The sequence below is a fragment of the Lacerta agilis genome, chromosome 6 (genome assembly GCF_009819535.1).
Source record: "Lacerta agilis isolate rLacAgi1 chromosome 6, rLacAgi1.pri, whole genome shotgun sequence".
NCBI lineage: Eukaryota > Metazoa > Chordata > Lepidosauria > Squamata > Lacertidae > Lacerta > Lacerta agilis.
In genome coordinates, this window is record NC_046317.1 from 60289590 (window position 1) to 60361678 (window position 72089).

Here is a 72089-nt window from a genome sequence, read left to right on the forward strand (position 1 = left end):
AAGTCCTTTTTTGTTGCCTTTGCCACCCAACCCTAACTTCCTGGAAGCAGCTTTCATGAAGAAAAGAGAGAGAGCGCGCTATGATTTTTAATTGTTCGTTAGGGAAAATAAAATTGGGAAATAGGTTGGCTCTTCCCAAAGTCTAATCCTGCCACATATGCCCTGCTCTCGGAGCCAAATCTTGGAGAAGAATGGCCCAAGTAAATAGCAAAACTGCTTACTTTCACTTCAACATCTCTCCTCCAAATCACTGTGGCTGGGATGCACTGGGAAAATAAATCTGAGTAAAATTTAGACCTGTCAATTCTCCACCTCCTCCCCTCTTGAGCATTTTCCTAGTCAGCTTGGTTTTGTTTTTCAGGAAAGGGAAAGGAAGTCGTGCTTTTAATTTTCTGGAAAAAAATGAGGCAACAGAGCATTGTCAACAGCGCATTCTGACTTGGGAATATGAGAGTCTGCCTGGAATCATCCTAGTTCACCTCTGTTGGGGTACAGGCATAGCTGTTGCATTCCCCTACTTGACATACAGATCAGGATTACTATTTCCATAACAAAGATGACACAACAGTGTGATGTAGTACAAGGTTTTGGTCACAGGGTGGAGGTACACATTCACAGAAATGGTTCTCAACTCAAAATCTTTACAAGATCTGCAGGCTGTAACTGTCCAAACAAGTGACTAGATTTAGTATCACTGTTAGGTTGGCTTGCACAAATATTACGACTGGCATTTCCTTTTCAGGGAATTAATTATTGTTTAAAAGATTTGGACTGGTAGCAGGGGAGGGGAATCTCAATTAAATCTTGGGAACAGTTTATAATACTGTGCCCTATAATGCACAAATGCTGGGAAAGCACACGTACAAAACAAGGTTTGAAAGCTGGAAATATTTGGGCTTTGCAGGTTATTCTAACAAGTGGTCAAATATATTTTATTGTCTTTTTGGTTGCTAATGTTCTTTTCTGACAATTGTAGTTTGATTTTCAGTATCAGGAAATTGTTAAATCCAGTGCTTTTGGGGGGGGATGCAGGGGGACGCATACCCTTAAACATTTTGTGAATCTTTGTACTTTTGTCAATTTACCATATTTATTTTCCCCGATTTGAACTATAAAATTGTGATTTTCTTAAGTCAGAAGGAGAGTAGCCCTAAACATTTTTAAGGGGAAAAAAGCACTGGTTAAACCGCATCTGGGTTTGTTTTATAAAATTTCAAGGGTGCTTGGAAATTAAAGCAAGTGTTGAACTTTTGATAAATGGATAATCTACTTCACGTGTATTTAAATATTTCTTTAAATGAGATATATTTTTGAATGTATTTATTTTCTGCCGTATTCAAAAGTTTTCTGGCACTTTCCACGTTTCATCCCACTTGAAAACCTCTTAAATAATTACTTGTACTTATTACTGATGTGGCTTAATAAATATGTACTCTACAATAAACCAAAAGATTATTGCAACTAAGGAAGCTTTGAAGGATTACAGCTGTTGGAAGGTTCTACCAGCCAAATTTTGTTTTATTTAACAGGGAAAAAAATATTTCTCAATTCTATTTAAAACAAATAAACATCATCAAGTAGAAAATAATAGGCTAAGGAGCAAGAACCTGTGTACAAAGCACATTGATTGATGATAAAAGTTTGCGCTGCTCTTTCCCTCTCTAACCTCGTCTCTCTTCTAGGAGGAAAGAATAATACATTTATTTATTTTTGATTTTTTTAAAAAATGTATTTTTATTTTAAAAAATTCTTGATTTACAAAAGTATGTGCAATGTCTCTCTCTTGTATTTTTTCCCCTTGTAACATTTTACAAATCAGTTTCATTTGTTGAGACATTAGGAAGAAAAGGGGGAAAGATGGGTGGGGTTGGGGTTGGGTGACAATGTTTCGATTTTACTTAATATATGTAGGGTTTGGTGTCAGTGTTGCTTGTGCAGGTTCTCTGCTGTTCGCTTGTGTTCCTTTGGTGGTGAGAGAGGTTGGGGTTGGCCTAGGGTGTTGTTGTTCATTTGTGGGTGGCTGTGGTGGTCTTTGTTTTCATGTGTGAGTGGGGTGGGTGGGTGTTTTGGATCAGGTTAGCCATATTGATTTGTATGCTGTTGGTGGATTTTTGTCATTGTCTTGTTGGGTTGTGTGTGTGATAAAGATGAGCCATACCAGGATGAAGGTGTCTTCTTCTGTTTGTCCCTGTGTCAGTTTCAGTTTATTGGTTAATTTTTCTAGTAAGGCTGTTTCCCATACTATTTGGTCCATGCTCACTCCTGACAGGTGTCTCCAGTGTCTGGTTATGATGTTTCTGGCTGCTGAAAGTAGGTGGGTTATGAGTTGTTTGTGGTATAAGTGGGCATTATTGTCTTGGACGATGTTTAATAAGGCCAATTCTGGGGTGATTTCTAATACTTGCTTGGTCATTTTACATATTTCTTTTATGGTTGTTGTCCAGAATAGTTGGATTTTGGGGCACTCCCACCACATGTGGAGGTACATTGTTGAGAACACTGCTTAAGATATTGGCTAAGCAGTTATTTCACTGTTTGGCTGTTCTATTACCCCACCCAACTTTTCCCCATTTTCCTCAAATGCATCCTTCTATACACTTTTTCTACACTCCCACCTGCCCACAAACCCTGACCTCTTTAAGCGCCCTACTAACATCACATATGGAATCGATGAACTGTGAATATTCTTTTCTTCCTTAGTATATGGTTAACTATCAACACATGAGCAAATGCAGTTGGCTTCACTAGTTCCCTCTCACACTGACATTGTAAGAAAATTATATTTCATATTAAAAGGCTACATGTTCCTGTACTGTTCTCTTGGCTAAAGATAATATTGGGGATGTAATATTTAAAATTAAACATTGTTAATGCATAACTGCTATTTTAATAAGAAAGAAAGTCAAATATTTAATTTTGATTTCTATGTTTTAATTGGGAATGGAGTCTTGAACAGATGTATAAAAATGGCAAAGGATAAGTAGTAGAGTTCTTAGGGTGGTTCAATGAACTGGGCCACTTTGGGCAACTCTTTATTGCAAACAAGGAGAAGTAGAAAACCAACACAACAGGGAGTAGGAGCTAGCTAGCCTCTTTTTTCTTTCTTTCTTCTTTTTTTTAGTATGCAAGAGCATTCAAAACCGTTCCACCTGCCTGTAAAGCAGGCTTATGAGTTTCTTTTGCTTTGTATACTTGTGGATTTATGGCTTCCATCAAAAATATAAACCACTCTGTGCAGCAAAGATATTGCTTGTTTAAACTCATTATTTGCATTTGGTGTCCTTTCATCCCACCTGTCTTCAAAAGAGCACCTTGCATATGGTTCCCAGATGGCTTCCTATCCAGGCAGACCCTGTAACCTTTACTGCAAAACAACTGCACATGCTTTCTGACAATTATTTAATAATCCTGTTGCTGCCCCATCCCCTCTAGCTGTGCAAGGAAGGAAAATGTAATACCGGTGGTTAGTAGAGTGGCCAAAATGAAAGCCCACCCTCTCTCACACACCTCCTCTCATGTTTCATAGCTTAACTCATGGTAGGCAAACTAAGGCCCAGGGGCTGGATCCGGCCCAATCGCCTTCTAAATCCGGCCTGCGGATGGTACAGGAATCAGCGTGTTTTTACATGAGTAGAATATGTCCTTTTATTTAAAATGCATCTCTGGGTTATTTGTGGGTCTCCCTGGTTTTTTTACATGAGTAGAATGTGTGCTTTTATTTAAAATGCATCTCTGGGTCATTTGTGCAGCATAGGAATTCGTTCATCCCCCCCCCCTCAAAATATAGTCCTGCCCCCCACAAGGTCTGAGGGACTGTGGACTGGCCCCCTGCTGAAAAGGTTTGCTGACCCCTGGCTTAGCTTGTTGTACTCCAAATTAGCCTTCAAAAAAGGAAGAGGAGGAACTTTAATGAGCAGACATTTCATCCAAGGATTGTTCTAATTCATCTTAGTTTCAGCTTTGTACTTTTGGAAGTGTAACTGTCCCATAATTGGACTTTGTGTGATTCATAGTATCACAAAGTACAGTATATTTTTAGGAAGAGCCATAGTTCATTGCTTAAAGAACACTCAAGGTTCAATCCATGACACCTCTAGAGAGGTATCCTGTCTGAAACTCTGGAATACTGCTGCCATTCACTAGATGGACCAATGATCTGACGTGGTATTATTATTATCATATTTATTTATATCCCACGTTTTCTCCAGACTGGGACTCACACAAACTGAAGCAACACAGATAAACTGCAAAAAGCTAAGAACAGATGAAAGATAATCATGAGGAGTGATTTAACTCAGTCAGTTCCTGAAGGCCTGTTCCCACCAAGTGTCCTGGTGATGGTGGTGGGACTGAGAGAAGGGCCCTCCTGAAAAATCTCAGAGCTGGGAGAATATGGTCCCCCAGATATACTGGGCCTAAGCTGTAGAAGGCTTTGTGGATCATAACCAGCACTTTGAAGTGTACTCCGTATAAGGAAGATTCTTTTCACTCACTAACATCCTATAACCTTTTAAATGTGTTTATTGAAGAGGGTAGGGAGGGGGTGAAAGGATTATTGGTTTGGTTTGGCTTGTATCTTGTCTTTATTATGCATTTTATATTTTATCTTGTATTTTTATGCTGCGAACTGCACTGAGATCTGCGGGTGAAGCATGGTATACAATTTTTGTTGTCAACGTCATTGCTGCAGTTATGTACAGCACCATGTTTATAAAGTCTGCATATCTGAACTTCGCTTTTTGAAGTCACGGGCTCTAAAGGAATGTGTGATTTATTCTTGACACATCTTTTATCCAAGAGTAAAAGCTCTTGAGATTGCTTTTAGCTCAGAAACAAAAACACATGTGACCGCTTTGTTTTCCTTCTGTGAAGTAATTAAAGTGGCAGAAATAAAAGATTTGAAAAGTAGCAAATGGTGTTTTGTTCCACAAAGAAAGCTGATAGATCTTACTAGTCTCTTTTTGCATCTGATAGTCATTTCATTGTGAGCTTTTGGAACCCAAACAAAGATCAGGCAGGGGAATTGAACTCTGCTTAGGACACATATTTTGTTCTGCTGTCCTATTAGAAAACTAATACTTGCATACACAGCAGAGGTCATTTCTGCTTTCACTGTTGTTAAGTTTCATTGCTCTTCAGACAGAAAGTTTAATTACTTCTAAACAAAGGGGGGGAGCACACTATCACAACTGGATGCTCATAGTAAATTATGGAACCATTTCCAAATACTGAGAATTTTAATTAAATGTGTGTAAAATATTTCAAAGATTAGACAGGCTGTTTTAAATAATAATAATATGTCGTCCCTTTTTATAAAGCATGGTTCTTCAACCACTATTACATTTAAAACTTGCAGCCCTCCTGTGACATATAATATGCACAGCACTAGTTGAGTAGTATTCGATGGAAAGAAATTAAGAGAAATAGTAACTTAGTTGCTGCTGGCATCCGTCTGTCTCAGGAGACAATGGAAGAGGGCACCTATGGGGGTGAAATCAAATCACAACAACCATAAAACTACATATTTACAACAAATACCAATGCTTTAAACTAATCATCCATCAAAAATAGTACTTTATTCCTGTAGTTCTGATAATGGTAGTGCCCTACAGAATACAAAATCAACTTGCATGCCTTAATGTACCTTAGTTCCAGCCAGGACCGGTGCTAGGGTTTCTGGCGCCCTAGGCAGACCACCTTCTGGCGCCCCCGCCGCCTGCCAAAGCCTGCTTTAGTGGGAGGTGGGGGTGGTGTAGGGGGCAAGCAGCACCTCTCCGCTACAGTGGAGAAGCTGCTGCTAGCCCGTCCCGCCCCCCTGCCCAAGCCTGGCCAGTGCCCCCTCCATTTTGGCACCCTAGGCAATTGCCTAGTTCGCCTTAATGGATGCGCCGGCCCTGGTTCCAGCATTTCTCTTTTCTGGCATTTGACTCATGTGATGAGAAGGGAAAGGAGACTGCTTCTCTTACTGCAGGAATTCTGTGCAAAAATAAAAATAAAAAATTCTACCAGTTGCATATTGCAGGTGGATGTTGTATGTGTTTTTGCAAATCACCCTGGCCACAGTCCCTCATTCAGTACAATCCTATGGATTTTAAAATCAGTTGGGGATCTACTGAATTCAACAGAAATCAGGTGCATAGGATTTTATTTATTTTGTTACCAAAAAAAATCTAGATGGATGTCCATCACAAATAGTTTCCAGCATGTTATGAAACAGTATCATACCACATCAAACAATAATAAAATACAGTTATTAAAACCAATCAGCAATAAAATACCTGGGTACAAAATTGAACTTTTGGCCTTAAAACAGTCACAGCCAGTCTATAAAGACCCAGTAGACATGGGAGTGGAATCATTGCCATCAGCACCACAAGGGAAACAGAATTATAGTCAGTGCACTACAACTGAGAAAGCCCTGTCCCTCATTATCGCATAGTGAGTCATGCTCATTGGCAGGATAGCAAGGATACATGCACACACTTGGCCAACTGGGTGGTGTGGGTCACTTGTTAAGTGAGGAAGTATTGCAACAAATAACTAGGTCCCAAACTGATTTCCAAGTCAGTACCAACATCGTAAATTGGCCCCAGTAGAATTTGTATAGGCAGCCAGTGCAGATCCCACAGAATAGGTGTTGCATTGTTATATGCAGGTGCACCTGTAAATACACTAACAGATGCATTTTCAACCACTGGCAATCTCTTGACCCTCTTGAAGGAAAGCCCAGCATAGAGTGCATTACCGTAGTCTAGATGTGAGCTTCCAAAAACGAGCACCACAGTGAAGGGAATAGCTTTAGTTGGGACAAGATCCGTAGCTGATAATACACACTGCTGGTCACCTGGGTCTCATGTGTCAGCACTGAGCCAGGGATACCCCCACACTACAGACCTGCTCCTTTAGGGAACCTGGGAGTCCATCAAGCACAGGTCACACACCCAGTTCCTGAGCACAATAGAGAAGGCTAGGGATGCATCCTTGCAAGGTGGCCAAAGGTTCATTTCCTTTACTTCAAACATTTTTTTAAGCCTCATGCTCACCCAGAGCATCACAGGGCTCTTTGCAGCCCCACAAGGCTTCCTAAAACCATAGTTTTAATTTAAGTGGCGGATAGCCTTTTAAAACGTTAGAAAAGCCCCATTGTGAGTGAGGGCACAGATTTTTTTTATTTAAAAAAAAAGTTTAAAGAGCCCTCAGCCATCTTGCACATTTCCTAAAGTTGAGCACAACACACACACACACACACACACACACACACACACAGGATCCTGATGTCAGCCTCATTTATACATTTCATGCATCTTTTCTGATGCCCAGACAGGCCATTGGTTCTTTCTAATATGTGCTGACATCAGGGCATGTTGTCCAGAAAGGTGGATAGGTGTTAAACCATGGCTTGTTTTTCATCTCCTGTCACGTGGATCCTGGACCAGAGGAGAGCTGGCTGGGCAATTCCTCCAGATGCTGAGTTACAAAGCAGCTCTTTTGAGTGGCCAAACAATGCTTCTAATGTTTGAGGGATGTTTTCTACAGTTCAGTTCTTCTGCTTAAATAAAATTGGTCTGCATTCATTGGCATTTCCTAGCAGGGTGATATATTAACACTAAAATATTGCTGTGTTAAATTAAATGCAATGCATAGTGCTTTATGATATTTTAAGTGAATTGGTGGTATAGAAATACTTCCATAAACAAACAAACAAATTACTGTTGGCAATTTGGGGGGAGGGATGCATGAGAGAGTGACTTGCAGGTAGTAATGCAGAAGACTCCTCTTGTGCACAGACCTTATTTGGGGGTCTGGGACACCTGCGGATAATGTGACTAATTTCTTATCTGTCCTAGAACAATAGGATTCAGAATGCAGCAGTCTGATTGGTCCGCAGGAGCCACCCAATCCAGCTGCAGGTGGAAGTGAATCTGCAACCCTATTGGCATACAGGAGTATCCCAGAATTAGCCAATCACGTGGGGCCCATTGTGTAAATAGTGTATATAAAGCAAACGTTTTGGGGGAACTGCATTCCTCACTACTATGAGCTGAATAAAGAGCATGAAATTCACACTTGACTCCAGGTATATTTCATTAAACCTTAAATCTTGCCTCAAATTAAATATGTTTGTCAAGGAACAGTACTGATGTGCTCTTTGCTTTGTACCAATCAAAAAAGAACCTCTGCTCCTGGCAGAACACCCTCCAGACAAAAGAGTTTCCTTAAGAACATGAGAAGTCCCTGCTGGATCAGGCCAGTGGCCCATCTAGACCAGCGCCCTCTTCTCATAGTAACCAACCAGGTGCCAATGGGAAGCCTGAAAGCGGGACCTGAATGCAACAGAAACTTCCTCGTCTGTTGTTTCTAGAGACTGGTATTCAGAACTATTGCTGTCTCTATCAGTGGAGTTAGAACATAGTCATCAGGGTTAGTAGCCATGGATGTTCTTCCTCCGCTGTCATTGACCAAGGCAATGTCCCTACCAAAACCAGGCCTGAAAACAGATTAAAATGAGTGCAGGTAATTAGAGGCAGTGCCACTGCCAGGTTATTTTGCACCCTAGGCAAGACTAACTACTGACACACACACACACACACACACACACACGAATGCTAACGTCAATTTAAAAAAAAATGTATTGTAAGGAAAAAATGAAAGGCAAAAAACTTGAAACTGCTAAAAAAAATTGCAAGATTAAGTAATGCAACAATCTTTGATTGTCTTTCTCAAATAAAAAATAAATAAACTGTTTTAGGACACAAATCATTTTGAATTGGGATGTAAAGAGTCTCTTAAAAGTTTCCATTTCAGGCACATCAATTTTGTTACCAATTCCTTTAGGTCAGGTGCTGATGCTTGGACATGTTCAATTATATTTTGCAACATTGTTGAGCTTATGTAAGTTTTTGTAAGTTTGAGCTTTGAGAAATTGCATTCAGCACTTTCCACTGGCACTGAAAGTGTGGGAAGGATAGTTAGAGCAATAGCTATATTAGGGAAATTATCGTTAGGGCAACAGATATATTAGGCAAATTATCCAGGAGTTTTTGTTGTAGTGTGAAAAGAAGTACACTTTGTGGCAACATGGACTTTGGAAGTCTTCAAGCTATAGCTACAAGTTCACAGCACAGATCTTCAGTATCAATATCTTGCTTCCATTGTGCATCAATGATTTTTCCAAATTATTGCTGGCCTTAAGTACATCTTCAGGAAGTTTTTTTTGTTGATACTGTATATATCATACAGGAAGCCAGATAGGGAATTATATTGTTGTAGCTGTTGTAATCTGTCTTCCACAGATATGTATGGCCATATCTAAGACAGCATAGTAGAAACCTGCTTTGAATTTCTTCTTTCGAGTTTGTGGTGCCTCTTCTAAGGCTTCATATTTCAGTTTCTCTCTCCTTTTCTAACTTGTTCTGTCTCAAAATTTGGTACTAGTATTTCTAGCTGCTTTGCAATCTCAGTATCAGAACTTGCTGGAAAAAAATTTCATCACACTTGCAGACCACAAGGTAACTATTGGCCATTTGCAACTGGCTTGTAGTTAACTTAAACCATCTTCCGAATTTTGTAGTAGCTTGCTGTAAAATTGACTTTAAAAAGGATGTCTTGCCATGTAAAAAGGGATACCACAAACTCCAACTCACCAATTGCATCAGCAAGGGCCTTAACTTCAATTTAGGAAGTATTTCCAGATAAGCCTTTTAGGTGTGTGTCATCAAAAAATCTCATCAAAAATATGGGGGGGGGAGGTAAGCCCCACCCTGCATAATCGATCACATGATGCAGCACACACACAACATTTGAATGGCAATGCCCATTAACGGGGGTGGGGCTTGAATATTTTATTCTGGAGGCCAAAGTGACCTTGGCCCCTAGGGCTTGGATCCTATGCTCAGTCCTGCTGCACCCCCCCCCCCTGAATGCCACTGACTCTTTCGCTTGCTGAAGTGCTGAAGTGCTGGGACCAGGTTTGATGAGGCCCTAAGCTACTGAAGATAATGGGGCCCTTTATATGTCCAGCTGTACTTTGTCAACAACAAATTGTCGCTGTTTTTTGTGTTGAATATATGCTATATGGTAATTTATGGACCTAATAGGTATCTAAAGCCATTTGCACATGCAGATTGTAGGAGCAGGCTAGCAGGCGGGCCCCATTACTTACATCATACACAACACAAAACACTGTAGGTTTTATTTTATTTGTTTTCATCTTATATTTTGGAAATGTACATCCAGGATTCCCCCCCCCCTTTATTTTTTATTGGGGGGGGCAAGAGAGTGGGGCCCTAAGCTATAGCTTGTTTATACGTAAATCCGGCACTGGTTGGGACAGAAAAGCCTCCACTCCTACATTTTTCTGCCAAGCAGCCCCGACTGAAGCTTTACCTGGCTGGAAGCATTTTTTAATTTGGCGCCGGAGCGTCCGTCGCTAAGGTGGTTGTTAAGGACGCCCTGGGTTCTCAGAAAGACGTCGCTACTTCCTCCTTCCTGCATTCAGGCCAGGCTGGAAAAGGCACTCCTTGCGAATCGCTCTGGTAAGGGCTGCTTTCTCCGGGTCCTCCCCTCGCTGAGCCTTTTTGCATAAGGGAGCTCCCTGTTTCTCTCTGCGTGTTTCCCACCCTTCTACCCGGGGGGGGGGGAGCTGCTTGTTTCTCTCTGTGTGTTTTTCCCTCCTCCAGCCGGTGAAAAAGGCTGTTTGCTTTGTTTCACTCGGTCTCTGATAAAGTCTTCCACCGGGAGCTTGCCTGCTTCAGCGTTGTCTGCCTTCTGTGAGTTGCCTTGCATGTAAGTTTGGAGCCCGCTGGCTTAGAAAAGCTTCCTTTGCATTTAAGTTTGGAGCAGCAGGTTTGAAATGCTCTCTCTGTTTGTTTGGTTAAGAGTCCACAGGTTATTTTTTTGCTTTTTGAAAAAAGACTACAGCTGCTCATTTTTATTATTTTTTTTAAAAAATGTTCTCTCTGTTTTGTATTTATGTTTGGAGATGCTATTTATTTATTTATGGCTCTGTTTTTCATTCAACTTTAGCTCCCCCTTAACTTTTGGCTTCATCCTCTTGGCCCTCAGAGCGATGGTAATAATCTGGCGCTCTGGCAGAAAAGGGTACCCTGCCCTTGTTTTAGAACATCAGATACTAGGGAGAGGGGGATGCATTGAACAAGTCCCAAAAGGAAAAGCTGGAACTGGGTGTAGGGCCCCCTTCACAGATCAGTCTGCACCTTCAAATGCAACTTATCATCAATAAAAGTTATTGCAAAAAATAACTTGTACATTTGGCAAAAATAAGTGTTTGCTTGCACAGTTGTGGCAGAAACTATCATGGGAAAACACAATTACAACTATATAATGTTGTGAAATGACCCTGCATGTCTGGGACTTGGGAGCTGTGTGTGTGTGATATATATATATATATATATATATATATATATATATATATTAAGGTTTGGTTGTCTTGTAATCCATATTTAATTTCCTAAATGAGAAGTGCTGCTGATCAAGATTTTACTGAGAATCCTCCACAATCTCAGGTGTGTAAGGATGGTTGTGGTAACTTGGTGATACAGCATGAAGCACTTTACACATGCACAAGCTGAGCAAGTATTTAAAAGCATGTTTGGAATGGAAGAAAGTGTATTTGTTCTAAGTAACAAAATGAGTCTTTGGTATGATAACAAGAAAGAGGGGGAAATGAAAATTACTGGTGATTATGGGGTACCGTGACCACAAAGGTATGTTTTGGGCGGGAGCGGGTCAGATAAACCTTGTGGTCACAGACTTCTTTAGAGGATTGCTATATGAAGTGTTTGGTTTTGGATTGTATTAGATCTGCTTGAAAACAATTTGGTAAGTATTAGAAAAGAATTGAGGGTTTTTATTTATTTTCAATGGGTGCCAGTATTGTGTTCAATAGGACTTCTTTCTGGAAACAGATTGAGACTAGGAAAAGCAAATGGTTGAAACAAAATTAGAAAGTATTTCTATTGACTGCTTAAATAAAGGGCTGCTTTGGACTACTGAAACATTTGCAGTGCGTGACAATTTGTTTACTATATGTCAAACTTTATTCATGACTCAGTGAAGGATTCTCAGATAATATTATAGTGATCTTACATGTCACCTGCAGTGGTATGTAGTTTTGTATGACATTAGAGAATATTGCAAAGTATTTCTTCCTAGAACAATTTTTTTATTTATTTAGAAAACTCGAGTAATGAGATAATACTGTCTTATTAGTATTTTCAAAAATGAGTATTAATGTATGATAAGGTTCCTTGAGGTTTGCCATCACTGTAACTTGCTCTAGCCATTACCTCGAATGTCTCTGCTTCTTTTAAAGTTACTGCTTTTGCATGCCATTGCTATACTGAATCTGTGTTTGTTGAAGGTGTGTTTAGTGGCCATAACAGCACTGACAGCATAAGTTAGGAGGAGTTCTAAAAGCAAACAGACTGTTGTATAGGAAATTAGTTGTATGCTCTAGTTTTTTTTTCTAAAAATGTAGATGCTATATTTCTAACGATTACAAGCAGTAAATTAATTTGGATTGGCAGGAAACAAGGATTGAGGTTCTGATTTGAATATCTTGAAGAATATGTTTTCAAAACTTTTAATTCCTATGCTCATGAACAGATTTGTATGTATTGCCTTTTGACTATAATAATACAAATATGTTCCTGCAGATCTCTTTAACTGCCACCACCCAAAACTATTGCTATCATACATTTTGTAAATTTGATACCGTAATTTTGCTATCCTCACCGCTTTGGCTATTGTGCATCTAATATTAAGCAGAAATGTTGCAGCAACTATAGTTTGTTCACATGCAACACTACACACATGCCAGTGACTTCAGCGGAGGAAATGGAGAGAAACCAGATGCCCATATGGCCATTCTAAACGTTTCAGGCAGCAAACAGTGATCTGGATTATACTCAGAATTATAATTCTCAAGATCCCATAATGCAACAGACTATTCCAGGACCCACTGGTGACATAGCTTTAATGGCTTTAATGTTATCTTAGGACACCACTAGATAATCTTGTGTGTTCTTCACTTCCCCATGCCTTTTTCAGCTTTCATTGTTGCTGCTGTCTCCAGCTGGCTTACCTCAGGCAGACTAAAATGGGGATTTCCACACTGAACACTGTCTGCCTCTTTTGGAAACAAGTTGTGTCAGACCGAATTTTTTGTTACAGTCCTTCTGACTGAGAAATCCAAGATGTAAAGTAAGAGTGGAGGGAGGTGTGGAGGAAAGTGAGAATGAACCAATTGTTCATGTGCATGGGAGGTAACTTTGCACAGTTAATCAGAGTATGTATTCCTGCTCGTGAAGTCCAAGTGGTCTGCCCTTGATTCAGTTCTGGGTTTCATGCCCAGGTCCCCCTTTGCATTATTTTATTATAGATATAGAATGGTTGGGGGACACTGAGCAGTCCATTTCCCACTCCAGGTAAAGGCTCTATGTGACTTATTTGCAAAAGCTGCCTTTCACTCATTTGCAACTACAGTACTAAGAGTATGTAAAAGGATGAATTAGGAAAACCATTGAAAGGCTAGCTTGTATCTCAGTTCCTGGATTAGGCAGAATGATATCCAGTTAAAATCACCAGAATATGATACAACATGAACTGGAAAAAAGCTCTTTATTAGGGGGATGATTGTGAGAAATGAATTGAAGCTACTGTCTTCAATTTGGAGAATTGAAGAAGGTAAACCAGCAGTGACTTTGTATGTTACAGTAGGTTTTGTGCAGCTTTCTATAAAAATGGCCATCTAGCTATATGGTTTATGAAATGAGGGTGCTGCCATTTATCTATATTTTACTCAGGGTTTGTGCCTCTGATAATTTCAAGATGGCAAAAAACTTTTAAATCCTTGCTTCTGCCCATCACTTCATACTGGATGAAGGCAAACAAGTTGCAACCTCTTCCAGTAAGACATAAGCTGTGCTCAAACATTTCATCTGGATGGTGCATTGGAGCTCTAGAATAATACCACCTCAGGTGCACGGGCTTCTCTTCATAGAATCATAGAATTGTAGATTTGGAAGATACCCTGAGAATCATCTAGTCCACTCTCCTGCAATGCAGGAATATGCAGCTTTCCCATACGGGGATCGAACCTGCAACCTTGGCATTATCAGCACCATACACTATCTAACCAACTGAGCTATCCAAGTGTTTCATTTCTGATTTAACAGGGCTTCCAGTGACAGGGAGGTTTCTAAACTTGTTCAACCAAATGCACTTAGAAATCCTCTTCATATGTTTGCACTAAACACACAAATGTCTGAAGAGGAACCCCCACACCCAAAGATGTTGGTCTTATTTCATTCTTATGTTTGGGTGAATGCATTACCATGGCTGAAGGAACTATGGTTTAGGAAGCAAGCTGATTTTGATAGAGGTTTTCAACCAGTTTTAGATGGGTTGCCCTCCCATTGAAAGACCTCATTCATAGCATGTTCATTGGTGGCAAGGAGTAACTTTCATCAGTTTAAGGTGTTATTAACTATGATTCCTGTCATTCCTGCCCATGGGCCAAACTGCTTGGAGCTGATGGGAGTTGTCCAAAACATTTGAAGGGCACCATGTTGGCTACCCCTCTTCTATAAGTAAAAAAACCAAACATTCATAGGGTAGTTCTGATCATATCAGTTCTGCTTCCATTGCTGAATGTGAACAGATACATGCCAGCTGATGCTGTGAACCAGATTTGGCTTGACAAATCCAAGCAATCATTCTTTACAGCACCAGTTAGTTATTTCTGGTCTCTTTTTAGGTGCTTCCAAGTCACACAGCCTGGCCTGTGTGAGTGATATTCATGAAGAGCATTTCTTTGAGAACAGCCTCCAATTCACAGGCCCCATAGATGTGGTTGTTGCAACCCCTGCCTTTAATGGACAAAGTGCTGCCTTAGATCTATCACTTGGCATCACTGCTAGCTGATTCTCAGAACAGTGCTGGAAATTCACAGTACAGCAAAGAGGGAAGTGCAAGAGAATTGGTGACAGAATAAATAAAAGAACAGGCATATCTTTCTGATGATGGAAAGAATGACAGCCATCTGTCAGGAATGCTTTGATGGTGTTCCCTGCTTGGCAGGGGGTTGGACTGGATGGCCCTTGTGGTCTCTTCCAACTCTATGATTCTATGAATGTGCATCAAGTACCTTTCCTAGTGTTGGAGTTCTGCTTCTCAATAAAAGTTCTGAAAATGCCTCTCAAAAGACAGTGAAGATTATTGTTGCATTTTAAACTTGAAGCAAAGCGGTAGCAGCAATATCAAGAGTTCTGTAGAAAAAAATTAGAAATACAAAAAACTGCATCCTCACAGATATCCTATAAATGTAGAGGAGCCTGTGATTTTACCATATCAGTACTCAGAAAGTATGAATGTCTTTGCAATCACTGAGAAGTCATTTAATTGGATTTCTTGTGCACCTGCAGGCTGAGCAAAAAATATCAGATTTGCACATACAGATATTTATATGGCTGTTGCTGAATGAATCCCTCTTCTTTTTTTTAAAAAAAGGGAGACCTTTGTTTTAAGTAGCTATCAGTCAGCATAGAAAAATAATAATCTATTTTTGTTTGGCACAAGGATACATTGTTGTTGTTCAGTCGTTTGGCACAAGGATACATACTTAACTTTTATATTTTTCCAGGTTCATTTCTCTTCATATCTTTATTACAAGACAGAGATAAGGGGCTAGTGATTGTGGGAAAGTGACCCCCCTTCAAATTAAGAAAATTGCATCTGTAAGATTTTATATGCAAAGTTCTGAGTTGTGAAACTTTATAGTAAGCAGTTGGACCCAACTGAAGTGTGACTTGCATGATGTCATTGTGAGTTACTTCTAGGTAAGTGGGCATAGGATTGCTGTCTAAATAACATTTTTGGAGTCCTATTGTATACTTGGCATTCTATACTATGTAGAGTGTAAATACTTTGTGTCATAAAGCCTTTGATGTGCCACAAGGCTTTACTCATTATTATTTTTTACTTCTTAGTAGACATGCATTGAACTGTGCTTTTAAGCTGCTGCCCTATGTATTTACTTACAGGTATTAACATCAATTGAATTTTATTATGAGGCTACTGACATCTGGGTAAACACAATCTGAGTTGTGGTTTTTAGGCTGCATTCACAGTCTGCTTAAAAATTACTCAGTTTAAGGATGCTGCAACTTCCCTAGAGTAAGTGGGTTGTGGACACTTTTTAGCAATAGATTAACGGAAATAACTTTTTAATCTCAAAAGTATATAGATAAATTGAATTAGCGCTACACATGTAAACTTCTGTAGAGGTTGCTGTGCTTGCATATATACTACAAGAAAGTAATACATTCCACATTAGTGAAAATGACAGCATATTCTCAGCTAGCACATAGGGGAGTTTTTGAAGTGCTGAAAATTCCAGGGTTACTTGGATACAATGAATTTAAATGAGGTTTGTGCACAGAGGAGCCTTGTTTCAGTAACAGGTATGTGTTGTCAAATAGTTTAGAAGGACAGGAAATATCTTCAATAATTGCAGGAAAACGCTGGCCTCTGTTTATTGTAGTTTATGCCAATGAAATAACACCAGACATCTGAGGCAAAACCTTCAAACACAGATCTTTAAAAACCCTCACTGCTGATACATATTGCTATATTGAGCTGGCCTTTCAGAAACGCTGCAATCAGTGTTTTTTTCTGATTGGTGTATTTGTGGAAACATTCAGAAATGTCATTCTTATTGAATTATGATGCAATAGTCATGGTTTGTTTAGGTTTAACATGAACGAGACTTTTGACAGTAGTTCCTGTTCAGCCTACAAATGAAATGCAAGTTGCTGTCTTCACAAAATAATTGTGCTGCTTCACTCTGGCTAGAATGTGTGTGCATTTCGTGGTGACATTTTAAAAATTTGAGGGTAGCACAGAACTTACTAGCCGCAGGGTTGAAGAAGAAAGTATACTACAAAAATTATGTGGTCTATGTTTCTGCATCGAATAGTTCCCCGCCCACTCTAGGTTTAGTAACTGTGAAAATAATAAATTGATTCAAAGGTAGGTAGTATAAGACACCTAAAGTAAATCTACAAGTGTATAAATTATAGTGTGATGTAAAAACACTCATAAGAACAAGAAGCAGCTTCAGCTTATAGTATAGATGTCAGTCCTTCCCAACATGAAAATATCTGTAGATTTTGGGTTTTTATATGACAATCAGTGGAATATATGGTCATCTGTTTACTGCTTTTGAGTAAAACATTTCTGAACTTCAGTCACCAATCATTTGCTGCTACTTCTATCTCACAGCTTTTCTGTAGAGAAGTGCTATTTCTTGTCTAGGTTCTGAAAACTTTATGCAACTCATCAAACTCTAGCTGTAAAAACCCAAGACAAAGGGGTACTACTGTTTGGAATGGTTTATTTTTTAAGTACCGGTAAATTGTGGTCCATTGTATTTTGCTTTATGTAGCAGTGCCTTCCTGAAGGGCCTACTGGAGTTGCCAGGAAGTTATAGTAACAGTGCAAATGTGTGCCTGAGGGAAGGATTGCAGAAAGCAGGGAAATGTGGCTGTTAACTTCAAGAGCAACATATCACCTCCTCTGTTGTGTCGGCACCAATTTAGGTCTGTCTGGTCTTGTTGGAAATTATGAAAGCAGGCATTTGTGAGTTTTCCAAAATGTTTAAACTTCCCCTAGACAGTCAACTTGTTTATCTGTAGTACTGAATGTACATGGTATGATGACTGTTGTAATGAGCAGTTATGCTGGGTTCGTTGTTGTTGTTTAGTCGTTCAGTCGTGTCCAACTCTTTGTGACCCCATGGACCAGAGCACACCAGGCACTCCTGTCTTCCACTGCCTCCTGCAGTTTGGTCAGATTCATGTTGGTAGCTTCGAGAACACTGTCCAACCATCTCGTTCTCTGTCATCCCCTTCTCCTTGTGCCCTCAGTTTTTCCCAGCATCAGGGTCTTTTCCAGGGAGTCTTCTCTTCTCATGAGGTAGCCAAAGTATTAGAGCCTCAGCTTCAGGATCTGTCCTTCCATTGAGCACTCAGGGCTGATTTCCTTCAGAATGGATAGGTTTGATCTTCTTGCAGTCCATGGGACTCTCAAGAGTCTCCTCCAGCACCACAATTCAAAAGCATCAACTCTTTGGCAATCAGCCTTCTTTATGGTCCAGCTCTCACTTTCATACATCACTACTGGGGAAACCATAGCTTTAACTATACAGACCTTTGTCAGCAAGGTGATGTCTCTGCTTTTTAAGATGCTGTCTACGTTTGTCATTGCTTTTCTCCCAAGAAGTAGGTGTCTTTTTATTTTGTGACTGCTGTCACCATCTGCGGTGATCATGGAGTCCAAGAAAGTAAAATCTCTCACTGCCTCCATCCCCCCCCCCTCTATTTGCCAGGAGGTGATGGGACCAGTGGCCATGATCTTAGTTTTTTTTTTTTTTTTTGATGTTGAGCTTCAGACCATATTTTGTGCTCTTCTCTTTCACCCTCATTAAAAGGTTCTTTAATTCCTCCTCACTTTCTGCCATCAAGGTTGTGTCATCAGCATATCTGAGGTTGCTGGGTTCAAGCAGCCACAATACCACAAAGAGCCATACTTATGTTTTCATTTGGAGAAGAATATCTAATGAGCCCAGCAGTGTCTTTTCTCTCCCTGCCCTGCCTCTGACATCTTTAATGTTCTGCTGAAGAACCTAATATTTTATCTTGAACTCCAGTATGGGACTGATCCAATGAATGCAGTGAGAATTCAACAGATGGCCTAGTTTTTTATGACAAATTCAGTACATTCATACATCTTCTCTGAGCAGCTGGATCACTACTATGACTTAAACAAATCTAAATGTGTCTTTGTTTAGATCAGCATAGAATAATACAAATCACTTGCAAAGTGGTAATGGATGTGGAGCATTTTGCGTGCAATAATCTCTTAAGCATACAGAAACTTTGAGACAGATGTATCATAAATTCAAGATGTTGGCTTGCTGTAATTTATTTTTTGACTATTTGATGGAATAAGGCGAGTAGTTGGACTCAAAATGTGTAAGGAAACTGACTTTGGGTAATATGCTTTCAAGTAATTGGTATCGTAGTGACTTCTAATAGATGGGGCTTCAAATTTATTAGGTAGGATGATTCCTAGTGATTCCAGCATGAGTGAACACCTTGAAGCTTTGTCAGAGAATGTCTGTATAAAGTAAGTAAGGTATGGTTTTGCCACACTCTACGTAGTATTTCAAACATTAATTTTTAAGTTTAAAATTGTAGGGCCTTAGAATGGTTCTCAATGGGATATTTAGCTATGTAGTCTAAATGCCAAGTTTGGTTAATGAACCCTCTCATCCTAGTTAGATGGGTTGTTACTTGGTTGCTAGTGCTGCTGTATTAAAAGTTGTGTTGTTCCCAGGCCATCTGGGTGTGCATATGCTTGTGAGCCTAGGGGAAACGGTGAAGGATTGCTGATTTGCAAAGTAATTATGCTGGCCATAAAAAAGGAGAAGTGTTGGGTGGGTGTGTTTGGTAAAGGAGCTTCCAGACTGAAACCTTGGAAACTTCAAACTTGCATATCATAAGTTCTTTATGGCATTATAAAAGTATGCTTGCTGGCTGTTCAAAAACAGTATCTAGCTTAATGTTCTCTCTCTCTCTCTCTCTCTCTCTCTCTCTCTCTCTCTCTCTCTCTCTCCAGGTATTCAAGATGAATCTGGACAAACTCAGCAAACCTGAACTACTGACACTATTTAGCATTCTTGAAGGGGAACTAGAAGCCCAAGATGTTGTCATAGAAGCCTTGAAGGTAAGCTATAAATTACTGGAAGAGCTGCTATGCAAGAGTGCTGCTGCAGGTGCTGTCCTCATTTTCTACCCAAAGATATATTGTTTGCTAGCAATGGTTTATATACTGTTCAGCAGTTCAGGCTTTATTAGCAGTCTTGGACCTCAAATGCTATGTAGCCACCTGTATATTGGCATTTCATGTCCAAATTGATGACAGGTACAGAAAGTGCTATGGTTAAACACCTTGATTATTACAAATTCAAACACATCATTTTAAAATCAGAATTGTTCTCATTTCATCACAGAATAGTGCAACTTGAAGATCTTGTTCTAACTGTCATGTTTCAGCATGTTGTTCTAAAGAAATGGCCTGGTGAACAGCAGCTGTAGGAGTCTCAACAGGCAGAAGCAGCAATACATATATTTCCTCTGAATACCTAACTATCCTCGCTGGCTTCTATCAGTCCTCTTCTGAGGCTTCCTCTGCAGTACAATTGACTTGTACAGGTTTAAAGTCTGTTGCTAGGAGACATATTGGCATGATTTGGTTCTCAATAGACCTTATCCGCCTAGTATTTTTAAGTGTTTTCATCGCATTTAATTTATGCTTACCCCTTTTTTGCATTTTCGGTTGGCGGTGATGAAAACAAGGCTTGCTTGGTAAACATTTGTATTTGCTTAACTACTTAAAGAATAAACAAAAAGAATGAAGAACCACAATTTTTTGTCTGTTGGTGTTTTATACAAGGGTAACTAACAAAACATAATTTGCCCTACCCACTATAAGAATCATAATTGATTTGTGGCATTTTGTCTGCATACTTTAAAAAGAAAAATGCCATAAATTCAAGCATGCCAATTTGCCCTTCTTCAAATCAGTATACCTTCTAAGCCAGTTGCATTTCATCACTATATCATCAGACCCAGGTATGGTTTACATGGGCCTAAAAGGGTACTGGAATCTAGTACAGAAATTGCTTTTCACTACTAGCAGTTCAAAGGCACATCAAAGTGCAAGTAGATAAATAGGTACCACTCTGGCGGGAAGGTAAACGGCATTTCCGTGCGCTGCTCTGGTTCGCCAGAAATGGCTTAGTCATGCTGGCCACATGACCCGGAAGCTGTATGCCAGCTCCCTCGGCCAATAAAGCGAGATGAGCACCACAACCCCAGAGTCGTCCGCGACTGGACCTAATGGTCAGGGGTCCCTTTACCTTACTAGGTATATAATTTGCTGGTGTTCTTACCTACCATTCCTATTTCTCCATTCTTATTGAACATGTAAAGTGTTTGAATTTCCTCAAGAGGTTGGAAATGTGGATTGTCCCTGAATATGTGAATGAGGAACTTTTTAAGCCTAGCTACTCTGAGCATAATGTCTAAGCAAGAGCAGAGGAGAGATAGTGAAAATACAACTTGCAGGAAATGGCATCGTTCTTAGTGAAACGGTGTGGCAATCAATCATATAAGGTCATTCCTCTTAGCTTTTTATTCAGTCTGAAGGTGCCCATTATGTAAACGTTAGAGACAAATAAGCATGGGTTGGTGGACATGTGCATGGATATTAATGAGTGAGAACATAGATTACCTTAGCATATTTCTGTTTCAGTGTATCTTAGTACACCTTAGTATACCTTAGTATATTTCCATTTCAGTGTATCTGAAGAAGTGTGCATGCACACAAAAGCTCATACCAAGAACAAACTTAGTTGGTCTCTAAGGTGCTACTGGAAATAATTTTTTATTTTATTTTGTTTTTAGTATCTTTAATTAGTATTTATAATTATATTATTATTACACAACATTTCTATCATGTTTTATTGTAATAAAACTAATAAGCCATTTACACACAAAAATTAAAACATTAAAGTCATCAATAAAAGACAATTAAACAATTCTTAAGAAAGTTAAATCAGCTGTAAGCAAATAGAGATCAAAGCACATGTCTGCATTCTACATGTCTGGGTAGGTTTGCCAAAACAAAACAAGAATGTTTTAAGCAGCTGCCAGATAGAGCACAGCAACGGGCCTTGTTGGGTAGGGAGTTCCACTAGGTATCTCCCACATTAGGCTGTATGAATTGAGCTGTGTGCCAGATGGAGTCACCCAGGCAAGGGCAAAATCTGTAATGAATGTTTTAGTGCTGGCTGAAAGTTTTAAAAAAGAGCTACTGCTACTGCTGTAAGACTGTTCCACCTCAGTATCTTCTAGGGCCAGTGTAAAAACATGTGATTGTTTAAAGGAATTTAAAGACAATTAACACCCAATAAAAGCAACCAGGGATCGAATTTGCAGAACATTTGCTGCAGCATCCACTGCTGCTATGCTGTTAGATCCTGGGTTCTTCTGGGGCTTCACAGCTGGAACTTTCTGCCTGCCATCCTCATGGAATCTATAAACAAACAAACCCACTCAGGAATCAAGTTGTTGAGCAAAAAACAAAATCTCCCTTCCACTGCCCTTACGTCTCCACCTGCTGTAAATTGTTACAGGTCCCCACTTGTCTGTATTAAAATTAATTAGAGTAGTCTGTTGTCACAGCAAGTTGCATGAGAGATCAAATCAAAACACAGATCAGCAAAACAAATAACAGTTTTGCTAAAAGTCTCACAAACGTGAAAAGAAAGAAAACAAGATGCCATCTTTGAAAACCTGCCTAGTCGCTTTGAAACCTTTAAGTGCTCTGGCTTCTCTTAACCCAGCCTGTACCCCCACTGCACACCGGCCCACCACCGTCACTGCCAGAGGTACAGGAATGCCATAGAATTATCATAAATATTTTAAGTACATGGCAGTTAAAACTCTCAGCCTATAAAGCCTAGAAACAGAAGGGGCTGCATGCTTTTGGTGGGAAGGGATGCAAAGACATATGGAGGCATTACCAATGCAGAAGGAAGAGGAGATGGAACCGCACCCATCTGGCTGGGTTTTCCCAGCCACTCTTGAGCGGCTTCCAACAGAATAATAAAAACACGATAAAACGTCAAACATTAAGAACTTACCTAAACAGAGCTGCCTTCAGATGTCTTCTAAAAGTCAGATAGTTGTTTATTTCCTTGGACATCTGATGGCAGGGCGTTCCACGGGATGGGTGCCACTACCAAGAAGGCCTTCTGCCTGGTTCCCTGTAACCCCACTTCTTGCAGTGAGGGAACCGCCAGAAGGCCCTCGGAGGTGGACCTCAGTGTCCGGGCTGAATGATGCAGGTGCATCTTTTCTTTGAGCTCCATTTCTGGCTTTCCATTTTTTAACATAGGTAATCAATGTGCCTATGGCAAATGTAGTCTGTTGACTACAGACTTGGCTGTCTGAGTTACACCTGAGATGACTACTCATCTTGTTTCAAACAGAACAAGGAAGGGAGGTAAGTTATTCTCCTTTCCTGTTCCACATAGTAGGAAGAGGAAAATCAGATGCTTACTCACTATCCTACTCTGGATACTGAGGGATGAAAGCTGAGTGTATGCACAAACATATATTTTTTTAAAGCAAGCCTGTTTTTGAATAAAACCATTTAATAATGCTGTCTTGTCTCTTTTCTCTTGGGAGAGATTCGGATATGGATTCCAGTTTCAGGTTTTTCATGTGGTATAGACTAAACTGATTTCATTTCTGCAAAATATGTGCAATACTTCCTCAGCAGACAATGATTTCTGGTTCTGTCTGAGCTGGCTGTCTTTAAAATAAAAAAGGACCCTTTATTCTCCTTTTACTTGGCTTCTTCCTCTTTTTTGTTTTTCATCCTTTTTGTTTACCACTTTCTTATTACTGTTTCTGAGGAATGAATCCAGTATTTTAGTGACTTTTTCAAAGCTTTATCTAGTACATGCAAACAAAACCAATGTGTCTTCCCATTTGGAAATTTTGGAGCCCTGTGCCACTAGCCTCAATGGGTAAGACGCCCCTGCCCTTGTATCCCAAATAGCATCTAAATACTTATATACTTGAGTATAAGCCTAGTTTTTCAGCACATTTTTTGTGCTGAAAAAGCTGCCCTCGGCTTATACTCAAGTGAGGCGGGCGGTGGGGGTGGTGAGAAAGAAGCCCTTTCTCTCCGCTTGTGCCGCCGCCGCCACCCGCTCACCCCAGTCAACCATTCCTTAAGCATAGAAGAACGGCGGTTCTTTACTCTCCCCAGGCAGCTTGTTCCATTCCTGAACTGCTCACATAAATGCAAACTGTAGACCCCAGAAGGCAGAAAGCCTATCAGTTAAGGAAGTATTAAAACCCCACAGGTGCTCACTTTCCCTGGCTCCTGCTTAAACAGGACAGGATCCCAGCCTTCTCTGTATAACACAAGGGAACATTGCACTGTGGGTTAAACCACAGAGCCCTAGGGCTTGCTGATCAGAAGAATGGCGGTTCGAAACCCCGTGATGGGGTGAGCTCCACAGCAGCAAAGGAGGAAGAGGAAGGAGCAGCCCGAAGGGCTGCTTTTGGGCTGCTCGTTCCTCCTCCTCCTCCACAGCGGCAAAGGTGGACCGGCTTATAGTCGAGTCGATAAGCTTTCCCAGGTTTTTGTGGGGAAATTAGGTGCCTCGGCTTATATTTGGGTCGACTTATACTCGAGTATATACGGTACTACTGTTTATTAATTTATACCATCCACTAACAGACCCTGGTACCCTAGATCTGTGACACTACTAATATAGAACTTGAGAAGGGGAGAGAATTAATGCCAGCAGCTCAGAATTTGTTATGAGAGCCAGAAACCTTCAGAGGAGATCTGTGGTAAGCAATACAACTTAGAAAACCTCTCCATAAAATGTAAACATATTTTTTTGCTATTAAAGGCTCCATTTACCTGGGTAGTAGGTTCATGGTAATCTAAAGTCATTGGGTGCAAATTTCATTCTGCAGAGGTGGTAACTGTAGACAATGTGGCACACCTTATTCTTGTATATAAAGCAGATTGATCACTTGATTGAGAAAGTGGCATGATTAGCCAAATAAGCTTTGTGTGTCTGTGTTTTCTTTAAATACACTGGCAACTTTTAGCCATTATTATACAGAACATCATTCTGATTTGGAGCTTCTGCAGACTAGAGATAAGAGGGTTCAGTCTTTTATCAAGTTTGTGGCTGACAGATTACTTGCATTAATCTAGTCTCATTCTCTGTCTACCCCCATGCTATGACCTCAGTCTGTGTTTATTTTCAAACGTCTGTCTCTAGGAGAAAAAACACTAGTAATAAGGAAGTTCAAGATTGCATGGTATGCTATTTAAAGAAGATGCATTTTCTGTGATCTAGAAGAGACACTGAATTGTAAACCGCCCTGTGATCTGTGTATGAAGGGTGTTATAGAAATTTAATAGTAGTAGTAAGTACAGTGGTACCTCGGTTTAAGAACAATCTGGTTTAAGAACTATTTGGTTTATGAACTCCGCAAAACTGGAAATAGTGTCCCGGTTTGAAAAATTTACCTTGGTCTAAGAACAGAATCCAAACAGTGGAAGGGCACCAGCGGTGGGAGTCCTCATTGGGGAAACCGCGCCTCGGTTTAAGAACGGTTCGGTTTAAGAAAGGATTTGCGGAACAGATTAAATTCATAAACCGAAGATAGTAATGATGATGATAAAAGCAGCTTGAGAAATGTAGGATCTTATAGCCAGTGCTTTTTTCTGGGGGTATGCAGGGGTACACATACCCCTAAACATTTTGTGAATCTTTGTACTTTTGTCCATTTACTGTATTTATTTTTCCGATTTGAACTGGAAAAGTGATTTTCTTGAGTCACTATGAGAGTATACCCCTAAACATTTTTTTTAAGGAAAAAAGCACTGCTTATAGCACAGTGAAGCCAGGTATTTAAACAGCTTTCATGTATACTGATAGCGACCGAACATTTTTTTTACAGACCTAGAGGATGTGTTGTGGATCAGGAGGAAACATCCTGTTGTTGTTGTTGTTCAGTCGTTCAGTCGTGTCCGACTCTTCGTGACCCCATGGACCAGAGTACGCCAGGCACGCCTATCCTTCACTGCCTCTCGCAGTTTGGCCAAACTCATGTTAGTAGCTTCAAGAACACTGTCCAACCATCTCATCCTCTGTCGTCCCCTTCTCCTTGTGCCCTCCATCTTTCCCAACATCAGGGTCTTTTCTAGGGAGTCTTCTCTTCTCATGAGGTGGCCAAAGTACTGGAGCCTCAACTTCAGGGTCTGTCCTTCTAGTGAGTACTCAGGGCTGATTTCTTTGAGAATGGATAGGTTTGATCTTCTTGCAGTCCACGGGACTCTCAAGAGTCTCCTCCAGCACCATAATTCAAAAGCATCAATTCTACGGCGATCAGCCTTCTTTATGGTCCAGCTCTCACTTCCGTACATTACTACTGGGAAAACCATAGCTTTAACTATACGGACCTTTGTCGGCAAGGTGATGTCTTTGCTTTTTAAGATGCTGTCTAGGTTTGTCATTGCTTTTCTCCCAAGAAGCAGGCGTCTTCTGATTTCGTGACTGCTGTCACCATCTGCAGTGATCATGGAACCCAAGAAAGTGAAATCTCTCACTGCCTCCATTTCAGTAGATATGATAGTCATCCGAACTGAATTCGCCCGTTCCTGTCCATTTTAGTTCACTGATGCCTAGGATGTCAATGTTTATTCTTGCCATCTCATTTTTTACCACATCCAGCTTACCAAGGTTCATGGTTCTTACATTCCAGGTTCCTATGCAATACTTTTCTTTACAGCATTGGACTTTCCTTTCGCTTCCTGTTAAGCCCTTGTAAAAAGACCATCCAATAAATGTTTAAAAAATAAAACCCTGTGGAAAGTATTCTCCAAAGGCAGTATGGAAATAATAATTACAGTGTCTTCCTTTCCAAGTGTAGCTTGTTTCATGCAGTGAACAATTCTTAATTCGATACTAGCAAAGTGCCCTGTTCTCAGTGGCATCTTTCCATATCTGGGTTCTTGCTCCTTGCCCTGCTCATTACTGCAGCTGCTACTTGTCCTTTTCCCTTCACTGGGGAAACAGTGTTGGAGCTGATGCTAGGGGTCTAAGCAGTTCTCTTCTCTCAGGAAGATGTCCTCTAGAGTAAATAACGCCAAGTGTTCAACGCGACTGCCTTTGTCTTTTTGGCTATTTTCCTTTTTTCCTTTTTGCAAGCAAACTTAATAATGGCTCATTACTCTCATTCAGACTCAACAAGTTTGTCAGTGCTGACTTCCCTATCAGTGTGGCGGCAAGGAAATGGGAAGTTTTCACTTTGGTTTTAGATTACCGGTAACTGCCACTTGCCATATCTTCCAAATCTGAACAAACTGGTTGTCTTGCAGGCATCATTAGATGTCTATATGGCAATATGATGGGAAATACTATAATTGACCGATAAATTAAAATATGCATAATCATATATATATATATATATATATATATATATATCCTTTCAAATGAGTCAGTATGACGGGAAATACTATAATTGACCGATAAATTAAAATATGCATAATTATATGAGTCAGCGTCTCATGATCTGGCTGTTTCCTGTTTTCCTAATCTCATCAGGCTTTAAATATTTGTCCTCCCGGACATATTGGAGAAAGAACTGTCTTTTAGGATTTCCTGCTTTGTGGTTGTAGTTTTTTAAACTCATAGCAACCCATGAATTGAACAGTTTTTTGAAGTAAACAGTTGTTCCATTTCTGGAGAAACATAAAATTGAATATACATACAAACAGATATTTCTACTTCCCACTCATTCCAGAAGAGTGGCTATCCACAAGTTTATTTTATATATTGGTATTTTGAGATTGCTTTAATCTGAGGTAGTTTAAAGGCTTCTGTGAAAACAAAGCTATGGTTTTCTTCTCGAGAAGAATACATTCTTTGGTCCCTGTCCAAAACGCTTACAAACTGGGAAGTCTCTTAATTTCTTCAGAATCTCAGTGAAAATGTTTTCTTACATATTTATTTTAATTTTATTACATATCCCACCTTTGAGGCTACCAGGGAACCCAAGGTGGTGTGCATGTGGTTTTCAGGCAATCACTTCAGGAAGGTGGTGACCTCATGAGCCTTCAGACCATATCCTGGAACACACTTAAATCATTCCTTACTAATAGTGGCTCATTCTGTGCTACCTCCCAGCTACTACCGTACCTCTTTTAACAAGTGAAATAGATCCAGCAACAAAACGTTACAGATTGTACATTATTGCCTTCTATACAAATAGCTTGCTTTTCCTGTAGTTTTAACTGCTGTGTGTTGTTTAACAGAGACTCAGCAGAGCTATTGCTTTATAGAGCTACTGTGTAAAATTAAAGTCTTTATTGAAGCTGAAAAGGCTACTGTACTTAACTTGGTATGGCTTCAACATGTGTTTGTGTTCATAGAGACCCCCAGATGTGCAACCACAGCCATCATTTAATACAGCTACAGTATCAGTCTTGCAGGAGACAGGATCACTGTCACAAGAACTACTATATATTTTTTAATAAAACAACAACAACAACATACAGTAGCATCCCATCCTATTAAACCCTTTTTGTTTTGTTTTTTAAATCATCTCAATATTTTTGATGTTTCAAAAGTAGAATAGGAACCTGTTGGAAAATTTTCTCTGCAGGATGTCTTTAATAACTCCTGCCTAGAGAGGATGACAGACAGTGTTGCATTCTCAAGAAGCCATGATGATAAGGATTCTAGGTATTAAAATTTGAGAATTGTTATGCTGTATTTTTAAAGTGCATTGCACTCTGGAGTAGGAAAAGAAGAAAGAGACTTCTTACCAGCAAGTTAATATTACAACCCCTCTTTGTGCCATTGAGCCATTAATAAATATAGCTGTATTGTTCTGTCGTTTCCTTGGTGTACCTGAATCCCCTGTATATATTTCAGTATGTTGTTTGCCTATTCTTTTTCCTGTTTCCTGTTGGATGTTTACAGTAATCTTTTCCAGCCAGTGTATCTCAGATAGTGAGCTGGGACTCACCAGTGCCCTTTCAGACTGGTCTCAGTGCCACAGCTTATCCTAGCTAAACTATGGCCCCTTGGTTGGACCAATGTCTGCACCAGAGATTCCTTGCATACTGAGTAAAGGTGGCCAAGAGGCAGAGAAGTTCATGGTGAGAGGAGGGAAGGAAGGCTTCCCCCACCTGAGGGGAAAAGACCAGAGGAAGTGTTTGAATGAGAGATAAAAAGTTAATATTTAATCATCATCATCATCATCAAAACTGGGAATAGAAAGGAAGGAGGATAAGAGAAGACAGCTAATATGGGAGGAAAAAGTCAATGTAAAAGAACCAGGAAAGGAGGATTAAAGGAACTGGTGCTGAGGTGTGGTGAAGATCCTATGCTATAAAATGAGTGTGAAAGAGGCTCCCATGCCTGCAGTTAGCAAATGTCTGTACTTAGCTTGATGAAAGCTAAGCTACAGAACTTCTTGCCATGAAGAAAAGAATGTGGGAAAGAATTCAGTCATTTCAACATGGAGTAGAAAATGGCATCAGCAACTGTCAGCAGATTACGGTGCCATGGTGAAAATTGAAGCCAGTTAGTATTTATTCCAGATTAGTTAATTCAGAATACTTTTGCCTCTGAGTTTATCATCAGCTGTGGCTCTGCCCACCAGGGTTATGCACCCATTGACAGACAGAAACATTGTTCACCCTTGGGTTTAAATTATCTGTTTTGGGAACAGGGTGGTCTGATTTTTCACAGGTCCCAGGAGCTCACCTGGAGTTTGCTTGGATAACTGCTCTTGTCTGAAGAAAGGTTGTTTAGTTGTTTAGTTGTGTCTCCTGTTTTCCACTGCCTCCCGCAGTTTCGTCAAGTTCATGTTGGTAGTTTCAAGAGTATTGTCCAACCATCTCATCCACACTTGTCCCCTTCTCCTCTGAGGTTGTTGATATTTCTTCCAGCAATCTTAATTCCAGTTTGGGATTCATCCAGTCCAGCCTTTCGTATGATGTATTCTGCATATAAGTTAAATAAGCAGGGAAACAATATACACCCTTGTCATACTCCATTCCCAATTTTGAACCAATCAGTTGTTCCATATCCAGTTCTAACTGTTGGTTCTTGTCCCACATAGAGATTTCTCAGGAGACAGATAAAGTGGTCAGGCACTCCCATTTCTTTAAGAACCACCCATAATTTGCTGTGGTCGACACAGCCAAAGGCTTTTGCATAGTCGGTGAAGCAGAAGTAGATGTTTTTCTGGAACTCTCTGGCTTTCTCCATAATCCAGAGCATGTTTGCAATTTGTTCTCTGGTTCCTCTACCCCGTCAAAGTCCAGCTTGTGTCTGAAGAAATGTTGTTGTTGTTGTTCAGTCGTTCAGTCATGTCTGACTCTTCGTGACCCCCTGGACCAGAGCACGCCAGGCACGCCTATCCTTCACTGCCTCTCGCAGTTTGGCCAAACTGAAGAAATAGCTTTGCCCTATTCACAAGGTTTACAGTAGTCAAAACAGGTCAGGCTTAGTCAGAACAGCATTGTGAGCTGCACTGGGAGGAAGCAAATGCTGTTGGTTCTGTGCTGTTCTTAAGAACAGGTTTTGAAGAGACAAATGGTGACATGAGTTAATTTTTTGGCTGCTTTTGTATAAATTAATCAGGGATTCTATGTAGGATTAATGTTCCTGCATACTTCAGTCCTCATAAAGATGAATATATGATGGATCAGCAGTCTAAACTCCAGAATGGTATTAAATTTACTGAACAATTAAATTTATTGAAAATGCACCACTCTTTCATTTAGCATTTGTGTGGACTGAGATTAGGCAAGCATCATTCTGCTTCTTGAATTTCCTGGAGTATTTTTCCTCTCCGGTTACAAAAGCCATTCATGAAATGCCATGTTGTTCTGTGCTCAGTAATTCTGAATAAGTATCAGTGTTCTCATCCCAGAGTGGGAAAGCACTTCTAGTTCGGAACATGTGATTCAGCTGGTAAACTGGGACTTGTTTTGTGTGTAGAGAGCTTTTATGGGTATTGAACAAGGAAAGAGATTCTGGAATAGATTTCCCAGAACAGTCTGAAAGCAAAATATTTCCATCAGCCTCAAGACTGTTCCATGTTCCTATGTCAAGCGTGTGCCAGTAAATGTAATGTGTGGAGAAACCTTGAGCTGAAACAATGCCAGCAGCATGGTATTGTTGAGTTAAGCTGCAACTGAAGTAAAAGACAATCCTCTGATTATCTTGTATTTGGAGTTGGGAGAGCAAAAGTTGACCTGTCAAATACGCCTTGACACCAATAAGCGTTTGTGTAAGTGACTCTCTACCTTTATGTTTGTGTCATCAGATAGCAGGAGTAGGACATACCCTCTAGGGAAGTATTGCCTATACTCATTGGCAGCGTCTCTCCAGGGTTTTAGGCAGGGGACATTCCCAGCCCTACATGGAGATATAGGGAAATAAACCAGGGATTTTCTGCATGCAAAACAAATGTTCCATCACTGAGGACATCTTCCAGCCCTTCCCATGCTTTCTAGCTAAGTGGAGTTTCATATGCCCTTGCCAATCATATAGCAGAAGCCATTCCCTGCTGTCTCTCGAGAAAGTTCCAGCCCTCTTTTTTTCTCATTTATGCCCTGTGGCATGACTTTTCCTACTGACTATATATGCATTCTGCAGTTACAGGCATCTCTGAATTTAGCCAGGGTTCAGGAGCAGTGATGAAGCCAATGTACAGTCCTCTCATCAGCACAGGTTGCATGAGCCCTGAGGTCAGGACTGCCCTCAATTCTTGCTGGATTTCCAATATCCAAAGTTTCTAGGAGAGACTTGTCTTCAAAAAGGCCGTACTTCATTTTATGCTAATTGCAAAACATATCCAAATACTTAACTACTATTTGACAGTATGCAATCTACAAATAGTTCATGACATTTAAAAACATTTTTAATAAAAAAAAAACACAGGTGAATACTAACCCAAATGTTTAAAGTAATAATCAGGGCTGACATTTCTAGTAGAAATAGCTGAACTGTATCTGAATTAGTTGTTTTCCCAGAACCAGTTCTCTGTCTCCCCATGCATGTAGCACATCAGTGATGACTTAGATGGAACATGGAGAAGTGGGTTCGTGGTGAGGTGGGGGTTCTGTGCACTTGTGCACAAAGTTGTTTCTTCTTCTCTCCTCCTTGTTCCCTTTGCATGCCTGCACTAAGATCAAAGTGCTCAAACCCAGCTGCTCTGCCCTTTAGCTCCCTACCCCTGCCAGTCTAGAGTGTTTGCGAATAATGTTTGTGAAGAAGAAACCTCCTCCCTAGCCTGTTTGTCAAGTTGTTTGAACCCTATTCACAGAGGAAACTTAATACTTTTCTGAACCAAATCCCGGAATCCTGACGAATTATCCAATCTGCTTTACTATGTTGTACTTTTTTGTAATAGATCCATGTGTGTGTATTTGTAATCCGTAGGCCAGTGTTGGCAACAATGGAGAAGGAAGCAGCTGTATAACCAGCAACTGCCTGACCTTGACGTATTCATCAGCCACCATAAGCAAACACAAAGGGGTCATGGGACTGTGCATGTACTTTGGTTCTTTAGTTCAAAGGGTTCCTTTTGTGTTGATCTTGGGAATTTCTTTTTTGGCACCAATTAAAATACCACAGACCTCTGCATTTTGAAACTGGGCTTCCTTTTCCTGCAAACAGTTTCCTGCAGGGAAAAGTGAGGATGTAAATTGATGGCTGTAGTTAATGATGGTCGAGATCATGGTGAGAGGAAAGGATAGTAGTCAGTTTCTGCTCTTGTAATATCTTGTAATAAGATATTAATTCCAATGCCACATAGCATATTGCATTCAGCCCCCGTGCATCCCTATCCATTGTGGTCTATGCCAGAAGTACGAAGCCACCCTAAAGATTATTCAGTAAGCAGTACTTTAAAAACAACAACCCACTATTTAATCTCAACATTAAATCACCATGCCTCTTAAATGAATGAGTTCCATATAAAGAAGCATGCACCCCATTAGATTAATTTATCACCACACTAACAGGTATTGAGAATGGGTATGGAACCATTGCCATAAAGAGAGGCTGTTGGGTAGGCAAGTGTTGACCTCAGCTTCTTCGCTTCCTGTTCTGAAGTGGCTCAGGAAGAGAATCCTCATGTTTTCTTTGTTTACTGCAACACTACCCTTCAAAGAGCATAGGAGGCTGCCCAAATCAGGCACATTGGGTCTCCAGTATTTCAGGTGGAGTTTTCTCCCAGCCCTATCGGAAGATACCAGCAATTGAACCAGGCACCTTCCACATGCGGAGCAGATGTTTTACCACTGAGCTACAGCCTTTCCTTGGCCCCTGCTTCTTTCAAGGCTGCTTTCTCGCCTCCTCACTTCCTTCACTTGGTATCCTCCTCTCTTCAGCCCCATTCTGTCAATCCCAATGGAAGGGAACCTCCCATTTGTCAAGTTTTCTTGTTTTGTAAGTGATAACTACAATAAGTAAGGCAGTGCTGCAATAAGTAGCTCTCATGCTGTTCCCACCCCCTCCCAGGTCCTTCACAGTCACTCCTTCCACTCACAAACAGCCAGTTGTGCTGGTTTTTGCACTCCTGCCTGTCCAGTATTTCATGACTCCTGTTTCCATGAGGTGACAGGATTTTATCTTGAATTTTATTTCTATTTTCCCCACCCTCTGGTAGCTAATAACATTAAAAACTTCATCATATGTTTCAGGCCCGGCGCAGAGATACTTTCATTGAAGAGCGCTATGGACAATACAACATTAATAATCCATTTACGGCTCTTCAGAGAGATTTTGAAGCACTGAATGAAGAGAATCGTGGTGATAAGCAGCCTGTTTGTACCAATCCCTTGACCATCCTGAAGGTAGTGATGAAGCATTGTAAGAATATGCAAGAAAAAATGTTGTTCCAACTAGCTGCTGCAGAGAGCAGGCACAGAAAGGTGGGTCCCAAGACCTTTGTACTGTACTTTGAACAAAGGAATAAAATCCTTCCTGCTTAGCATTTGGTATTGCAGAGCAGTTTAACAATACATGTTGAACCACATTTTCTCCATCTTGATGTGACACTTTCAGTGTGTGACATTCATGGTTTTGCACATTTCCCAGTCATAGCCATGTAGTTTAGCTGATTAAAATAGCATTGCAATGCTAATATTCTTTTTATGAAGCTCCCAACAAGCACACTTAAATTAGTAAAGCACAAATATGTTGCTGGGGTTTTTTTATTGGTGCTGCTATTGGAATGTAGAAAACTTTTCAGAACTGACCGAAGTCTTGTTATCATCCAGCTTCTCCTTTCCCTGTTGTGCCGGATGTTCAGTTAACCCATTTTAGAGCTTTGACCTTAAAGTTTCTGCCCCCGTAAGATGATAATTATCAATCTCTGGTTGCAATTTGATCATAGGCAGCTTCAAATCTGCAGAGATGTGCTTTTCCAATAATTGCAAATATCGTAGAAAAACAGCTGCTGACAATTCTGAAAGGAAACAACCGCTTCCTTTTAGAACATTAGCAAACTAGAACCTCTTTTGTTCAGTTATTGCCCTGCATTTTGGTCAGACCAATCTTTTCCTTCCTCTCCAAATGGTCTTGAGTTGTAGACTAGCATGCCCTATTGTATGTTAATATATCTGTCACAATCCCATAAAAAGAGTTGTCCAAATTGATTTGATTTACACCAGTTACACAGTTTTGTAAACTCCAGAACAAGCATGGGGACTTGGGAGAAGCAGAAGTTTACACATTTTATCTCTTTTGCCATGGTCTAATTTCTAGTTGAGAAAGACCCATAAACTTGCATGTGCTGAAAAATGGGAAAAGAAAAATTGAGTGCTCTCCAGTTACTGGAAGAACAATATTGGCAGCAGTTGGATCTCGTTACAGCAGACAGAGACATGAGACAACATGGAGCACTCCATTGGTTCAGCTGGGAACCAAGTGCTGTTTGGCTCCTCTTGGTTCTACTGAGGACTTGCTCTCACTCTCTCAGACTCAATTCCACCTGGTCATGAAGTATTTTCGGTACCTGTAAAGAATTAGCACCTGAATTTCTTTGCTTTCCTGTTCCTTCTCTGTTCCAGCATGAAGTGACACTTTAGCATTGTTCAGAATCCTTATGCTACTAGGTAAAGGTCAAAGATTCTTTATGTCTGTATTTTTGTGTGTTCTGCTTGAAATGTTGCTTTAGGCAGAAAGGGGCCTGGCCTGTACATCTGGATACATTTGTAATTGTTGCTGTATTTAAAGGTGATTGATGGTGTTCTTCTTCTGGTCTGAAAGGTAATCTTGGATCTTGAGGAAGAGAGGCAGCGGCATGCCCAAGATACTGCTGAAGGAGATGATGTCACATACATGCTGGAAAAGGAACGAGAGCGGCTCGCACAACAGGTATGCCCTCTCACTAGTTAGTCAGCTCTCGGAGAGGAATGATTAATTGCTGCTTAGCACACAAAACATGCCTTGTATGGGTGGGGAAACTGATGGCTAGCATTGGTATTTGTGTAGTTGAGAGCTTCATTCTCCACCCCCAGGGAAAGACTAGACTCACTAGAGTGAGATTTTTGTCCAGTGTGTGAAAGTGGCCTGCAGAAACAAGAGATGTAATAACATTTGAGCATAAAAGGAAATCATGTCTCTAAGAAGAGGTTTATTTCCAATGCAAATTTGCATTGCAAGCTGCAGCAGGGAGACCCAAAATGGGGCTGCAGTGGGAGCCCCATGCCTGCAGTTTGGTACTGGGACTTCCTTCCATTGCCATGCCACTAGTTTTCCCACCCACACAAGGCAAATAGTAGGTGCACATTGGAACTGGTGTGTGTAAGGGTTGGGGAATGGATGGCAGAGAACATGTGGGTGACCACAATTGTTTTTTGCTCCACACATGCACACCAAAGGTATGAGACCCTTGCCATGATTAATCCTGAGGGAATGTGGCTATCAGTTGGCAGGTGGCGTGGAATAAAAGGTCCCCACCCCTAATCTACATTATGTCGACTTTACACCTTATGGTTAATGTGTGTACTCCTTAATCTGGTTGTTTTCTGTGCACACATTGAGCTGGGAGTGCAGACAGCTCATGAATCTTAATTTTTATCTACAGTGATCCTTACATCCATCCACTCACTATCTGATATGACTGCCTTTGAGAATCTTTGCATGTATGGAGTGTGTGCAAAACCATTTTTGACTTACTTCCCCCTCTGAGCTTCTCTACCTTCCTTCCTGTAGCTGGAATTTGAGAAGTCGCAGGCGAAGAAGTTTGAGAGAGAGCAGAAGAAGCTATTGGGCCAGTTGGAGGAGGAGCATGACCGCCAGCAGCAGCTCTCTGCCATGCTTGTGTTGGAGTGCAAGAAAGCCACAGCCAAAGCCGCAGAGGAAGGACAGAAGCTTGGGGAGCTGAGCCTGAAGCTAGCTGAGGAAAGACGCAAAGTAAGCCACTTGGAGGGAGAGCTAGCAGCCCAGAAGAAGAGAGGCTTGCAAATGGAGGCGCGAGTGGAGAAGCAGCTGTCTGAGTTTGACACTGAACGGGAGCAGCTGAGAGCCAAGCTGGATCGGGAAGAGAATCGCACCAAGACCCTGAAGGAAGAAGTAGAGAATCTGAAGACAACTCTAAAAGAATTAGAGGCCTCATATAAAGCTGGGAGAGGCAAAGCAGAGCACACGCCACCAAAGGTCTCAAAGGTGTCCACAGCAACTGCCACAGAGGGCTCAAGTAGGTCAGTCACTTGCCAGACAGAAAGCCCCTGGACAGAGAGCCTCAGCCAGGGAAGTACTATTCGACGGGCAACTACGTTATCGCCTATCTCTGCCACTGCTTCCCACTCTTATACCAAGGCAAATGGGCACTGTGATGCTCATGTACAAGCAAGTATGGAGCCAGCTCTGTCCAAGGATGAGTCGATTGGACCAGCAGCCGAGAGGGCCACAGAAATTAGCAGCTCCCCAGCAAGAACAGTTTCCCTTTCCCCTTCAACCCCACCCGTCCCTTCCAGTGGGATATTCTTTTCTCCGAGCAACACAGCTTCTTCATCTCTGACACCCTCCCCATGTTCCTCCCCAGTGATGACTAAACGTTTGGTTGGAGCATCAGTCAGCAGCCCCAGCTACCAATCTTCGTACCAAGTGGGGATCAACCAGCGCTTCCATGCGGCACGTCACAAATTCCAATCCCAATCTGATCAAGATCACCAGCCGAGCGGTCTCCAAAGTCCTCCATCTAGGGATCTGTCACCCACCCTGGTGGATAATTCTGCCGCAAAGCAGATTGCCCGTAATACAGTCACTCAGGTTCTCTCCAGGTTCACCAGCCAGCAGGGTCCCATCAAGCCTGTCTCTCCCAACAGCTCCCCCTTTGGCACAGACTACCGAAGCCTGGCCACACCCCTGAGCCCCAAAGGTGAGTGTGGCCCAGGCAAGGTCTCTGGTCCATTGAGTCCACTGTCACCTGGAATTAAATCACCAACCATACCCAGAGGAGAAAGAGGGAACCCTCCACCAATTCCTCCCAAGAAACCTGGACTGGCTCCTTCTCCAGCCAGTCCCACTCCACCAACTAAAACCTCCTCTCAGGCTTCTTCTCTGGGTTCTCCTATGGACTTGGCCAGTAGCTGCTCAAGCAATCCTGTTGTAGCCAATGGGAAAGAAATTGAGATCTTATTGCCAACCAGTAGCTAGCTTCCAGAAAGTGTTGCATTCCTAGTGTTTGCCATTCCTGGAGCTGAAACAGCTGCTACACTGTCTTATCCACTTTACATTATTTATTATTTGGGTAGTAACGAGATCTATTTGTATAGCACGTTTAGTGTACTTTTCCTTTTGATTTATAGTATGTAGAAAATGACACAACTTGTGTACAAACACTAGATCTTTGAGGTGTCTTAACGGCAGCAGGCACATCGAATGAACAGAGAAGCAGCTGATTTCCTGTGCTGGGAGCTGACCAGTGGACTATGACAATGAAGCCGTTGCTTTTAAATTATGCAGCAAAATACACTCCATGCAAACTTCCATTCCAGACAGACATTTCCTAAGAAGTGCCTGAGCTTAAGCTGCACTGCGGCCATGCATGTGTTTCTCTGCAAAACCAGAAGTGATTGTCCAATTGAAGAAAGCACAGATTCCTCTCTGAATCATGAATGTTGAAATAACCACTGTCCTTAATCCTTTCCAGTAGTTCTGTTATCAGCAGAAAGGAAATGTTCCAGAGGCCAGCCAATTGTTTCCCTCTTAGGAACCAAGTCAGTTAATGTCGCTGCATTTGTCAGGCACATTTGGCCTTAATAGGGAGCTTTATACATCCTGAGCTTTTCCTGTGTGACCATGTAAACATAAAATAGGGGGGGGGGCTTTAAGCAATCAGGGTGCCATCCCCCCCCCCAGTCAAGTACTCATTTCTTTTTCTGTATATAGAGAGAAAATAGGTGAGATTAAATCTGGAAGTATTCCACTAGTTTTTTTAAAAAAATATTTTTCACATATTTTGTATGTAGAACCTCTGAGAGCAGAATCTTGTTCTGTGATAATGAGCTTAACATTACTTGAAATGAGAAGTGGTTAGTCAGTTCTATGCATGTTTTAGCACTGGAAAGATAGGGATCTGTGCTAGATGATTCAAAGCAATAACCTTGGGTTGCATCCAGCTAAGTTTTACTCAAAGTAAACCCATGTAAATTAATGATGCTTGCAAAAGTCATCCCTCCCTGGGAAGTGTATAGCATTTTCAAAAGTTGTATGTGCTGCAAGGAGAAAAGGATATTTCTCTGTCATCTACACAAACACAAACTATTTCTTTTTCTCTCAAGATCCTCAGGGAGGCAGAAACATTGTGTGACTTGCAGTTCTTGCTCTGCCCACCAGCAGCTCTGGCCACCCTGACATCTGGACCTCTACAAAGGTCCCTCCCTGGTGGGGAGGTTGTCTTCTCCTGCACTGGACACGAGGTCTTGATGCTGCTTCAAGACTCCACTATCTCCTACCCTAAACTTTATTTCTAAGCTATATTGAAGTATTTTAGCAGACTGGTATTTCTGAGACTAGGAGGTCATATCACTTGACCATATATACCTCTTACATTTTGATCAGAGTACCGTAATTTCAGTTGGCTGCCCCTACACTAACAGTACTCCAGATTCTCTTATAGACAGCTAGGAAAGCACACAAACAGTTCATTTGTGCAGTACAAGTTTCTGAATATGGTCTGTGCAGCTGCAGACTGGGTGAATGGTTTCTTATTGGTGACTGTGAATCATGAACTATAAGGGTATTGTATTGTAGCAGCCCTTAAAATCTTTCCTTGGAATATCCTGATATGATAGAGATTTATAGATAATAATATTATTAGGAAAATGCACAGAGTATTGTAGTCTACAGTGGATGGTGGGAAGGGAGAAGGCAAGAGGAGATTTATATTTTTGCCAGTAGTCTATCTTCAGAGATTAAGCTAAGCACAACTATTAAAATGTTCCCAGCTAATCCAGTAAGACATATAGGGTTAGTATTGTAGGTTTTCTATAGACCTGAGTGTATGCGGGGGGGGGGGGGGACCATGTTTATTCTTCTCAGAATCCTGTATCGCTGGAGAGGTTCCTGGATAATAATAATGATGATAATATATTTTAATGAAGTCAAAACTGCATAATCTAGTATTATCATTAACACTGGTATATTTGTAAAGTCAAATGTATGAAGCACAGTCTTTTTACCATTTTTTAATAGCTGGCAGCATTAAACACTTCAAACGTTCCCACTAACAACAAAGGGTTATATTTTTATGATGTGAATATTGTGCAAGAACATATTTGAGAAGTAGGTTGGTCTGCTTGTATCATTAAATGTTTTTACTGGATAGCCATGAAGCATTTGCTAGCAATTTGTAGACATTTTGTTAGCTGTAGTATGTCTGAAACACATATAGAAAAATGTGCAAACACTTCCAGTAGCTGGCAATACCAGGGACAAAGCTTTTAAAACAAAAAAATAAGAAACTTCCTACTACTTGGGAGGAATGCTGCCAGTATTTTCCACCACTTTTGTCCTTAGCTTCTGGGCAGTAAAGCCTTTACTATTCAGAGTTTTTTTTTAGGGTGGATTATACCAAGATCCATGCCAACCATTGCCATGCAACATAACATTATGATGTGATGGCACCTCTCCAGCCAGCTTTTGGGTAGGGAACCACACCTCTTCATTTCTGCTGCACATTCTGATTCCTCAGTCTTGCATCATGCAGCAGTGAGCCAGCACCCTTGGGAAATATGTATGCATTAGGGTGCATTAGGTCCATACCTTAAAGATTATCTGCAACTTTGGTGCATCTGAGATTGCACCCAACGACACAAATTTCTATACAGAACTTTTAGTGCTTAGGGTGCCAGCACTTGGCAGAGGATATGGGCACTTGGTCAGCTCATTTCCACCTATTTGATCACACTTCTGCATATAACCTGATTCTTTTTCCACTTCTGGGGGTGGAGTCAGACTTTGCATAAGGCAAAGTCCTCTCCCTGGTCTGGAATGTTGCAAAACAATCCGTACAACATCAAAAGCCTGTTAAGGTTCCACCCACCACTTTCTACCATTCTGCGCTCAAATCTATAAAGGTGTTAATCTCACCTGTGGCAATCTACTTAACCCAGCCTGTTTTCTAGAGCTATGACTCCTAGGAGCCTTAGAGCAACTCTGCAACCTGCTTTGAAACTATGGGAATAGAAGCAGAGACGATTGCCGCCAGAGCATCTCTGTGCTGCTGCCTTATTCTGTTTTGTCTCTTGCAGCTCACATACAGGAATTGTTTTTTTCACTGACGATTACTCAAGAAAAGGGGGAAGGGGAGTTTTTCCAAAGTCGTCTTTCCTTACACTAAAAAGAAAACACCGGAAGCCAGAGTCTGAGACTTCAAACTAATTCTTTTTTACTGGATGATGGGACAAGTTAAAAATATATTTATGACTAGGAAAATTCCAGTCTTCTGACTCTTAGACTTCTTGCACTATGACCATGGGGTGATGTGGTTAGAGTGTCAGACTGGGAGAACCGGTGTTCAAATCCCTATTTGGTCTTGAAACTCACTGGATAACAGGCTGAGAATATGTAACTAGTCCAAACTTACATCTGAGGGTTGTTGGGAGGATAAAATCAGCAGAGGTTACCAGTACTTCCTACTGCAGTTACTCTCTTCATTGTTAGAACAGAGTCTTGATTTGTGCAGCAACTTGTCTGCAGCTCAGAGAGCCATACTTTTCCAGTCCAGGAGTGTTCAAAAATAATTCTCTTATGCCACCTTGTGTTGTGAATAATACATGCTTCTCTGTTGACTCTTGCAACTTTTAAAATGAGGGGATTGAAAGGCACGCTTGGATTTAGGCTTATCTCTTGAATGTTATTTCTCCTGGTGACTGGTATTTTTCTTAATTCAGTAGAATTTCCACCTCAGTAGGTCCCCCCCCCCCCCCCGCAGAGCTACCAACTCCCATATGAAGAAAGATTACAGCATTTGGGGCTTTTTAGTTTAGAGAAATGCCGAGGAAGCAGTAACTGGATTGACGTTTTTCAACTTCTATAGACAAAGTGGTTAGAGAAAAGTTATTTTCCTTCTCTCATAACACTAGAACCCATGGACATTCAATGAAGTTGATTATGATGAATGCAGACTGCATAGGCATAGAATTGACATAAAGACACAAAAAGTATTCATTGCACATTCTGAGCAGCTAGAAACTTTTCAGGTTGGAACGCAAGTTTACTAAAATGCAAGTTGCCTGATTGCACTGGAGGAATTAAGTTACAGCTCCCCAAAGAAGCAATGGGTTTTAGTAATGAGGCACAGCAGAGGCTGTGGTTGTCTTTGGGATATATTCTTTACTTACAGATATATACAACCGGGACCTATGATAGAAGGGTTCACAGCATTGACACCCCAAAGTGGTCTTGCTTTTCCCATAGCCACAACCTTGGATTCAAGCAGAAATCAGCCATGGCTCTCTCTCTCTGCCTTTCCAACCTGCAGCTTTTCCCTCTAGGTCACATCACAGCAAACGCTGCTCAGGTTTTGTCCTTTTAGCATCTGAGAGATGGAGGAAGACCCCCACCCATTTGCTGTGCCAGAGTCCCCTCTCCTTTGCTCTCTTAATGGCCCATCACCTTCCCTTTGTTTTTTCTGAATTGTCCATCATCCCGAGTGGTTACCACATTAGGAAACTAGCCTGGCTTATGTTTTAACACTTGCTGGGTCCAGGAGTTAGAAAGTCTGGCACCCACAAACAATACATTGTTAGAGTAGTGTCACCAGACATCCTCAGTTCCTGGGACAGTCCCCGGATTTGCAAATCTGTCCCCGGACAAATTCCGTCCCGAAATATCCCCAGATTTGCAAATCTGTCCCCGGGAAACATAGCAGCAGCAGCCTCAGCAGCCTGGAGCCAGCCTGGTAGCGCAGTTGGTTCTGGCTGGCTTCAGGAGCTGTTCGCTGCCGTGGCGCCCGTCATTTTTCCTGCGCCACAGCAGCGAGCAGCTCCTGAAGCCAGCCGGAGACAACTGCACTACCAGGCTGGCCCCTCCTGGGCAACACCCGCTTGCCTGTGACTCCAAAGCCCCCCCCCCCCCCCGATCTGTCAAAACAAAGGGGGAAGGGGGAAGGGGATGGGGGAAGGCTTGGGAGTCACGGGTGAGTGGTGTGCCATTGCCAGATTTTTTTTAAAAAAAAACTGTGCATTTATGTTTCACAGGGTGCGAAAGAAGGACTTTGCACCTTTATACAATATGCATGTGTGCCCAGGGTCTTTTGCCTCACCATCCCAACTACTGACTCCCTGTTGCTACTCAGCTTTTTTTTTTAAGGGGGGGTCCCCGGATTCATTGAAAAAAATCTGGTAACCATATGTTAGAGCCCAACCCCTATCACCCCTACTTAGCTTGGTCAATGACCAGCAGTATTGAGTTTTGGTCCAACTGCATCTCTTCTTTTTTAAAATATTTTTATTCATTTTGCAAGAAAAATGCAAACAAAATATGACAAATACAAGTACAAATACAAATACAAACACAAAAATTTCTTATATATTCTTAACATTTTTCCTTTCATATCTTAAAGGTGAACTTCCCCCGGGAATCTCCTCCTTCTGAATTTCAATGTCAATCTTCATTGGCAATTTCATATAATTACAATCACCTCTTATTCTTTCCTTCTAACCTTCTAACTTATAAAATTCATTTCCAACATCATTACCGAAAACCTCAAACAACTTCCCTAGGGTGTATAAAATTTATATAAAACAGTATTTTTTCAAATAACATCTAAATTTCTTCCAATCTTCCTGCACCACTTCCTCTTCTTGGTCGCATAGTCTCGCTGTCAGTTCGGCAAGTTCCATAAAGTCCATCATCTTCAGTTGCCATTCTTCTACCGTAGGTATCTCTTGATTCTTCCATTTCTTGGCAATTAATGTTCTTGCTGCTGTCGTGGCATAGAGAAAGAAAGTAATACCCTTTGGTGGGATTTCTTCTCCTATAATTCCCAATAGAAAGGCTTCTGGTTTCTTATTAAAAGTGTTTTTCAACACTTTCTTCATTTCATTATAAATCCTTTCCCAGAAGTCCTTTATCTTGGGACACGTCCACCACATATGATAAAAGGTTCCTTCTTTCTCTTTGCACTTCCAACATTTGTTGTCTGGTGTATGATACATTTTTGCTGCATCTCCTCATCCTTGTTGGTACGTTCTGTATCCAGGCCCAGGTCGTGAGCCACATCTTGCCCCAGAACAGGTGAAGACCTTGCGTGTGTACCTTTACCAGGAGTATGACAGAGGCTTTACCTTAGCCTGTCCTCTTTATGCTTGAATTGGAGGAAGGAGAGAGCAGGTTAGTGGAAAGGGTGCAGGGGTGGCAACTTGAATAAAATATTGGGGGGGGGGAGGACAGTTAAGCCCCACCCTGCATAATCGATCACAAGACATGGCATGCACACACTGTTTGAATGGCAATGCCCATCAACTGGGGCAGCAGCCCCCTTAAATATTTTAGTGGGGAGGCTGAAGGGACCTTGGTCCCTAGGAGTTGGCTCCTATGGAAAGGGGTGATAAGCATACAGTCTACAAGATGAGAGTGTAATAGGGTCCTTGGGGTCAAGGAAAGAATTTCAATCTGCCCAGATCTGGTGGGTGCTAGAGAGACAGCTGAGGAGTCAGCATTGGATCAAGGAGGGAGTAGAAACTTGCAGGGAGTGCAGAGGGTGAAATATTGATGGAGGCTGTGGGTCTTGTGGCTCTAGGTCATAGGAAGTTCTCAGAGGGATTAGGAAGCTGACTGGCCTAGTATTTGGCAGTCTGTAGCATTTGTGACTCATGATTTCGTGAAAATTACAACCTTTAAATCAGACTTGCAGAATGTTCCTCGCTCTGCAGGGCTGCCTGTTGGAAACTTCAGCCAAAGGAAATATTGGTTGCTGAAAGGCACTTTCCCTGAATACGATGACATTGCCCATTCTGCCACAGTGGAACCTCCTGCCAGTTTATTAATTGAAACCTGCTATGACTTCTAGAACAATGACGCTAATAAGGTAGCTTTCTGATGAAAACTTCCTCTGGAAACATTTTCATGGCATATCCACCAGAGAGCAGCCTTTCCATATCAATTCACTCACAAGGCCAAATTTTGCTTAGGGTCCCTTCCAACTATATGATTCCAACTGATCACTGCTCAGTCCTCTAAACAAATGCCAGTGGCCAAAAAGAGTTGACTATTTGAAATGTTGTTTGTTTTATTTTATTTCAGAATGTATAAAGCATTCTTCATATAGAGAAGACCTGAGTAATGTACAGAAATAGAATATAAAACATGGTGCATGTTTTATTAAAACACAGAAACAGACAAGAATTAAAAACTGCAGAAATAAAATTGACTAATCTGGGTAGGCTTGGGACAAAATAAAGGTTTTCAACAAATGTTGATAATTTAAGTGTTGGCACTTGCTTCACTTGGAGGGGAGGAGAAATTTCAGAGCACCTTGCTTCCCATAGTCAAGTCACAACATGCTTACCGCAGGGGCGTGAATGTGGCCTTTGGGACCTGAGTGTGCTGTTGACAGCTTTTAGGATGCTCCAGAAAAGAATAATTTTTCCTTGGCCTGTGTGAAACTGTCAGGTTTCTCATTTTGCTTTTGGGGAAGGCTGCTTTTGCAGCAAGTAACAGAGCAATCACTTAACTAGAGGAAGCGAGAATTAAGTTGGCAATTTCTTGGGTTTGCATTTGAGATTACTGGTGCTTTACTATGGGGTAAATTGACTTATTATTGTTGTTGTTACATATTTTTTTATACCCTGCCTTTCCCCCCTGAAGAGACTCAAGGTAACTTACAGATAAAAACATAGAAAAACCAATCATTAAAATACAATTAAACATTGGTAGAATTAAAGCTACATAGATACATAAAATCTATTTACATTTATAAAATCTATTTAAAACATACCAAGAATTACAATAAAAACAGTACAGCACATCCCTTTCATTAAAAGCAGTCAGTTCCAAAAAGCCTGTTGGAGTAGAAAGGTCTTCACCTTCTGGCAGGAGGACAGCAAGGAGGGAGCCAGTGTAGCTTCTCTAGGGAAGGAGTACCAAAGCCTGGGAGCAGTCGCCAATAAGGTCCTAATAACTCCCAAAGTTTAGAGCTGGGAGACTACAAACTGAAGTGATGGCTGATACTTGTGTCAAAAAGTGCGTTTGTGCCTACATAAACACACAGGGATGAACCTGATACCTTAGAAATTGACTTAAGTTGACATGTTCATTCTGTGGCATTAGTTCTGTAGGGAATGTAGGAATTGGATGAACGAATGAACGCAAGTAGAAAGCTCCTTCTGGTGGTGTGGTGGAGTCCTGTGTTCTGATGTAGCTCTACAATGCCACCTAGAGTGCCAGTCACCAGGGCACTCTTTTGGAAAGACTGCAACAGACCTACATCTTGGGTTGTATCCTGTGTTAGCTGTACTCGGAGTTAAAATTAATGGGCATGACAACTTAGAACCATTTGTTTCAGTGGATCTACTTTCACTAGACCTTAACTGGCTATAACTCCCTATCTTTTGTTTTCCAACAAATTCTTTTAAAATAATACCTAAGATGGTTGGAACTGTCCAGCTTATACTGAAAATGCAGTCCATTAAGAAGGTGGATTTTCCTCTTAAGTCAATTTATCACTGGCCACTCAGACCACTGGCACCAGAAATGGAGCTTCTTCTGCCCCTGGAGAAAACAGCTTATGATGGGCTCAGGTGCCTATAAATATGTGAGGCTTTAGCCTCAGTCTCTGGAAATATCTGATGTCCAAAGATGTTTGCTTTCAGAACCTCTCTTCTGCAAGGAACTCAGTACGTGCTCTGAAACCCAAGACTCTGCTTAAGCAGATAACATATAACTAAGAAAGTTAAATTTATTTCATTTCATTTGCAAGCTTCTCTGTGTGTGTTTGCTTGTGTTTCCTTTTTCCTCACCCCCCCCCACCCATTTCCCAGATAAACTGCTAAACAAAATATTTAGACTCTGAGCTTCCTTGAATCAAAGAGGAATTTTTCACTAAAACCTTAAGACCACATGGTTAAGTTATACTTCATAAGGATATTTCACAAGGTTTGGGTTTGGTTCTGTGTCCTCTGAAGTTTTTGGGGGGACCCAAATCTACTGGGCGCAATAGGTGGGGCAGTAGGGCCCAGAAACATCCCAAGCACTAAACAGACAAGTGCGGCAGCCTATCATAATTCTTTGAGGTGAGGAACCCTTGTCTAAAAAGGGGTCTCCCAGCAAGGAGCTCCCCCAATCCACAATAGGTGACAAAATCTGTGTGGCCACTATAGTAGTCAGTTCTCCATGCATTGACTTTCACATCTCCAAGGCATGAACAGAATCTCCCCAGATACCTGGCCCTAGAGTTTCTCCATCACTGAAGGCCAGGATATCGTGTCCAAAATCAGCTTATATCAGAGGTTCACAGAGGCATCCTGTTTCAAAGGAAGTTCTAACAGATCCTGTTTACAAAGATACAGTGCCCAGATAAAGGCCCTGTTTATTAAGATCCTGTTTATAAAGATACCCAAGGTAGAAAATGTCTCTAAGAACGTGTGCTGGCCAGCAGAGGGCGGCATTGTTCAGGCAGATGCTTTTTACTCCTTTCCACCTGGCAGAAAGAGGTTATTATTTCACTCCCAAATCAGTGCAGAGATGCAAACAGGCTAATGGGAGTCACGGCACTTTTTCCTTAGGCCTCTGTGTGATGAGCACACAAGCTTCCTGGCACCACAGAGCTGCTCTTGAAAAGCCTGGTTCATCTTTCGCAAGCAACCGCCCATCCCACCAGAGGCAACTTCATACCTCTATTCCTAGGCAGTGGGGTAAACACATCACTTTCTCAAATGCAGAATGGCTATTGGAATTGTTGCTGTGCGCAGCCTGCTATCTCTAGCTCCTGAGATAAGACTGGATGTGGTGTATTTCTTCACCAGGCACACAGGAGCGAGAGATACCAGGCTGCACACAGAATGGATGGGATCAGAGCACCAATGGCAAGGAGTCGAGAGCAATTTAAGGGGCAATTTCTGTGAGGAAACAGAGTGGTGAGGAAAGAGCTAATGCCATCCTCCCACCATCACAGACTGATCATGGGCCTGGGTGAAGCTCTATAACAGCATTTTGTAAAAACTTTGCACTATGTGACAATGAAAGCAGTGTTTGGGCAAAAAGGACAATGCCCCACCAACCTACCTGCCTTCTTTCTTAAAAACCAGTTCAGGAAGTGGCACTGCCTGTCAGTTTTCTTCTCCTCAATCTCAGTGCTGCTGTGGTAGCGAGATGGATGGGGGCAAAACTAGAATTAGCTGGCTCTGACTGTTATTGACTTGGGTTCCCCCTACTGCTGGACTCCCTGCCTTCCTCCCTAACAGTCCCAAAGGATGCAAAAAAAAAAAAAAAAAAAACCAACAACCACTGGTTTGTGCTTATTGTAATGCAGTTCATCGTATGTATCTAGGATCGACAAAGAATATTTCCCTCCTGGAATGTGTAGTTGTTTCTTGACTCACTTTGGGCAAATCTCTTTGCTCCAGAGCCCCCTTTTCCCCCTTGCAAAGGGAAATTCCAAGATCAGCAGCGACTGTTCTCCTCTTGTCAGCATAATAATTCCATCCTGAAGAGAAAGTGTAACCAGATCTCTCCCAGCCCCAAACACCGAGCAGGGCAGAGGGTTGGCGTTTGTTTAGAAATTCAATGGAGAAAAACCTAATTACATGATGCGGGTGGGATGGACAGCCTTAAAACCATTTAGTTTTAGAATAATATTTGGCACGGAGAAGAAAAGAAAGACGCAGCATTTAACACTAGTCTCTCTCTCCCCCCCCCCTTCTTCCTGGAAATTTCACTATATGGATCACATTGGGCCATGCCAAGGATAAAATATGTCCAGCTGGCTTTTATACCTCTCATCCTCAGTGTTATCATGAGCTGTGAGTGTTAAAGATGGAACAAATGCAAGAAGAGTTGATGCACTGCTCTTCAGAGGGCTTTGATGTGCTAGCAGCACAGGGGTGCATGGAAGATGAAGGATGGAGCATGAAGATGGAGGCTAGAAGGCTGGCAGAACATTTTTTGGGGTGGGGGGGGGAGGAAAAAAGATTGTGTTAAAAATCTCTCTCATCTCCAACCCGAACAAAGCCAATGTCGATGACCTTGATTTGGCCTAAGTGAAATACGGTTTGGGAAATTTGGCAGAAACTCGGGTGGCTGCAGGAAATGAGGGGTCACTAACTTATTGGGGTTCATGAGCACATTTGCAATCTAGAGAAGCAGTTTTGGGCACCACACACTGATCTATTGGCTACAATAGAATCCTCCTTACAAGCCTAATTTCAGCGGTGGGAGGGGACTTTGTGCGTGCCAGGGAGGGCTGACCCACAGGTGTCATATTGGCAACTTGTGGGGTAAACTATAGGGCACTAGAGCCCTATAGATGGGAGGCAAGTGGAGCCATGTAGTAGGGGAAGAAAAGGACCTGCTTAGTGATTCCTAGAAATGCTACCATGACTTCTTATGGCTTCCTGGGTCTCTCTCTCTCATGCTCTCTCTATGTGTTTAAGCAGACACCTAGTTATTCTAATTGCTGTGATTTTCTGGATATTTCCCCCCCATAATTACTCCAATTTTTGACTTGTTCTTTGGAATTTGATCAAAAGCCTTAGTATCATCTAAGGACAATTGGTATTTTATGGATTTGACAGACATATATAATATTTAAAGCTCACCCAATCAATCTGAAATTTATCTGTCTTTGATTATTGATCTCAACATACATAATTTGGTTTCAATGTTTTGCTTGAAGTCCTAATTAATATATTACAAAAGTAATATTAATATTAATAATGTATTATTTATACCCCGCCCATCTGGCTGGGCTTCCCCAGCCACTCTGGGCAGCTTCCAACAAAATATTAAAATTCAATATTCCATCAAACATTAAAAGCTTCCCTAAACAGGACTGCCTTCAGATGTCTTCTAAAAGTCTGGTAGTTGTTGTTCTCTTTGACATGAGATGGGAGGGCATTCCACAGGGCGGGTGCCACTACCGAGAAGGCCCTCTGCCTGGTTCCCTGTAACTTGGCATCTCACAGTGAGGGAACCGCCAGAAGGCCCTCAGAGCTGGACCTCAGTGTCCAGACAGAACGATGGGGGTGGAGACGCTACTTCAGATATACATGAACAGTATACAAAACACATCAAAAAGTACACAACAAAATTTCCACATAAATCACAATAAGATCTAAAAATAAAGATACAAAAAATAATATCAATAATCTCCCCAACAAAGACCTGTAAACAATAGCCCAGCCCAAGAGTCAGTGTCCTCCTGTCCTGTCCTGTCCCCCGGTTTTCTAAGACAATTATTCTGGATATCTTCCATGAATCAGGACTGGGGTCATCTTGCATAATTCAATTAAATAATATATGGTATTTGTGTTTTCATACATTGCTTTGCTCTCTATTTCTTTTCTGGTCAAGTATTGGGCAAAGATCCCAAATGTGGCATGTTTTAACAAGATGACCCACTCAGCATTAATGAGCATGGAAGCTGTCCATTACGGTAGATTCATTCCATCTCCTTGTTTAAAATTTAGATCATAGCTAAGTTATATTGGCTATGGAGTGTCTGTTTCCGTCACCAAATAGGCTTGGTTACTAATGTAGTTTATATGATTCCACCAATGGCAGACTCAGGTGGTCCACCATAAACACAACTGACTAGTTTAGCTGACTGGTGTTGTGAAAAGATTTCATGTGATGGGTTAGTGCAAATATGCCAAAATCATCTACATACACAACCCACCCGCCTTCCCTGTATTCAGTTGCATTGGAGAAATCATTCTAGAGTCTCGATTTACAACTTTGGCATGCTGTCATTTCATGAGACTGACTCAAGTGACATTAAGGTAATTTGGAAACTGTTGATCAAGTTTACTGTACTTACCTCAGTCCCAGCTATTGACTTATGCTTTAAATGCTTGTGGATGAGCACGAATCTTGTGAAATTCCAGGAGCTCAACTTTGTTTTTCTGGCAAAGTTGAAGTTTGCAGGTTCCATTCCCACCCGCAAATTGCAAATGCATTCTTCCTGATGTGAGATCCAAATGACTTGTGTGTTTGTTTTTGCTTTTTCTAAAGATGCTCAAAATCTGTATCCTTGGAAAACATCTGGAAGAACGCCACTTTCCCTACAGACACTTCCAGATTTAACAGCCCTCTTGGTAGGTCTGCTTCCCTCAAGAGTCTGGGGGGTGGGGGTGGCCCAGGCAAGGGCATTTTCTGTGGCATCTCCTAAATTGTGAGCTTTCCTCCCCACAGAGGTGTCTGTGGCTTCTTCAATGTACAGCTTTTGGTGAATAATGGAGAGACGCCTGTTTACCCTGGACTTCAACATCTGAGGTGTGTGCTCTCAGGGCCCACCCGTGACTGTTTTTAATTCTGAATTTTGAATTTTGAATTATAATTTGTAACCTACCCTGGGACCTGTTGCTGAAGGTCAGAATCAGAATAATAATAATGATGATGCATTTTTTAAAAAAAACTAATGCACAGGAATAAATTGTTATAGGAAAAGTCCTAGAAGGGAAAATGACACTAGAACACTACTTGTCACCAAGAGCTCCTAGCTGAAACCACTCCAGTATATCGACAATGAGTGACAGCCCTGAATCGGAAGAAATGCAACAGGGGACCTAAAGGCTGGAGAAGTATAGTAGTACTAGTAGTATTTAGTAGTAGTAAAGGGATGCAGGTGGCGCTGTGGTCTAAAACCACTGAGCCTCTTGGGCTTGCTGATCAGAAGGTCGGTGGTTCAAATCCCTGCGATGGGGTGAGCTCCCATTGCTCTGTCCCTGCAACTGCCAACCTAGCAGTTCGAAAGCACGAAGTGCCAAGTAGATAAATAGGTACTGCTGCGGTGGGAAGGTAAACAGTGTTTCCGTGTGCTCTGGCTTCCATAATGGTGTCCCGTTGCACCAGAAGTGGTTTAGTCATGCTGGCCACATGACCTGGAAAGCTGTCTATGGACAAATGCCGGCTCTCTTGGCCTGAAGTGAGATGAGCACCACACCCCATAGTCGCTTTTGACTGGACTTAACCGCCCAGGGGTCCTTTGCCTTTTACCTTTTAGTAGTAGTAAATGTATTAAATAGTGATTTTTGATGGGTAGGTTATTCTTGTGGTTGTTCTGCTGTCTTGGGAAAGGGCATTCATATTTGATTTGTGAATAGGAGCTCCCCCCTTCTGCTGCATTAAAATTCATCTTGCTCGCTGTCTTTCGAGGAGACTCATTTTGCGTGCCTCTCCCCAACTCAGTACTTCGCTCTAGGAGACCAGTAAAGCTTTTCTGTCCACAGCTGCCTCTTGTCCGCCTCACAGGCAGTGAGAGAGAGTGTGTGTTGCTGGGTGATTAATCTCTTGTGCTTGAATAATTGGCCAAGGCGGCGATTAATAACCCACCCACCCTTCTCCAATCTTAGACACAGTGCTGCCTGGTAAACACTGGCCTTTTACTAACTGTGACTGGGGATGTTCCGACTGTTGGGACACAAAAGAACAGCACCAGTGTTATTGTAAAGGCTGCAGGGGCCAGAGCCACCAAGGTAGGCTGTGTGTTAGGATCCAGGGTCAGATGTGTTTGACGGCAAAGGGTCACCACGGCGGGAGGTTTGTTTGTGGAGGGCTCGCAGCGATGGGAATGTCGGCTGTCACTTAGGGGCTGAGGAGCAGGCTGCCAGCCTGAGGGGGGAAATGCCTGACAAGTTTGGACTAGGAGGCGAGTTGATGAGCTGAGAGGTGAAAATTCACAGCTCAGCGCAAGGGGCTTCTCCTGAAGAGGTGTTTTATGTGAGGGGGAAGATGCAGAGATGCAGCTACAGATGATGCATACCCACACACAGCTATGGTTGCATGGGAAAGGGCTGTAGCTCAGTGAAAGAACATCTGCTCTTCACTCAGGAGGTCCCAGGTTCAATCCCGGTATCTCCAGGTAGAAGAAGAAGAAGAAGAAGAAGAAGAAGAAGAAGAAGAAGAAGAAGAAGAAGAAGAAGAAGAAGAGTAGTAGTAGTAGTAGTAGTAGTAGTTTGGATTTGATATCCCACTTTATCACTACCCGAAGGAGTCTCAAAGCGGCTAACAATCTCCTTTCCCTTCCTCCCCCACAACAAACACTCTGTGAGGTGAGTGGGGCTGAGAGACTTCAAAGAAGTGTGACTAGCCCAAGGTCACGCAGCAGCTGCATGTGGAGGAGTGGAGACGTGAACCCGGTTCCCCAGATTACGAGTCTACCGCTCTTAACTACTACACCCTGGGAAATCGCTGTCATATCCACAATCTTGAATTGTAAGATTAGTAACATTTAGAACATGAAATTCACGATGTGGTGAAGATGTGCGAGATCCAGAAGAAATTACTGAGATTTCCCTTGTGGAAAGAAACATGCAAGCAATCTCATGAAAGAAACATTAGCTGCCAATGCAGGAATACACATACATCCTGCTGTAGAAATGGAGGCACATGCCCAGAAAAACCATACAGTATCTGCCAATATGAATTAGGTCACATATAAGTAAATAGCTACATTAATAATTATTATGTTGAGATCAACGAGTACAGGTTTACAGTCAAAGCTAAGTTTTTTCATAATAAAGTTAAAGCAGAAGGCAAGCTCAAATGCAACTCTGCAGTAGGAAAATTCACCAGAATGCCCATCATATTTTGTGAGGTGTTTAAAACTGTTTGGAAATACTAATAATGAATACTTTCTAGTGTTGTTGATGATGATAATGATGATTATTATTATTGTTATTAATTAAATTTATATACTGCCCTTCATCCGTTGATCTCAGGGCCGTTCCCAGCATAAAAATACAAAATAGAGACCTGAAATGCGCGCGCACACACACACACACACACGCACACATATATATACTCACACAAAAATACCATATGAATAGTATGGGGTGGAGAAGAGGGGAGATTGTTTTGTCAGGAAAGCTGATGGAATGATTGAAAGAGCATGAACTGTGTTCCTCCCAAAGGATCATAGAGTTGGAAGGGACCTTGGAGTCCCTCTGGTCCAACTTGTGTCATTTTCAGGATCTGCATGCAACACAGGATGCAGCTACAATACCCTTGACTGATGGCTGTCCAGCCTGTGCTCCATACTGATTACCAGATATTCACCAAATTATGCATGGGAACCTCAACTGCAGCTAGACACAAGAGGTGACAGACAGGCGAACAGCCACGCAAAGAAAACCGGCACAGACATGCAGCTATGCACAACAGCCACTCTTGCCCCATATTCTGCTCCACAAACAAGCACTGTGTATCAGTCATTTGTACTTATCTATTGACCAAGTGGACATATGCACAACAGGTTTTCACCCTTTGAATATCAGCTGCTGGTGTGTCCCAAACTGACATGGGTTTTGAAGCTTGCTCAGCCATCATTGTGCAAGTCAGCTCACCCCACTTGACATGTGGTTCCCATGACTTTGCTTGTGTGCATTGAACTCTGACATTGAAAAAAAAATATTAATATGTAGGGAGCGTAATGTTGTGTGATGATACAAATGTGCAGAATGCATGGCAATTTCCAAATGTGAAAATGTTATTTTTGGGAATTATTGGGAAACTAACATTTTGAAGTTTACATTTCAAACCTCTTTTGGCAGGGCTTTCAAACAACCCCCATGGAAGCAGGGCTCATTCACTTATTGTGCTGTAAATGCCTTGAAATCTAAGTGTATAGCTGGGGTGGGGAATCTGTGGCCCTTTAGATCAGGGGTTAGCAAACTTTTTCAGCAGGGGGCCGGTCCACTGTCCCTCAGACCTTGTGGGGGGCCGGACTATATATATATTTTTGGGAAGGGAGGAATGAACAAATTCCTATGCCCCACAAATAACCCAGAGATGCATTTTAATGAAAAGCACACGTTCTACTCATGTAAAAACACCAGGCAGGCACCCACAAATAACCCAGAGATGCATTTTAAATAAAAGGACGAATTCTACTCATGTAAAAACACGCTGATTCCAGGACCGTCCGCAGGCCGGATTTAGAAGGCAATTGGGCCAGATCCGGCCCCCGGGCCTTAATTTGCCTACCCATGCTTTAGATGTTTTTGGAATATTTACTTATCTACAATGTTTTATTTATATACCATTTATTGGCTCAAACACCCACAAAAAGGTTGATTAAGCATGCAAAACACACCATGAAGTCTCTTGTAGAAGAAGAAGAAGGAGAAGGAGAAGAAGAAGAAGAAGAAGAAGAAGAAGAAGAAGAAGAAGAAGAAGAAGAAGAAGAGGAAGAGTTTGGATTTGATATCCCGCTTTTCACTACCCGAAGGAGTCTCAAAGCGGCTAACATTCTCCTTTCCCTTCCTCCCCCACAACAAACACTCTGTGAGGTGAGTGGGGCTGAGAGACTTCAGAGAAGTGTGACTAGCCCAAGGTCACCCAGCAGCTGCATGTGGAGGAGTGGAGACGCGAACCCGGTTCACCAGAATACGAGTCTACCGCTCTTAACCACTACACCACACTGGCTCTCATTCATTCCATGCCTGTAAATCAGGGCAGGGAAGTCCAGATATCCTTAGACTCCAGCTGCCATAATCTCTGACCCTGGCCATACTGGTTAGGGTTGATGAGAAATGGAGCCTAAGAACATCTGGAACAGTGGAGGCTATTCCATTAGGGCAAAGGTAGAAGTGCCTGAGCAGGGAGTGGCACTGGTTGTCAGCTTTCTCCTCCTTAGTCTCAGTGTTGCCCTTGTAGAATGAAGGGGGGAAGGGGGGGGAGGAAGAGGAGGAGTAAACTAGAATTAGTTTGCCCTGCCTCTCATTGGCTCCGGCTCCACATCATATTGGCCTTCCTGCGCTTTGCCCTACCAGTCCTGTGGGCATCAGCCACCATTGATCTGGAGGACTACAAGTTCCCAACCCACTACATAGGTATACTTGCCCCTATTCAACTATTGATATTTATGTGGCAATACTTGCAGACATTTTTATCTAACTCTTTGGCCTTGAAGCAAGAGAGTGTGCGGGGGGGGGGGGCGGATCTGAAGTGCCTTGTGTGTGTTCCCCCCCCAACAGCTGGATCAGAGCTATACATACAGGCAGGTTGTCACCTTATGGATATTCAAAGCACCTTTTCTAAATTTAAAGCTTTTTTAAAAGGAAAATGTAAGCTTTCAACTTTTAAACTTATGGAGATAATAGGGGAAACTACCTCAGGTGTGGACAGTCTTCAGTCATGCAGGATCTACTCTTCTTATTTTCTTTTGTGTTTAACTCTTCAGATTCAGTCTGCCTTTAAAGGTAAAGGTAAAGGGACCCCTGACCATTAGGTCCAGTCGCGGATGACTCTGGGGTTGCGGCGCTCATCTTGCTTTACTGGCCAAGGGAGCCGGTGTAGAGCTTCTGGGTCATGTGGCCAGCATGACTAAGCCGCTTCTGGCAAACCAGAGCAGCGCACGGAAACACCATTTACCTTCCCGCAAGAGTGGTACCCATTTATCTACTTGCACTTTGGTGTGCTTTTGAACTGCTAGGTTGGCAGGAGCAGGGACTGAGCAATGGGAGCTCACCCAGTCATGGGGATTTGAACCGCTGACCTTCTGATCGGCAAGCCCTAGGTTCTGTGGTTTAACCCACAGCGCCACCCGTGTCCCATTCAGTCTGCCTTTACCAGGGTGCAAACGTTTAGCACTGAAGCCCATGCCCTATGGGACTCCTAGTCACCAGAGGTCAGGCAGGCATTATCTCTGCCTTCTTTTATGTATCTTAATAAAACTGGACTGTTCAGACACAGCTTCAGAACATATTTTTTGGGGTTTTTTTACCAACTGGTTTTTATTGGATGATGATGATGATGATGATGATTTACTCTAATACTACATTTTTATGTTGTACACCAACTTGATTATATTTTTAATGTAAGCGTGGTGTATAAATATTTAAATAACAAAATAAGCATGCATCTATTTACATTATAGTAATTATTTCTAAATTCGAACCTATCTACTCATATTGCCTCTGTCAGTTATCTTTTTAAGGGGCTTGCATTAATTTACAAAGCCCCCGAACAACTTAGGGATCACCTGAACCCTTATATCCCAGCTCAGTCACTGAGATCTTCTACAGGAGCATCATTGGTTGTTCCCCAATCCCCACATTGGCTAAACTTACTTGACAACCGCAAGATATAGAGCTTTTAGTGTGATTGGCCCAGTATTGTGGAATACTCTGCCAAGAGGGATTCAGCCGGCGCCTTCTGTTTCAAATTTTAAGTGCCTGCTGAAAACTTTTTTATTCTGCCAGGCAATTAAGAATACAACTTTCCACAATAGTTAATTGAACTCTGATTTTAATCTTTTTTATATGGCTTTTTCTATATGGTTTTATGTACTTTTGTTGTAAACCACTTTTATGTTTTATGAAACAGTGGAATGTAAGTATTTTTATAAAATAAGTAAGTAAAATTATCATACGCAAATTGTGTTCAAATGCGTGTAATCTCTTACCATTCTTTGGTGAGGCGTCAGTACATAGCTGCTAAAGGTGCCAAAATGGCCATGTTCCATATATAGACAGGTTGCAGAATCCAACATTCCTTGGCACCAAATTTGCACTTGTCTAGGCATAGAGTTTGAGCTGCTGTTAGGACAGAGTATGAATAGCATTACGTAGAATGCACACATTGCGTTAGAAATGAGATGAGTCGCAAATGGCATGGAAGATTGTGAAGACTACAATGTATGGGGAAAGACCATGCCCTAAAATAGGGATGGGGACTCTTTTCAGTCGAGGAGCCATCATTCTCCATGAATTAGCTTCCAGGAACTATATACAGTGGAACCTCGGTTGTCAAATGCAGACCGTTTGACTTCCGAAATGTTCAACAACCAAGGCACAATTGCCAGTCGGCAAAATCCATTGGAAAAAAAAAAATCTGGGTTGTCTGCATTTGAAAGCCAAAATGTTTGACTTCCGAAGCATTTGACAACTGAGGTTCCACTGTACCCTAGTTGGGTGGTGTTAAAAGCAAAAATGGTAAGAGCAATGGATGCAGCTGTAACCAGCTACACAAAAGTCAGAAGTTTTTCCACCCACCCACCCCTTTACATCCTCTGTGAAATCAAGCTGGAGGTATTACAAGGACATATAGGAGGAAGGATTGCTGCTGAGTCATGGAGCTTCCAATGTGCAGCATCCTCAGCATCTCCAGGCTTCTGCCAGCCAATGTAGACAAAGCTAAGCTAGATGGACCAATGGTCCAGCTCAGTAGAAGGCAGCCTCCTATATTTGCTGTGTTTCTATTCCATCCTTGAGGGGGGTGAAGAGCAGCACCGGGGATGGTGAGGCCTGAGGAAAGGGATTGTCCTAGGCTGGATATAAAGCCCTGGAGAGCTTCATTTGGCCCCCAGGCCTGAGGTTCCTCACTGACTGCCCTGGAACTCTTGCCATTCAGCAGCTGTGTTTAGAATATCCTAAAAAGCAATTCCACAAAATGGAAGAGCTTAAGTCCTCTTATGAAGGCTGCATTTGAAAGATGAAGACTTCTGCTAATGTTACTTAATAAGAGGAGCAAAAGAGAGGAGGGAAACCTAGCAAAGGGCCTTTGAATCAAATCTGGTCTGCTGATTTTCTTTGCGGCTGCAGATTAGCCCCAATAGGCAGAGATAAACTCATACAGCTGGAGGCAAACTAATTGATACAATAAGTTATGTAATTGCCTTGCAAAGAAGTTAATGATCTGGCTCATGGAATGCTTTGATCCTGTCTGAAAGGCAAGAATATTCACTAATGGCTTCAATTACATTTGTGGGATGAAATTAATTTCATCCCATGGGTGAGATCTTCTCTGGTGTTGACCGCTGTCTATAGGGAATATTTTCTTAGGCAGATGTACAGTATGTTTCTCCTCATAAAAGTGGGTAGGTGCAGGGCTCACACACAGGAGAAGGAGACCCAAGCCAGGAAGTCCAGAGGCTGCTGGCCAGGACTGTAAATTCATTACCATGAGGGGGGAAATAAGGCTGAATTGCAGATCATGCTTGGGGATCTTTGTACAAAACTTATTTCTCCGTCCAGATCTTCTATGATCTGCAGAAGCCCACTTCAAGCAGTATTAGAACAAGAAGGGCAATGTTCTGGAGAAGGATCAGTGGACGGAGACAGAAAAAGAAAAAGAGATTGCATAGAAAACTATATAGCATGTAGTTGCTTGGTCGCCAAAGTTACATAATATTATGTAAGCTATGCAACTGCAGCTTTAAGCCATGCAGACATTTATTGTGTATAAGTAGGCGGGAGAAAGTATCAGATTGTGGCAGCAGGAGGGAGGAACAAGCACCATAATGGAGGACATTGAGATCCCAGAGATAGGAGGATCCAGTGCTGCTCATAGGATTTACAGGCTCAATTTGGAGCAAGTGCAATGGAGTGAGTTCATGGGTTGCTTCAAAAGACAGAGAACTGTGTCCCAGTCTACATCTGCATTGGAATCAAAATAGTGTTTTTAATTGTTTTAATTGTGTAATTGTTTTCATTTGTGTAATTTTGCAACTCTTTTATTGCTAATGGTTTTTATTGTGAAGTTGCTTTCAGATATTTTCTGGGAAGCGATTAAAAATATGAATGTAATAAATACAGAAAGCTGTGTTTTAAGGGTGCTTTTCGCTTGGGTGCAGCTATTACACATACTGCTGTTTCTGGCTAGTAATACAAATCAGAAGCCAGGAATGTAAACATATTAAACAAAGGGACCTAAAGAAGCTGAAGGACCTTCACCAGTTTATCCTCTGGTTTTTCAGACTTTGGGGAGGTCTAGTTGGGAAAAAGGTCATGCTCTACAGGTTTGTACAGAGGCTAGAGAAATACCGGTAATGCTAGAGCACTGTGTATGTGAAAATACAGCTGATTTTTGTTTGCATTATATACTAATAGGAGTCTATAGTTAACAGGCTGGGAACTACAAGTAAATATTTATTGTATGGCTTTCATGGATGTAGTAATCATGAAATACGAAAATTATTTCTTCAAATGATGCAGAGGTCTCTGAGGCAACCTGTCATTTGCCTGATAAGAGGAAGCACCTTACACTTTTTGACTGGCATAGAAGGGGAATATAGAGTAAGTTCCATAAGACTAGTCTAGCAATAAAACTAATTGATCAGATTTTCCTTCCTGCATTTTCCCCCTTCCTCTGATGCCCAGGGTGCCATTTTGTCAAAATTTCCTTCCATAGTGTAGCATTTGTTTGCTTGTTTTTTAATTGAGAATCAGAAGCCATGAGGTTTAGATTACTTAGGCAATGACACCTGATGTTCTCTGAAGCCCCAGCATAATGCTGAAGCCCCACTAGACCCTGGCAGCTGATCAGGCCACATCTGGAGCACCAGGTCCATTTCTGGGCACCATATTTTATGAAGAGGAAGTTGACACACCCAGCGAAGAGCAACCAGGATCATGAGGAGTTGGGAAACCAAGCATTGCAATGCTGCTATTTTGTTCATGCAATGGACTTCCATTTGTGCAACAAAACACCCCTCCTCCTCTCTCCTTCAGACTCCACACCCTCCAAAACTACTGCAGTTGGTTGGAGGAATTTATCTGCAACAGATTTTGGGGCCACAGGGGAGAAAAGAGGAAAAGGAAGTCCCGCTGCACAAGTGGAACACTGCTCACATAGCCCTGGATGCAATTCCAAGAAACAGTTGAAAGAGACAACAATGCTTTGCCTGAGGAGGAGAATAAGGGGAGACATGCTACCTGTCTTCAAATTTCTGAAGGGCTGCCATGCAGAAGATGGAACAGACTTGCTCTCTGTTGCTCCAGAGGGAAAGACAAGAACCAGTGGGTGGAAACTGCAAAGGAGTCAATTTTGGCAAAAGGGTCAGGGGACCTTTGTCATGACAAGTGCTGTTTGGCAGTGGAAAAGATGTTGGGTATAAACAGCCTTGCCTGCATCCAGTCTGTAGAGGGCAGATAGGAAAATGCATTTTGTGGTTTCCCACTAAACATCTAAGCTCTGCCCCTTCTTGTTCAGTCGCGCTCTTCTCCCTCTCTCTTGCACAAGGGTGCAATGAAACTAGCTCCAGTCACAGTTCCCATCCTTGTGAATATGAAGTAACTGTAAGTAAAGAACATTTTTTCCCATTTACCAATGGTGGGATGTGTGAAAAAGAGACAGAACAGGTGGTGGTGGGTCTTCCAAGCTTTTAAACTCATATACATACAAGCCAACCAATTTTATTTTTAAAACTTATCAACGGACTGCTTTGAAAGATGGTGAGCTCTCCTTGGTTTCAGGTATTTAAGTTGAGGCTGAATGGTCATCTGGCCAGGGAAGCTGAAATTGCATATTGCCTTGCAGATTCTGCATAGATGACCTCCAAGGCCTCTTTCAACTCTACAGTTCCATGAATATATGGTTCTGTCATGTGCTTTTAAAACAATGATAAGCCTGGCCCAGCAGCAATAGCAGCAGCTCAAAGTCCACTAGGGAAAGCAGTGCTAGAAGTGTACATTCCTTTATTAGAATTGACAGCATTTTCCTTGATCATGGCCATGCCATCCCATTACTGTGTCTTTGTCCGAAAATCCTGTTTCATGCAGGAATTGCTAAGTGGAATTCTGTGGACTAGGAAGAACAAGCAGTCAGAATAAATTATCCTGATGATCTCTTCTTGCTTTAATCTAGGTATCTCTATGTGACTACACCCTCAGAATGCACCAATTCCAGACTTAATGGGTAGACATGTTTTACTTCTACCATGAAGTGGCCACCATGAAGGGAACTGTAACGGAATGATAGCAAGGGGGTGGGGTGACCTAGTGACTTTGGGGCATATCTACATTATTGTAGTGAAATAAATATGCATGTAGAATTTCCTGAGTGATGTTTGCAAAATGTTACATGCATTTTTTAAACCCATATTATTTTAAAGTCTTATTCGGCGCTGGAACAGCAAATGCATTGAAAAACAACAGAACATGCATATTGTCATTAGGCAGTGGTGTGTTAACTATAGGACAGCCTGGGGGCGTACATTTACATGCATAGAAATGCGTCCACAGTCACTCCACACCCTGAATCAATGGCAACATCGTCTGATGGATGGAATGGGTGTATATGGCATCCAATCCTGATCCCTGATCCCATGCACACTTTTTAAAAACAAGCAAGCAAAGCCAGCACTGCAGGTACAGGAGCCAGACACTCCCAACCACTGGTCATGATGGCTGGAACTGATCACTAATCTCTAGGTGGCCACAGGTCCCCCACATCTGGATTAACATTGGGCCTAGTTTAGCCCTCAGGTACACACATGGCACTCACACAAGAAGTACTCCAGTTCATTTTAACAGAAGAGAAAGGTCTATGTGAGTGTAGCAATGCACACACAATCAACTACTTGCTTTGTTACAATGGGATGGACTTCAAGGGTTCCCATACTGCTATGAAAATAATTAAGCTTATGCATAATCAGAATGCCAGAATGTTAGCGGGGTTAGAAATTCCCCTTTGAGAGCAGCATTGGGGAGAATCTCACTTGTGTGGATATGTATAATTTTAGTATGACCTGCTGCACAAAACATGAATGCTTGCTGAGTGTTCTTGTTCAGGCAAATCACAAAGAAATCCTATTGAGCTTTTGAAGAGAGAAAATATTTGAGAAAAACTATGTCTAAGCTGTATCCAACAGAGCTCATCTCTTTGGTATGAGATAGCCAGAAGCAATGTTGGAAACAACAATGCAGGGGGAATTGTTAGAGTTTTCTTTTACATATGTAGGCCTTTATAAAACCACAACAAAAGCCAGCCATCCTCAACAGAACATTTTGTATTGCTAAGAACACCAGAAGAGTGATCCTGATGGATCCCACCAAAAGTCAGCATCCTATTCCCACAGTGGCCAACCAGATGCCTGTGGGAAGCTCACAAATCGCTCATAAATACAACAGCATGGCATTATTAATATAAGTATTAAATGGTCACAGGGCACATGATGCAGCCATCTTTCTGAAGCTAAGCAGGTCTGTGACTAGATAGAAGTCCACCTAAGAACCTCATGCACACAGAAGGATGGGTAATATCCAACTCAGAAAAGACCCATTGGCAGACATGGCTGGTGAAAAGGCATGGCTGGTCCAAGCAACATTTCCTTCTCCTATCACTTGAAGCATCCATGTACTCGTTCTGCTTCTCTCTGACTGTAGACCTAAGCTCCAAAATGGAGCAATGTGATCACAAACTGAATGAGCCTAATAACAGCAGGAGGCAGCATATCCTAATCCATTTGTGCATTTATTTCTTCAGGTGTTCCTAAATTTCAGCACCTGTGTCAAACCTTGCTCCTGCCACGAGGCAAACTATTCTGGTGAAAAAATGGGTAAGTGGTGGCCCTTATATACTCCAATACATTCAGAATCCAGAGAAGATTGTGAAATGTGGGCAGATCTTCCAGTTAAAAGAGAGGTCTGGAGGGTGGCAACATGAGAACAGGCCTTTTCTGCAGTGGCTCCCCGTCTGTGGATTGCTCTCCCCAGGGAAGTTCATCTTCACTATACACCTTTAGGCACCAGGCAAAAATATTCCTTTTTAACTAGGCCTTTGGTTGATTTGATTGATATCCTATGCCCTTTTAAAATGTGGGTTTTGGTGGGGTGTTATTGGGTTTTTTAAATTTGATTATGTATGTTGTGGTTTTATATTTTGATTTTGTTCTGTGAACTGCCCTGAGCCCTCCTGGTATGGGGCAGTATATAAATTCAAATACTACTACTAATAATAGTAGTAGTAGTAGTAGTAGCAGCAGCAGCAGCAGCAGCATTTGAATCAATTGAACCTGAAAATTCACTTTACCTTGCATCCTAATACAGTGGTACTTCTGGTTGCGAACGGGATCCATTCCAGAGCCCTGTTTGCAACCTGAAAGGTCCACAACCTGAAGCACTGCATCTGCGCATGTGCGCGGTGCGATTCATCACTTCTGCACATGCATGTGACGTCATTTTTCGCTTCTGCGCATGCGCGAATTGCCGAACCCAGAAGTAACCCGTTCTGGTACTTCTGGGTTCGGCGTGTTTGTATCCCATGACGAACGCAAGCTGAAGCAACTGTAACCAGAGGTACGACTGTATAAGTTAACATGGGAAAGTTTCTAATGATAACAATAGTCATAATAATAATAGTTCCCTTCTCTTTAGCAGCTTCCACAGCTCATCTAGTGTCATAGTGGTCTGGGGTTGTAGGGGTTGCAGACCTGTCACTATTTCTGCAGCAGAGTCCCTGTCCCCAGCATTCTAGAGAGCCAGTGTGGTGTAGTGGTTAAGAGCGGTGGACTCATAATCTGGTGAACCGGGTTCGCTTCCCCACTCCTCCACATGCAGCTGCTGGGTGACCTTGGGCTAGTCACACTTCTCTGAAGTCTCTCAGCCTCACTCACCTCACAGAGTGTTTGTTGTGGGGGAGGAAGGGAAAGGAGATTGTTAGCCGCTTTGAGACTCCTTAAGGGGAGTGAAAGGCAGGATATCAACTCCAAACTCTTCTTCTTTTAGAGCCACCCAACCAGCATTCAAGGGGAGTTGTTTAGCCACTGAATGTTAAGCATTTAAAAACACTGAAAACACCAAGTGCTTCAGTTTCAAGGGAATGGTGTGCAAGTTGTGTTACATACAATGGAACTTCACAGAGAAGACAATTTAAGTCACTCTGAAAGAAGGTATTGGAGCACCCATGTACATGCACAGAAAATAGTAGATCTATCTGAAAGGCAATGTGGGGAGATCTGCATTACTGTAATTGTTTCAGTGCATCCCTAATTATTATTATTGCATGAATTTTTTATCTTAGCGGGGGTGGGTGATTGTAAGGGTGAGTGGTTTGGACTGTCATTTACGACTCCTGGCCCCATCCCACATTGTTCAGGAAGGCCACCCAGAGCAGTGTTTCGGGCGTCACAGGCAACTGCAGAGAGAGGAGGGAATGTTAAATCTGAAGCGGAAGGTTAAGAAGCTCCTTATTAATGCGATGGCTGTTAATTGGAAATGAAGAGCAGAGAGACAGCTCCTCATCATCACCACCACTATGGTAATCTTAGACCAGATTTAAAAGATGTCAGGAAGCAAAGCAACTTATGAACGTATCTCTTTGCTTCCCATGACTAATCCAAAGGTCCCTGGAATCAACAGAACTCGTTCAGCTTGTTATCCGCAGGGGGGGAAAGGTGTTGTGTGAAGTTCCTGAGACTCTGGTTCAAACACTCTTCATAAGCACCAAAAATTCACTGAAGATAAGAGAGAGAATGAATGACCCAGAAAACAGGATGGAGAATAAGAGAGGGGGAGAAATACAATGGGCCTGAAGAAAATCATTTATAAGAAGGAGGGCTCTTAATAGGAGGAAATCTGTTTCAGAAAGAAATTGCTGCCAGTTTCATACCAGCCAGTACCGTAGTCACCACTAATTACTGGAGGGGGGATTCAATTTGGATCACATTTAAAGTCAAATTCACAGTTTCTGAAATAATATGAGAGCCGAAGAAGGGCCATCCTTTGAAATTCTCACTTATCCAAATTTTGCAATGCAGCTCTTGAACCAACCACTGTTTACCAAAATGCATACATTAAGTAAAAGTGTGCTTGAAATAGATATATTAGTGAAAATTACAGGGGGAGGGATCATTATATTAGGAGAAACTGCTTGCATAAATGTGTTTATTAGGAGAATTTCCATGAGGATTTTAAAAAAGAAAATTCACAAATTGCTGCAGAAAGGCAAAGAACCAAATTTAAGATTGGAGAGAACAAAAACAGACAGTTTTATCCACCTCTAGTCACCACTGGGGGGAAAACAGAGAGCCTTCTTACTTTGACTCTAATGTTGCTTGTAACAGACATCAAACACTTAATAGGAAAGTAGAATCACAAAATAGTATAGAGTTTTGCAGAAGCAGTAAAATAAAAAGCAAGGAGACTGGGAAAGAGAAGTTACTGTATGTAGGAGTCTGGCCTACTGCAAGGCTTTTCTATGTAAAGAGGGATGCTGGCAAGGAAACTTAAGCCCAGAGGTAGTCAATGTTGCATATTTCTGTTGCTGGTTGGACTACAACTCCAATAAGCCCCAACAGGCATGGCCAACGATCATGCAGTTTTGTTACAAGAAGTAAAGCAATTTTCACGCATCTGGCCAACTTCGCAAGTTTAAATTATTAAAATTATTGAATATTGCTGTGACAAGCTCACTGTGTGGGATTTCCTGTGGGTATATGGTGGTATACAGATGATGATGATGATGATATGGCTGTGTGTTCAAGACTGCAAGGCTAGAAAGAGTTATATGCACCAGCTAGGCTACAATCCATGGCTATGGGCTGCACTTGACTCGGAGAGTCACCAGCTGTGTAGACCTGCAGCAGAGGAATAGCTGAGATCATGGTAGGCCACTATCCTCCCTTCATACAGTGTGCTTCCCACCTGTGTACTCTGGGAATTGGTTTTCACATTTGTGAAGCAAAGGTGCTTAAATCTGTCAGGATTCTATGTGATAAGAATTTTAACATGGAGTTCTCCCTGTCCAACCTTTGCAACGAAGAACTTTATACCCGTTTTGACATACACCAGATCCTCCTGAGAAGACCTGCCTGCCAAGAGAAGAAATGGCACATGAGGAAATACATCTTAAAGACATTTAGACAGGAGAGACTTTGGAATCTGAAACAGTAAACACAGTTGCTGAGCTCCACCGATCAGGTGGTGCTCTGGAAAATGTAAAAGACCCTTTATTTAAAAAAAATTAAAAAACCCCAAAACCATAAATCATGCAAGTAAATAATTAAAAAGGAAGAGTGTTTGTTTGTCCTTGTTTGACCAGATGCAGAGTTTTCTGGATGTTTGGGACTATCTGGCAGGAAACCATGTGTGTAGGTTAGAAAAGGCCGACAAGTGTCTGTTATGCAAAAAAGACTCTTGCAATATTCAAGGAACTCTTCAACATATCGAAGTTGACAGCACCTTGAAATGAATCCATAATGCTGAAATCCCAGCCAGATAGGAACCATTCCTGTCTCCAACCTCCTGTCCCCCCACCCCTCCCCCACCCCAGTTACCTGCCTCAGCAATTCTGAAGGTCGGGAGTCAGTGCTGAGGTAGATTTTGCTCTTCCATGCCTACACTCCTCACTGGGTGCTTTGTATCAACAGTGCTTTACTCATTTATTTCGTGAAAAGACGACCCTTTTGACCAATTGGCTCCCATGGTAGTTCCCAACAAATACAAGAAGAGCCAAAGGCCCATCTAGGCCAGCATCCTGCTCTCACAAAGAGAAGTATCTGGAGATGCCATTGATCCACCACTGTTTAAACGGAGTGGCAGTAGCTGTACAGAGATTCAGACAGCAGTCTTTCCCAGACCTACCCAGAGATGTCAAGGATTGACCCCGAAAACTTCTGTATGCAAGGCATGTGATTTAACAGTGAGGTACATTCTCTCCCTTGCTTGGCACTTACAAAATACCCAGTAGGTGCCAAGCAAGCCATCCAGGGGAGGGAGGGCTATAAACTTGATGGGTGTTGCCCATATTGTCAAGATGGCCTTGACTTTAGTTACTGGGAGCTAGCGGTGTACAAATCTGTCAATTTTGATTTCTCTCAAGTTCTCATCTCTCCAATATTACATTCAGTTCTCCACATTTACACAGCAAAAGAGAGAGAGAGAAATTCTCGTGAAAATTCCTCAGCATTTCAGGATTATTTTTTCCTAATCAGCACATTTCTGTTCCCACATTTGACGGTCATGCATTTGTGCATACATCTATGGCATAAGTAATTGTTTAGACAGCACGCATGAGATTGCCTATATTTCAATGATATCGTTGATTCAGAAGTTAGGCAAGTAACAGTGACAGACAGCTGTTAACACAAAAGCAGAGGCTGATCTCCCATTGTTGTACTTATGTGACAATGACATCCTTTTGTTCCATGGACTCATCCAGTGTCATGGAGTCATGCATGATTAGAAGTGGGAATCTGCAACAAATTGTTATAGTATAGGTCCAGAAATGCTCTTGAATAGCATGTCAAGTGGCTCATGAACCTTCTAGCAGTGTTTGGGGATTTCACGGGGGAATCCTCAGGAGTGGAGGAAGGAAAAATGACATTTCCCCCCTTTCCCATCATCCTGAAACTGTAATCCATTGTGCTATACAGGTGGCAACCATTTTAGGTGCGACCAATTGATGTGCGATGACAAACGTATGGGTCCATTTGGACCCGGAAGAAGAGTGAATGGGGGCTGAACAGGCGTAGGGTGGGGCATAATGGTGCAGGGTGCATTTATACATACTCTGCTGATGTGCACAGGGGCCAGGAACAGAACCCACGTGTGAAATGGTCACCAGCTATATAGCAGTAAAGGGCTCCTGACACTGAACCTTGCAAAGGGAGTTTTCAGGGGGGTGAGAAGGGGGGGAAATGTTATTTTCTCTTTCTACGTTTCCTGAAACTTCCCCATAGTCTGGGGGTAAGAGAATTTCTCAACTGCTAATGCACACAATCCTGTTCCTATACCACCTCCATGTTCTACCAGGGGTTCAAGCAAGCCAATACTCTATTTCCCCTGTCCCTTTTCCTTTCATTTTATTCTGTTCTCAGTTCAGCTGACATCTTCAACTGTCTGTGAATTAGCCGCTCTCAACATTCCATAGGCATTGGACGTCCCTGAGCACAGATATTTATTGAGCCATTGGGTTTTTAAAGAAATCTTTAAAATTTACAAACTAGCATAATTCCACATACCTAGGGAGTATGCAAAAAGCAGTAACTTATTTTGGGTTGACCCTGTTTCATTCCCAAACCATTTCATTTCTAATAACTTAGCTACAGTATTTTAGCTATTTCAACTTAGCTTAAGGTTACCAGACGTCCCCCGTTTCCTGGGGACAGTCCCTGGATTTACAAATCAGTCCGCTGACAAAATCCATCTATTTAATAGGAAGTTGAAAATTGTCCCCGGATTCATTGAAAAAAATCTGGTAACCTTAACTTAGCTGTGTCCAGTTCTGGGTGCCACAATTTAAGAAAGGTATTGACAAGCTGGAATATGTGCAGAGGAGGGCATCCAAGATGATAAAGGGTCTGGTAACCAAGCCGTATGAGGAATGACTGAGGGAGTTGGTTGTGTTTAGCCTGGAAAAGAAGACAGTGAGAGGAGATATGATATCCATATTCAAATATCTAAAGGGCTGTCACATGTAAGATGGAGAAAGCTTGTTTTCTCCTTCTCCGGAGGGTAGAACCCAAAGCCAATGGATTCAAGTTTCAAGAAAGGAGATCAAAATCAGAAATAATTTTCTGATAGTAAGAGCTGTTCAACAGTGGAACGGACTCCGCCATTATTCTTTCTCTTCTTTGGAATGAATAATGTGTTAATGTGCATTTCCCTTCCTCTGCCCTCACCAGCTAATAATGGGAGTGGGGCAAGGACTGGGATGACATCACATATATGAGTTAGATGTCAAGAAGGGTCATAGCTCATTGGTAGAGCATCTGCTTTGCATGCAGAAGGTCCTGGGTTCAACCCTGGCATCTCTAGGTAGGGCTAGGAATTTCTCCTTGCCTGAACACTGGAGAACCACTGCCAGTCAAAGCTGAGTTAGACAATGGGTCTGACTCAGTATGAGGCAGCTTCCTATGTTCCTTTGGTACAAAGAAAAGAAAAACAAGAGGCAGCATCTCTTATGCCTGGTTTGACAAAGCAAAATACAATAACAGAACCATGTATTTGAGCACACATATATCATACCTGTATGCCCATCACAAAGGCCATATTAACTTTAGCTCCCTGTTAATTGTAGATTTCCTTGCAAAACCATGTTTGTTTCTGTGTAATGTGCGAAAGAACTCCAAGGGGGTGGAGTTTAGGATCTGTCTGCAAATAAGTAAAAAAAAAAAAAAAAAAACATTCCTAATTATTTTCCCCCCAGCTTTCCATTCTGTATGAGCTAATCAACTTTGCCTCCCCAGACCATTAAAATCAATGAGATATTCACAGCAGTTTTACACAAATTTATGCCAGGGTGATGTGAAAAATTAAATTAGAGAAAATGTGCACAGGCAGCTGTCATCAATGCAGAACACAGTTGTGTATATTTCCTCTTTCTATGTGGAAATCCAACAGAGACTTAAGCATCATTTTCTAGTTTCAGTCACTTTTTTGCCCAGCAGGAAATGTTAAATGTGCATATTGGGAAAAGTCTGCATTTCCAAGTAAACATACAGAAAACTAAATAAGAAAGACAAACTGCAGAAGTGAATGGGTTGGACACAGATGCTGAGGATTAAAAAGAAACCTTGGAGATTTCTGGTCCAGAGTAAGGCTATTTTTTCTGGTCACAAAAACCAAGAAAAATATTTTTTTCAGAACCATATAAAACTCTTTTTAAAAATAAAAAAATTGCATTTTGATCTATTGTCCAAATGATCCAAATTTTATTGCCAAATGCCTACGTTTTTATGTGCTTAAACACAATGAGTTATGGAAATCTTAAAACAATGGAATGATCCTTTTTATTGCTTTCAATTTGTTCAAAGTAACAACTCCTTTTTTTTTGCTAAGTTGAAACTTTCTTCTTTCTCTCCATTTTATGGACTTGCAAAAATGTCTCTTCTGTTTTCAACCCTCTACATATGCATGTCATAAATACCAGGGGAAGATCCAATGCTTGTGGATAGTCCCCTCTCACCCAGACCTTTTTTTCTCAAGGAACATTTTTATGGTTAGTGAGATTTGGCAACCTCTTCCTTAGAACCTGCTCTGACAAGATAGGCTTCAAATTCCTTGAATCAGATCCAAGCATGTGGATTCCCAGTCCCCACACTCTGTGGGAGACCCTGGCCTGTCAGTCACGTAGTGGAGTTTATAAATCTGCTGGCACTCTAGGTAATAGAAATGAAGGGCATGTCATGGGTGGCCTATCAGTCATGCTCCTCCATCCCAATTACACTCTGCTTCTTAACATGTTTAAGGCTCCAATTTGGAAGAAGTCTGCAAATGATGAAGTTCCAAGAACCTGGGTCTTTCAGGAATCCCCCCTCCCCTGCCTTTAAAAACATGTTGCAATCCAAGATGGAAGAGCCAAACTGCCTCTCAAACTTAAAAAAAAAAAAAAAAAACTAATCGTATTTAACATATAGTGATCTGAAATTATTTACTTCTATAGGCCCCTAATGGATGTTGATTATCTGCATCACTTCTGGTTCATCCTGAAGGCAGCAAGATCCTAATGATTTTGCCTTATGACTGACCTAGAAATGTCCTACAACACACAGATTGAGATTCAAGCCACAGCCATCTATTGCGGTACGGAAACTGCAGCCCTCCTGTTGTAGCTCCCATCACCCACTACTGTTCGTCATGCTGGCTGGGGCTAATGGGAGTTCGAGTTCAACAACTTCTGGAGGGCCACAGACTCAGCATCATTGTATCGGTAGCAAACCACTCTGGGCTATCTGGATTGTACAGTCCGATTAGCTAGTGAATAACATTTTCATAAGAAAATGTAGGATGCTATCTTACACCAGGCAAGTCTATTTGGCTAATTGCCTCTTAAAGAGATATAAGTTAACCCAGACGTTCCTTGACTCTGGGTCTTAATTCTTAACTTCTTTTTTCCTTTTGTGCCTTGCTCAGTTTTGTTTATGACATATCATTTTTCTCTTCTTTTATTTAGCTTTCAATTGAATGTTGTTGCATTCTTATATGAAATTACATTTATTTTTTAAAAGAAAATGTGAGCTCCCATTGCTCGGTCCCAGCTCCTGCCCACCTAGCACCTAGTTCGAAAGCACATCAAAGTGCAAGTAGATAAAAAGGGACCGCTCCAGCGGGAAGGTAAACGGCGTTTCCGTGCACTGCTCTGGTTCGCCAGAAGTGGCTTTGTCATGCTGGCCACATGACCTGGAAGCTATCTGCGGATAAACGCCGGCTCCCTCGGCCTATAGAGCGAGATGAGCGCCGCAACCCCAGAGTCGGACATGACTGGACCTATTGGTCAGGGGTCCCTTTACCTTTACCTTTAGTGCTATGAATAAAGTAGGGTTGCCATATTTCAGAGAGTGAAAATCCAGACACAAAAGTTGCTGAGCTTTCTTAGGCAAAGTTGTTAAAATCGGCTCTTCCAATAAGAGTTGGACATTTCAGCGATTTCCACCTGGGCACGGTTCCCGATGGGGACATAAGGCAACTCTAAAATAAAGTCTCATCTGCACTATACATTTAAAGCTGTATCATGCCACTTTATCATGGCTACCCACAAAGAATCCTGGGAGCTATGGTTTGTTAAGGATGCTGAGAATTGTTAGGAGACCCATTTTCCCCTCTCAGAACTCCAGTTTTCAGAGTGATTTAACAGTCAATCCCCGTTTCCAGGGTACTCATTATCTCACAAGTCATACGCTGAAAGACCTCAGTGTTTCTGTTGTGTCTGGGTTTTGATTTTTGCAGGTTTTCTGGTATTTTCTCATTCTACCACCCCAACCCAAAAATGCATACTTTCACATAATAGTAGTGTTGGATTTGTGGTACAAATGCACAAGATAAGATAAGACAACAAAAATGAGCAACGATGCCAGGTTGGACCACAAATCAGGACAGAACATGGGAAACGAAAGTTTGCAAGCGCTGTAATGAGAATGTACAGTGCTATTTGAACTTCCAGAATAAAGATTACAAAACACCACAAATGTGCAATGGAAACCCTGTGGTGGGATTTGTTGCATATGGCCCAGGTCCAGTTTTGAAATTAGAGGAAATCC

The 72089-nt window shown here is 41.7% G+C and overlaps 1 protein-coding gene across 2 annotated transcripts; it reads left to right on the plus strand.

Moving 5' to 3' along the window:
* Positions 1 to 10451: 10451 nt before the first annotated feature.
* Positions 10452 to 38085, plus strand: CTTNBP2NL (CTTNBP2 N-terminal like). Of its 2 annotated transcripts, none has more exons than XM_033152955.1 (5): positions 10452 to 10535; positions 19702 to 19809; positions 33418 to 33648; positions 34988 to 35095; positions 35936 to 38085. In XM_033152955.1, the coding sequence occupies exons 2-5, from the start codon at positions 19711 to 19713 to the stop codon at positions 37379 to 37381; spliced, it is 1884 nt and encodes a 627-aa protein (XP_033008846.1). In that variant the 5' UTR covers positions 10452 to 10535; positions 19702 to 19710; the 3' UTR covers positions 37382 to 38085. The 2 variants fall into 2 exon arrangements, with proteins under 2 accessions (XP_033008846.1, XP_033008845.1); XM_033152954.1 differs by lacking the exon at positions 10452 to 10535 and adding an exon at positions 10629 to 10785.
* Positions 38086 to 72089: the final 34004 nt, after the last annotated feature.

What these genes read in the sequence shown, in the direction of transcription:
- CTTNBP2NL (XM_033152955.1), top strand. Translation starts at nt 19,711, where the DNA reads ATGAATCTGGACAAACTCAGCAAACCTGAACTACTGACACTATTTAGC. An exon ending in CAGAGAGCAGGCACAGAAAG is followed by an intron (nt 33,649 to 34,987) that starts GTGGGTCCCAAG and finishes CTGGTCTGAAAG; the next exon opens with GTAATCTTGGATCTTGAGGA. An exon ending in GAGAGCGGCTCGCACAACAG is followed by an intron (nt 35,096 to 35,935) that starts GTATGCCCTCTC and finishes TCCTTCCTGTAG; the next exon opens with CTGGAATTTGAGAAGTCGCA.